The sequence below is a fragment of the Cupressus sempervirens genome, chromosome 4, assembly GCF_028749045.1.
Source record: "Cupressus sempervirens isolate cs-2001-9-10 chromosome 4, ASM2874904v1, whole genome shotgun sequence".
Classification (NCBI taxonomy): Eukaryota; Viridiplantae; Streptophyta; class Pinopsida; order Cupressales; family Cupressaceae; genus Cupressus; species Cupressus sempervirens.
In genome coordinates, this window is record NC_143121.1 from 401,948,290 (window position 1) to 402,020,378 (window position 72,089).

At 33.7% G+C, this 72,089-nt stretch overlaps 1 protein-coding gene across 1 annotated transcript; it reads right to left on the reverse strand.

Moving 5' to 3' along the window:
* Positions 1 to 36,847: 36,847 nt before the first annotated feature.
* LOC149561751 (flavonoid 3'-monooxygenase CYP75B137-like) lies at positions 36,848 to 39,133 on the reverse strand. The gene is made up of 2 exons (XM_089825294.1): positions 37,966 to 39,133; positions 36,848 to 37,794 (listed from the first exon to the last, which is right to left on the reverse strand). Exons 1-2 carry the CDS (start codon positions 38,902 to 38,904, stop codon positions 37,141 to 37,143), a joined length of 1,593 nt encoding a protein of 530 aa, XP_089681420.1. The 5' UTR covers positions 38,905 to 39,133; the 3' UTR covers positions 36,848 to 37,140.
* Between the last annotated feature and the right edge of the window lie 32,956 nt (positions 39,134 to 72,089).

A 72,089-nucleotide genomic window follows, 5' to 3' on the forward strand; every position in this document is an offset into this window, starting at 1 on the left:
TGAGAATGTACCTTCTGCCTTGGGTGTGTTCCTGAGATGACAAGTCATAACTTTTATGATGGCTATCTTGATTTTAATGAAAAAATTAGTCTTGCTAAGTTCTAAATTTTGAAATATTAATCTATTTCTTTCCTTCCTTATTTTCCACATAATAATTGTAGGTGTAATATTCCATAATTTCTTATAGATTCTTATCCTATTCTTAATTGGCCATCCCCTAAGAAATCCCTTGATATCTTGAGGTAAAGGGGAAGTCCAATTCAATTTATTCTTAGCCCAATACCAAAAGTCTTGTGGAAAGGGGCACTTAAACAAAATATGCTCCATATCTTCAGATTCATTTTTGCATAGACTGCATCTAGATGGTCCTTCAAATCCCATTTTAGAGAATCTATCAGCTATAAGAATTTGATTATGAATTGCCACCAAAAGTAAGATACTAGCCTTAGGTAGGCACGCTAAATCCCAACATAGATCTAAGGGTATATCAATATTATCCTATCTTTGTGAGTTAATTATAAGATCATATCCTAGCTTAACTTTGTATGTTTCATCATTAGATGCTCCTCGGATGAGTTTATTCACTTGATTATTGTGAGTCACAGATCTAGCCTTAAGGATATTTTCAAGGATATTTTTATCTATACTTAGAATATTAATATCAACCAAAGATTTCCATACCCAAGTCTAAGTCCCATCAGTCTTGATAAATGTTTTGGCATCAGAAGCCTTGGGTCCCCAAATATCTGTAATGACATAGATGTTGTTTTTGGAAATTCCAAAATTAATAATCGAGGGTTGACCATCCCATGAATCATCCTGGAATAATGCCTCATCACCTCTATCTAAATCCTAGGTAAGATATGTTAGAGAAAAAGGTTAATTTCATTTCATTTATTAAATTACCTTTTCTCCCTTCTTAAGATTTTTCTTTATGCATATTTTGTATTCTCTATTTAATTAATTAGTAATTATTAAATAGAATTCACCTTTAGGTTACCCTTTGTAACTTATTAGGTTACCCTTTTTGGGTTTCGATCTCCTTTTATAAGTACTAATCTCTTTGTAATCTTAAATCACTTCTTCTTAATATACAATTTACATATTTTTCAAATCAAACTCTTGCCTCTTCTTGTCTTTTTCTTCTCCATGACAAGTTTTCTACGTATAGATATTCTAGGTTTCGTGGATTTGATTTGCATATTTTCTCAAATCCTACATGTTATTAGAGCTAGATCTACTATAGCTTGTTCGGTATTTGGAGAAAAAGGGAGAACAAGGGTTTGACAGATTAGATCTAGAGTTTTAAAGGTATTTCCTGAGAAAATAGGGGGGTTACTATTTTTTGTGGATGGATCCAAAAGGTGTCAAAACCCTTGTTTCCATATAAAGTTTGTTTGTTTTGGACAATGTTGATTTGGAAGGCAAAATAATTTTTCCTAGTAGGACTGTATAGCTTCTGCATGCACTCCAATGTAGGTTTTTTAGCAAAAAATTACAATTTTTTTTAAAGGCAATTTTGACCATCGCAGTCAGCTGACCGCAACGAAACTATTACGGTCACTACTTAGCAGTTTGCCCAATGCCTCCACCACCTGCTCACTACTCTGCCCATCAGCCTCCCATGAGTAGCTCGACTACCCACCCTACTGCCTAGCCGCTACTCCACTAGGGTTGCAGGATTTAAAAAAAAAAGTTTTTTAATTATAATTTATTTTAAAAATATATATTTTATGCATTTCTAGGAGCCCTATTGGTTTTTTCACCATAACTTGAGCATATGAATGTCTTTTTTTTTTTCATTCAAATGAATTGTTAGAAAGCTAGTTCTAAGATGGAGATAGTGGTATAGGTGTTTTATGGTTTTGATGTAGTTTGGTTGCCTATTTTGGTAATCAAAGTTGGATGTTTAGTTTTTCACTCTGAAGGGCATATCTTGAGCGTTCCATCTCTATTTTATGAAAAAGTTATATTTTTGGAAAGCTAGTTCCATATACCTTTTAGAAATGCTATAATTTATTCCAGATTCTACTTCATGCTCTTTCCATCATGTTTTTCCTTTATTGCACTATGGTGGATATCTTGGATGTTTCAAATCTGAGAATCATTTTCATGGCATGTGATCTCTTCTTTTGGGTTGTACTAGCTATTGTATCAGCTCTTTGCCCTTTCTGATCATTGTTGATATCATTTGTAAGCATTTTAATGCAAACACACTAAGATAAAGTGTCACTCCTTACTTTTTAGGATCTTTTTCATCATTGCGATTTATTGTACTCGCACTACATTATAAATTTCCATGACGAAATAGTTGTTTGCCTTTCAGTGCCCTTTTCTTTTGTCAAGTGAGTGTCCCTTCCATGACATTAGCCTATCACCTCACCCTTTTCTAGATTGGGGGGTTCTTCTATTGTTTCTAATGCTTCCTTGGTTCATTGGAGTGAGCTATGTATTTAGTATTTGATCCTATGTACTAGGTGATTGTAGTGGCTGGATACCTATGCATTTTGGTGAGATGGATCATCTACCATATAGACACTCTTTTTGTGTTCTTACTTTTTGTAACCTTCCTTGGCTTGATTGATTAGTTCTATAGGCTTTGGTGTTTCATGCCATATGTTTTTTTGAGTTCAATTGTTTGCTCCCTGATTTGATGCAAATTATAGTCTTCTCTACCTGGTTAGGTTCTACTTTAGAGGAGGTTCTACAGATTAGCAATTTCCTTTTGCTAGAATTTGTGGCTTCTTTGTGCTTCAGTGGTTTTCTTCATGATCACTCTTTATTCCTATTTTCTGGAACATTCCTTTGGTTTGAGGCTTCTATAGTCCTTCACTAGGTTTTTAGCTATCTCTTTTTGGAATAGAAATTTTCTCACTAGATTTTCTCTATTTCTCCATTTCATAGAGAATTTTGTTGTGATTGGGTACCTCATCAGGCCTTGTTTCTTGGACCCAAGTTTTCTTTCAGCATTGCATTGTAGTTTCCTTGCTCTTTCTACATTGTTTGTAATTGCATTGTTGCTCATCTTAAAGGGGGGTGTTAGAGAAAAAGGTTAATTAAATTTTATTTATTAAATTACCTTTTCTCCCTTCTTAATGTAATGCCCCACCAAGGGATCCAAAACAAATAACCTAAAGTTTTACTAAGTTTGCGAACAATTTTTTTTTTGAAGTAAGAAAGTATAACATGCACATCAAACACATAGTAGTAGAAGCATTAACATACAATCAACTAAAACATACATAATAGCTTACATTTCTTAAGGATCATATGATGTTGAATTACATATAAATTTAATCTAATACTAAGTCCATCAAATGCCACATCGATATAAAAGAATAATCAGAAAGTTCAATGTTCATTTAATATACATTTGTTCTAAATGCCTCTTGGAAAATTAATTCGGAATGCTCAATCATCCACTGTACATGTCACAGGCTATGAAAGGCTAAAAGAATATACATATATAGAAATAAAGATACATCACCCTCCTCAAATCCATGATACAGGTACAATAAAAATAAATCAAATCATCCACCATACATGATACATCCATCCATCATAAAACAAAACTATCTAAGTACATTGTTCCTCCCAACCATCAATAGCATCATAAGACCATCATGGGCCCTAGCCATCCCCCATGTGTAACATCCCAAGCCATCAATCAGATCGTCGATACTATCGTAATAGGGACATCACTACTAAAACATGCTACAACCTAAGCATAAGGAAATCTAACATGCTAGAATAAAGCATAAGATGATCCTACAAAGCAGATAACATCACCTATCATATGCTAATCATCAATATAAGAAAATGCATCAGTAAATAACATCATCTAAACATGATAAACAAGTGCATCCCAAGAAGCTCCAACCATGGTGACTACAGATGGATCTCAATAGTAAGAGTGAAAAAGAACTACCACTCGACCACGTGGAACCTAAATGGTCCACTCCCACTGCATTGAGGAGATAGTCTCAAGGCAGAAATAAGATATCATACCAATATCAAAATACTCTCTAAGTCTATGAAATCCTTAAACCAATCTAACTCAAGGGTTCTAAGATAGATCAACATCTAATTCCTAGAGGCACATAAGACACATAGGAAACCTAATATGTAAGTGGGAAAATATCATCGCACGAATCACACTTGGAGTTACCTAAGTAGTCCCTTATGAACCCTGGGTCTCTAGTGATGCCAATGTAGCCACTAGTATCATCTCGTACTAACAAGGCATACTACAAAATGCAAGGTCACAACCAAGCTTTCTCTTTACTCTCATCCTAGTCTGTACTAGCACTCGAGGCATGGGCAAGAACATACAAAGACTCTTATTAGATTCATTTTATTCTCATTTAGTGTAAAGTTTTTAGTTATTAAACAACCTACAACGAGTTACCCTAGCAGCCACTTATGACCCCAATCCCCATTGCAAGCCACTTCCTGACACTACATGTAGATAACCTACTATAGGCTGATAAAAAAATACAAATCAATAATCATATAAAAATCACCTCATCCCTATACAAGCGATTGGAAAACATAAGAAGATAATGCACAATAATCACATCAGTTCTCTTCAAGCAACTAGAAAGTATCCCAATAATACTAATCAACGACCCAACATGGTCAAGTCAAACATGTGACAACATGACATCACCAAGATCAAAGCAATCACTTCAATCCCATCAAGGTGACTAGAAGTAACCCAAGTATAATTGATCAAGGACTCAAAAATGGTTAAGTCAAGTAGGTCACATATATTCACCTCAGTGTCACACAAGATCACTGGAAAGCAATAACGAATAGTAAATAAAAACATATCATAGAGCATACCATCATATTACCATAATTGGGTTTAAAAAGATCAAAATCAAAGCATCATAACATCACAAACTCATAACCCCTGAGCCTCTGGTAACATCCTAAATTGGTCAACATCTAATCATCCCCCAATCCAAAACATAGACATCACACAACAAACAAGACAGTCTCATAGCGTAGAGATGATTTTAAAGAATATAGTTGAGTTTAATGTAGGGTTCTAGTTAATGTATGTTTCAAGTAAATAAGTTTCATGGTTCACCCTTTCCAAGTAATCCATTCTTATTTTAAATAGTTTGCGCAATTACCCCTATTTGATTTAAGCAAATTTCCACCAAAATAACCTACGGATAGTCATTAATTAAATTATTACAATAATAATCATTGATATTTCAATTAATAACACTTTATTAAAAATCAATTTTATTAATAATAAAAATAAGATAACTCTATGTCTTTTTTTTCAGAAATATTAATCATTAATTAAATTCAATTAAACTAATTTTTAATTAAATTAATTAATAATTATACAAGACTACTATATTTCCATTCATTAATAATCTATTAAAATTAATAATTATTAATAAATAAAAATTCATTATTAAAGTTAATAATTATAATTAAAAAATCTTAGATTAAAAATGATTAAATAATTAAATATTAATAAATTATTATATCATTAATAAACTTATTAATACATAGTAATTTAACTAAATATATATATATATATATATTTTATAAAATTATATTATATTAAAAAAATATTTTTTTTTATTTTTAAAAAAGCGTATTTATGGCCTCTTGACCCTCACATTTAAAGCAGCTATGACCATTGTCCTACCATAGTATGTTGTTGCCACAATAGAAGTACAATGTACTACAGCTGCTGCAACAGTACTTGTTGCGGTAGTGGTAGTAAAGGTTGTCAGTTAAGGTAAGGGGGTAGGGGGTGGGTGAAACCTGCCCCTCCCCAATTATTATTTTTTAAATAATTTTTAAATTTTTTTTACTTTGTTATAAAATAAACAAAAAACACCCCCCCCCCCCCCCCCAACCACCCACCATATCAATAAATTTTTTGATTATATATATAAATTCTAGCATAACTTTGATAGGAAAAATACGACCAACTGGTCAAATCTTCTATTTAAATTTTTTATTTCAAATAAAAACCCTTTCCCTGTTTAATTCTGAATTTTAAATCAATTGAAAGAGAGATTTAATTGATTGATTTAGAATGTTCAGACTTTGAAAATATCTTCAATTTTATCACACAACCCTATCCCGTTCTTTTTCCAAATTCAAGATCTATGAAAAGAAATAATATATTGAACATTTAAAACTTCCCATGCATAGAAGATTTAACACACACACACCAAAGAAACATCATATAATAAATTTCATCACAAAAATTATCTAAGCATCCATTATACAGACACGATGAAGACATGAAAGAAATAGGTTATTAAAACATGCAAAAATCACAAGCATCTACCTAGACACTGATGCTAATTGCTATGCCCCAAAAACCTATAGAGAAAATTCCTCCTCTCAGAACCTTCTCCAAAATTCACGATACTTTAAAAATGAACCCCCAAGTTATGATATGGAGTTCTCTCCTAAAATTCAGAGCACAAATTGTGCGTTCACCCAGAGAACTCCTTGCTCAACTTTTAACTTGTTATTAACTTTTATTTATCTTTTCTTTATCTCTTCCCATGAACATTTATTGAATTATTAAATAACTTTATTTAATTTTCACTTGACTTCTTTTTAATTTAATTTATTAAATTAAATCTCATGCAATTAAAATATCTTTATTAAATATACTTGTTTTATCTTTTTAATTAATTTCTTATATTTTCAACTCATGCATACATCATGCGAACTAACAACTTTTTAATACTTTAATATGTTTTCACATTTAAATTTATTTTTGAAACTTAATTGATAAAATATTTATTAACTTAAATAATAATAATATTTACCATTTATTTAAAAATGAACTCTAAATATATTATTATTAAATTAACTAAATATTATCACGTTCTAAATTTAAACTTACAACTTTTATCTTCAAGTTTAATTTTTTTATTTAATTAATTTCTCAATTAAATGTGATTAAAAATTAAAAATATCATAACAATTTCCATTAAATTAAATCATTAATTTATTCTTTTAATTAGACTTAATTAGTAGAAAATTACCAAAGACTCATAAAACAACATACAAAAACCCACCATAGAAAAACACATACAAAATCCAACTAAAGGGTTATAATCACAAATTAATTTAGTTCAATGCATTCGAAGGGTACTCAACTTAGATACTTTTTCTAATTTTCAATTAGGACAAATGGCTTAAAGGTTTAGGATTTGGACTTAAGAATTTATCTCCCCTCTCTTACCATTGAGATAATGTGATAGGGTATACTCATCCTGACAATTCAGGGAAGTCAATACCCAGTACCTACAAACTGCATGAAATCTATGCATGTACAAACACAATATTCTAAGCTAAATAGGCAATGGCAGGAAGTGGTGCATCATGTAGATCCAAACTAGTAGGTGACTATGACTCCCTTCTTTAACCACATTAGAAATGCCATACATAACGAAAACAAACACGCACACCATACACATGCAGTATAGGGTAAGTATCCATAACAAACACATATGATAATAAACCATCTAACTAATCATCATCAATGGTTATAACACTGTAATAATCATCATGCATACATGAAATATAGAGTACCAAGTAATCTCATCATATATTCAACTGATTGTAAAACAATATCTAATAATCTCAAAACAATACTACTAGTAATCACACATAAAACTAGTCTAAAAGAGTTTGACAATGATAGTATAATGTAACTTAGGGGCAAACACTACATCCATCCCCGTAGACTTAGGCTTACTCATGGAAGTCTACAAGAAAAGTAAAGCTAAGGACTCATTGTTCGGGTCCCATTGGACCCTTTCCCCTTGTAGGAAGATATGACTCTATTGAGTACACTCTCTAGGCTCTACCCATGTCACTAACTATGGTTTCTAAAGCTGTGGGTTTCTGGCCTAAGAATTGTGACTTCCCTTAAGGGCAATAGGATGACTTGTGTCCATATTTTCTACATGTGAAACACTATCCACCAAAACTCCTCTGAACTCTAGGTGCACTAGACTGCTAAACACTACCCCCACTAGGATAAGGCTAAACACTCTCAGACGGTCGATCATACTAGTTGTGCTTGTTGCGCTAGGTGTTGTGATAGTTCCTATCATTGGAAGCACCACCACCACTCTATGTTGGAGGATAAGTTCCTCCCTACCACTAATTACCCCCAAAAGGAGGTTTCCTAATACCACCTGCTCCTTGATTACCCTTTGATCCTAATGATGAAGGTACTCCCACAAAACCCCCATGTCCTAGGTTCACACTCTGCTCTACAACAATGGCTTGATGTACTGCATCCTTGAGGGTTTTAGATTCAAACACCTTAACACCCCCAACTAAATGGTTGTTCAAGCCTCTGATGAAATGTTGTGCCAACTGTGCTAGGTTGTAACTTATTCTCAAAAATGGCATGAGCTCATAGAACTTGTACTCATACTCCACTACGGTCATAGTGAACTGTCTCAAGTTGTGGAAATCATCTGCTCTATGTTGCTTCCATTCTTCTAGTAGGAATTGCTCATGAAAGCTCTCTAAGAATAACTCCCAAGTGAAACTGTTCATGTCTATGCCCAACTTCTTTTCCTTGATAGTCCATCAAGTGGCTCCAAATTTTTCTAGATTGGTGATAGCAAACCTTGCTTTGACATTGTTGTCAAAGTCTAGAATAGCGAAAACCCTATCAAGAGCAATAAGCCACTACTCAGCTACATAACCTAAACCATGCCCATTAAAAGGCTTGACCTTGGACCTCTGAAGGTCCTTCATTTGAGTGGATACTATGGATCTCTGTCAATCCCTCTGAGGGCTCTTAGACCTAGGTTTATGATCATATCCTACTTGATGAGACCCATCTTAACCAACACCTTGACGAGGAGGTAGGTGATCAATAATGGTCTTCATCATTTTCCTCAATTCAACTTCCCCTAAGTTAGCCTGTTGCTCTCTAAGGTTCTCTTCCTGATGCTCACTAACATGCTCATCCCTATTGCCTTCCTGATTAAGGTATTTGTGGATAGACTCATGTACACTAATCTTTTTGCCTAGTCCATGACCTAGGCTATGACCCCTAACTGAAGATCTCATCCCAAATACCATCCTACAACAAGATACAAGAGACTATAATAACCATAAAATATACTATTGAAAAGCATAGATAAAAGACACTTGTTTTGAAAATAGAATAAGTTTCAATTTTCAGTTTGCCTATGTTTAGGTTTACGTATAATTTTTAGTTTTCATGTATAAGTGTTGAAATATGAAAAATATACAACTAAAAGTTTAAGTTTTGTTTCAGTTCCACTAGTTCAAGTTTCAGTTCAACTAGTTAACACTAGTGGCGTTCCAATATACCCAGAGCTTCCAATGTAGAAACTTGAGCTCTGATACCAGATGTAATGCCCTGCCAAAGGATCCAAAAGAAATAGCCTAAATTTTTACTAAGTTTGCCAACATTTTTTTTTGAAGTAAGAAAGTATAACATGCACATCAAACACATAGTAGCGGAAGCATTAACATACAATCAACTTAAACATACATAATGTTTTAGGTTACATTTCCTAAGGATACCATGATGTTGAATTACATATGAATTTAATCTAATACTAAGTCCATCAAATACCACATCCATATGAAAGAATAATTAGAAAGTCCAATGTCCATTTAATATATATTTATTTTGAATTCCTCTCGGCAAATTAATTCAGAATGCTCAATCATCCACTGTACATATCACAAGGTATGAAAGGCTAAAAGAATATACATATATAGAAATAAAGATACATCACCCTCCTCGAATCCGTGATAAAGGTACAATAAAAATAAATGAAATCATCCACCATACATGATACATCCATCCATCATAAAACACAAGTATCTGAGTATGTGGTTCCTCCCAATTGTCAATAACATCATAAGACCATCGTGGGCCCTAGCCATCCCCCACATGTAACATCCCAAGACAATTATCATAATAGGGATGTCACTACTAAAACATGCTACAACCTAAGCAGACGAAAATCTAACATGCTAGAATAAAGCATAAGATGATGAGCTACAAAGAAAATAAGATCACCTATCACAAGATAATCATTAATATAAGGAAATGCATCAATAAATAACATCATCTAAACATGATAAACAAGCATCCCAAGAAGCTCCAGCCATGGTGACTATAGATGGATCTCAATTGTAAGAGTGAAAAAGAACTACCACCCGACCACGTGGAAGCTAAATGGCCCACTCCCACTACGCTGTGGAGATAGTCTCAAGTCCCAAAAAAGATATTATACCAATATTAGAATACTCTCTAAGTCCAAGAAATCCTAAAAGTAATCCAACTCAAGGGTTCTAAGATAGATCAACATCTAATTCATAGAGGCACACAAGACACGTAGGAAACCTACTATTTAAGTGGGCAAGTGTCATAGCACAAATCACACTTGGAGTTACTCAAAGAGTCCCTTAGGACCCCTGGGTCCCTAGTGATCCCAATACAACCACTAGTATCCTCTCGTACTGATAAGGCATACTATGGAATGCAAGGTCACAACCAAGCATTCTCTCTACTCCCATCCTAGTCTATACTAGTACTCGAGGCATGGGCAAGAACATACAAAGACTCTTATTAGCTTCATTTTACTCTCATTTAGTGTAATGTTTTCACTTATTAAACAACTTACAATGAGTTACACTAGAAACCACTTAGGGCCTCGGCTCCCATTGCAAGCCACTTCTTGACACTACATGTAGATAACCTACCCTAGGCTCATAAAAAACAAAAATCAATAATCATATAAATATCATCTAAGCCCTATACAAGCAACTAGAAAGCATAATAAGATAATCCACAATAATCACATTAGTTCTTTGCGAGCAATTGGAAAGTATCCCAATATTACTAATCAATGACCCAACATGGTCAAGTTAAACATGTCAGAACATGACATCACCAAGATCAAAGCAATCAATTTAGTCCCATCAAGGTGACTAGAAGTAACCCAAGTATAATTGATCAAGGAATAAAAAATGGTTAAGTCAAGTAGGTCGCATATATTCACCTCAGTGTCACACAAGATCACTGGAAAGTAATAACGAACATTAAGTACAAACATATCATAGAGCATACCATCACATTACCATGGTTGGGTTGAAAAAATTGAAATCAAAGCATCATAACATTGTAAACTCGTAACTCTAAAGCCTCTAGTAACATCCTAAATTGGTCAACGTCTAATCATCCCCCAATCCAAAACATAGACACCACATAGAAAACAAGATAGCCTCACAATTTAGATTTGATTTAAAAGAATATAGTTGAGTTTAATGTAAGGTTCTAGTTAATATATGTTTCAAGTAAATAAGTTTCATGGTTCATCCTTTCCAAGTAACCCATTCTTATTTTAAATAGTTTGCACAATTACCCCTATTTGATTTAAGTAAATTTCCTCCAAAATAACCTAAGGATAGTCATTAATTAAATTATTACAATAATAATCATTGACATTTGAATTAATACCACTTTATTAAAAATCAATTTTATTAATAATAAAAATAAGATAACTCTATGTCTTTTTCAGCAATATTAATCATTAATTAAATTCAATTAAACTATTTTTTTTTTTTTCTATTAGATATGGAGAGATCAAAAAAAGGTTAGATAGTATTCTGAGCACTACAAAAGAGGCAAAGCCTCAAACTAGAGCCATAGTAGCAAAAGACCAGCTAGAGAACATCAAAGAACAACAAAAATAGAACAACACAAGGCTAGTACAAGATATCACAGTTTAGATCAACCCAAGCGGTCCAACCGAATGGGCCTTCCATCCAAAAAATAGTCTTTCATTCCTGAATCTGGGATAGCATAAAGATATCCTCCTTCCTGGCATTATGGTACCTCTTAATAGCTAGGATTAGCTTCCAACACATGTGCTCAAACATCTTCAAATTATCAATAGTCCTTCGCCACTGATAGCCATACTTAAGTTCGTGAACAAAGAAAGAAGCCTGCCCATCTTTGAGAAATCTACTTAATTTTTTCTTTTCAATAACCATGGTGTTTTGCACCTACAAGAAGATTTTAAAATGTGTGAGATTTTGAAAAAACTTAGTAAGAACCCTTGGCTTACCTTGATACTTTTCCTCATTCCTGCATTTCCAAATCTACCAAAGAATGTTAGAGGACAACATATTCCAAAAGAAATTAGCATCCTTACTAATCCCATTAATATGACCATTAATGCCATTATTAATTTCTACTTTTACAATGATTTGATTACTAGTTATATATTTTAAAACCATAATCAATTCCAAGTAGTGACAAAGATTTAGAGTGAATTGTATATACCATAAATATAAATAGCAGACAACATTGCATAATTTCAAAGGCCAAGACCAAATGATGAGATATGGTATGGCCAAGTGTCCTTATAATCACTCTACTACAAGTCCTCTTTCCTGGGGCAACTCCATGAACACTACAGAGAATTAAACATAAATTTCCCCATCCTTTTCTTCGAGTGAAAATGCTATTATGAAGAGATGAGCACAGTAATTTGAACCTCAAATTTTCTTCTTCCTAATGGCTTACGCAAAATATAATTTGATCTTATGGCTGAATGTTCAAAAAATTTCAAATCATTGCTGGATTCAAATATTCCTCATTTAATGGCTGAATTTTATTCAATTATTATTCATCTTCCAACTAAATTCAAAAATTCTTTAGAATATACATTTCACAAGACAATTTTATGTGTAGATTTGGCTGAGTTCAAAGTTTAAAGTAAACAAAAATTAATGGCAGTTGTCTTACGTTGAGCTTCTCCATTCATTATTTCAATCCCTGAATCTTAAAGTTCAAAGCATGCGGGTTTATAGATTCAATCAAAGACAAAGAGTAAGATTGTTTTATAATTTTACTAAAAACACTGAGTCATTTCCTAATTTGGGCGTTTAAGTTAAATATCAATGTTTGGTGTTCCCAAATGGAGAGATATGGTTGCCCTTTGAAGAAGATGTAGAGGCGAAACAAGGGCATAATATGTATAAAGAGAAGCGAACCAGAGGAGCATATGTTCGGCTATTTAGCCAATTTTCTAGATACAGTACTTGTTAGTTCTACATGTGGACAGGTATCCATTCTCATCCGAAAAAGTGAAGCCCAGTTGAATAAGATTGAGCATGTCCACATTAGCCTTTAAAGCTTGGTAATGGTACTCTAAAGTTGACTTAGAATCTCCCATAGGTCTTACCACTATGCATGGAAACTCTGCATCCATGGAAACATAAGGATAATCTTCTACAATCTCTAGATCAGAGCAATCTCCTCTTCCAAATTATTAGCCCACATATCCCTGATTCTGAGTTCATCAGACTGTGGCAAAATATTTCTAATTTAGTCATTTTTGAAGGGATATCAATTGATTGTGAACTCCAAAATCAAAATGTTTCTATTAGTTATATCAATGGAATGTTCTAATATTTGGGAACCATTCACATGCTAACATGTAGCCAAAAATTAAGCTGTGATGGTTACATGGAAAAGATACTAAAGAAAATAATTGAGAAACCCCCCTAATTAATACCCATATGAATAGCTTGCAGTCTTTTAATGAAAATAGTGAAAAAAATGAAGAATCCACTAAATCAATTTCCAATGATTTGAGCTACAAATTCGCGACACAAATTTGAGACAGGATACCCAATTCTAGGATGCATGGAGTAGACTCTTCCAATAGCCACAAGCAGTAGCTGTAGCACATGGAGAATCTCCTTGGCCTCTTCTTCTGGGGAAATTGAGAGAAAATAAGGAAAATTATGAGTAGAAAAAATAGTTTCTACGAACTTAGGAAGAACAAGAAAGGGGAAAAAATCTCTTACACAGGACAAAAATCTTAACCGAACAAAAATCCTGCGTTTGACTCATCCTCTTGGTGCCTTATGGAATTGTCGGCCAGATCAGAAGACATGTTGTACCTGTCATGTCAAAGGTCAACAACTTACCATCAGAGCTTTGGAATGGAACATGTTTAGGAACTTTATGACATCTGCATGTGATGATATCAGTGAAAAGGCGATAAGAGATCTACGATCCAAATCACCTCAATAGTAGTCATTGTCTCTCCAAGATTGCTTACTGTCGGACGTAGAATTTAGCTCCTCAAATTCATAGAGGGAATGCCTTTGGCATAATAATCTCAAAACAATACTACTAGTAATCATGCATAAAATTGGCCTAAAAGAGTTCAGCAATGATAGCCAAATGTAACTTAGGGGCAGGCACTACACTTAAGATTTCACTTTATGCATTCTTTGCTTTCTCTTTTTAATAATTAATTAGTAATTATTAAATAGATTTCACCTTTAGGTTACCCTTTGTAACTTATTAGGTTACCATTTTTGGGTTTCAATCTCCTTTTATAAGGATTGATCTCTTTGTAATATTAAATTACTTCTTCTTCATCTGAATATACAATTTGCATGTTTTTCAAATCAAACCCTTGCCTCTTCTTGTCTTTTTCTTCTTCATGACAATTTTTCTACATGCAGGTATTATAGGGCTTCATGGATTTGATTTGCATATTTGCTCAAATCCTACAAGATATTTGCTAACTAGAGGCCTACACTTCCTCATAAAATTTCAGTTTTCTGAACCTCTTGGTGGATTTCTAATTCTAAAGAGAGAGGAAGGATCTAATGGATTAAGACATTTATTATAAAGTATTTTTTCCCATTTTTTAATCCTTTTCCTTATATAAGTGATATACTAGCTTTTCTCCTAACGCCTCACTCTACCAAGTTTTTTATGCCCAATCCTCCTTTATTCTTAGGCCTACATATCTTATCCCATTTTATTGGTGCTTGTTTCTTTTTTTCTTCTATTCCACTCAAGCTAAAATGTCTAAGTTTCCCTTCTAGTTTTTTATTAACATTATTTGGTAGCAGAAGGTAAGATAGAGGATAAGAAGGAATAGCTAATAGAACAGAGTTAATATTTGTTGCTCTCCCAACTTTAGTTAGCCATTTTCCTTTCCATGATTCTGTTTGTTTTTCTACTCTTTCTAATATATTTTCCAAACCTTTTTTATTCCTAACTCCTTTTTCTAAGAACAACCTTAAATATTTAAATGGAAAGTTACTCTTTTTGTATCCCATAAGATTGCATATATATTCCTCCATGTTCCTTGGTGCATTTGAAAAGAAAGTTTCTATTTTTTCTTCATTGACTTCTTGTCCTAATGCTGCTGAATAATCCAATATAATTTGTTTAAAAGCTTTTATTTCTTCCTTTGTACTACTTCCTAGAAGAATGGTATCGTCAAAAAACTACTTATGGGTAATGTTTGGAACATTCTCAGTGATAGTAATGCCTTTAATTAATCCTACACCTTGTCCCTTTTGAATAGCTCTACCAAATTCTTCTACCACAATTATAGAAAAGAAAAGGTGACATGGGGTCTCCTTGTCGAATACCCCTTGAAATCTTGAAGAAGCCTTCAAGAGTACCATTAATAAGTAGTGAGACTTTTGAAGTAGGTATATAGTTAAAAACTATATTTATCCATTGTTTGGAAAATCCAAATTGTTTTAGGCATTTACATAAAAACCTCCAATCTACTATGTCATATGTTTTTTTGTATATCTAAATTCATAAACATACAAGCTTCTTTGTATTTACTATAATGTATAGTTTCCTGAATGAAAGATATTCCATTGAGAATTGATCTACCAAGTACAAACCTAGTTTGTTCTTCTGAGATAATTTTGGAAGCAAAGTTCTAATCCTATTTTCTATTTCTTTAGAATAAATTTTAGATATTGTATTACATAATGCTATGGGGTAAAAATCTGATGGTGACTCTACTGCAATTATTTTTGGTATTAATGGTAAAAAGGTATGATTAATTTCAGTTAAGATTGATCCCCTATTTCTAGCTATCTGTATTGCTTTCCATAATTCTTCCCCTAAAGATTTCTCAACATTTTTGGAAGAAAAAATCTTGGAAACCATTAGGCCTTGAATATTTATTAGGGTTAAGCTTAAAAAGAGCTAATTTGATTTCTTCTTTTGTATAAGGTTTATTGAGCTCCTTGTTGTCAAATTTTGTGATAACTTTAGGTATTTTATTTAGCATTATTTTTTGTTTGCTTAAATTGGATGAATCATAATTGTTTAATAGATTCTCATAATATGTGACAAATTTTTGAGCAATTTCTATTAGATTATCAATAGTACTACCATTATTATCTTTAATTTGAGTAATAGTTTTAAAAGTTCTTTTATGTATTATACTATAGTGAAAGAATTTTGTGTTTTTGTCTCCTTTTGCTAACCATTCTTCCCTCGAATTTTGTCTCCAAAACATGTCTTCTTTCGCTAAAATGTCTTCTTGTATTATTAATAATTTTTTTTCTTTAATGTATTTTTTATTGTCCATACCATTTTTAATGATTTAATGATTTAATTTATTAAGATCTTCATTATTTAGTTTGTCTTGGAATATATTATTGAAATCAGTTTTTTCCCCTTTTTAATGTTTTCTTTGAGCATTTTAAGTTTTGATACAAAACAATAAATCTTTGATCCTATAAACTTTCTTTCATCCCATCATTGTTTAATATTCTCCATGAATGTTTTATCTAAGAACCACATCTCTTCACATTTGAAAATATTCCTATTAGGTTTTATAGGTTTTGTTAATTCAATTTTAACAGGATAATGATATGATCTTACAAAAGGCTAAATTGAGGGAGTGATTGTGAAATCCATTTTTGCTAGTTCTCCTTTGAAAAAGAATCAGTCCAGTTTTTCTGGAGTATAATTGAAGTCTTTTCTTTTATTATTCCATGTGAATACTCTATTACTAGCTGATATTTCTATTAATTTATTAATTCTAACCCATTCTTTGAATTCTATTATGTTTCTTGTTAAAATTTGAGAACCTCCAAATTTTTCTTTGAGTTCAAGTATGGCATTGAAGTCACCACTTATAATCATGTTTTTCATAGGATATAACTCCATAAAAGTAGATATATCATTCTAGACTTTCCATTTGTCTAAAGTTTGTATTGGGCCATAAACATTAATAAGAATGAATTGGAGATTATGCTTAATGCTTGAAACCATACTCCTCATCCAATTGCTTCTTGATATTATATTTTTAATGTTTGTTGTCCTAGTATTCCAAATGATTCCCATGCCACCTGGTGCTCCTTCTTATTCCTTCATTTCTACATTCCATCTACCTAGTATTTTTCTTGGTTTTTCCTCTTCTTCTTTGTTAAGCTTGATTTCTTGTATCATAATTATGTCTAATTCAAAGAGTGTTATGTTACATTTTAACACACTTTTTTTACTAGGAGCATTTAGGCCCCTAGTGTTCCATGTCATGATCCTCATTGCACTTCCCCTTCCAAGGGTTAAGAACCTCAAATATATTTTTTCGTTCCTTGGCTTGCCATCCACTTCTCTTAATTCTTTAAGTGATTTTGTTCCTCTTTTAAGTTTTGATTTACCACAGTTTGGAGTTCTAAATTCTTCATGGTTGATTGAAATACCCATTTTATCATTACTTATATGGTTATTGTTTTCTTGTGTAGTTCCTTATTTATCTTCTTCCTCATTTATTAAATCTTCTAATATCCACTGTGTTATTTCATTTTCTAAATTTTCCCTTTCCAATGTTTTTGGGGTCTTGTTTAGTACCCCAAATTCCTCCCACTTTTGTGACACTTCAATAACTTCAATCTCTATGATAAGATCTTACTGATTATACATTTGAGACTCCTTTAAGAAATCTTCAACTTCTAGATGGATACTATATTCCTTTGTTTTATCCTTTAGCTCTATAGATTTAATTTTAGAGATATCTTTCCCATCTATTAGGGTTTTCCAAAATTTACAACTTTTCTTTTTTGACTTTTTCCTAATTGTTATATTACTCCATTGTTCTAAGTCCAAAGCTGGAATTATATATTCTTCTTCCTGATATTTTGTATACTCTATTGGCTTGAAACATTCTTCTTTTTTGGTTTCTATTGCCAAGTCTGTTTGTTGGTTCGTATCCTTATTAATCGCCATATCTTCACCATCCCAATGTATCTAATTAGTGTCATCCTCAAAATAGTTTATATCTAATCTGTTTACCATCCTATTGTCCATATTGGTTCCAATTTTTCTCTTAGTATTATAATTCTCCTTCTCTTTTCTTTGGTCTATAAGTTGTTGTCTTACCTCATGTTCCTAGTGAGATTGTTCTCCTAGCATAACCTGATCATCAATGTTTGCATGTAACAGTTTAATCTCATGTGTCATTTTATACCATTTAAAAATGCTTCTTTTTATTTCTTTCAAATTGTCATTCTCCTTGTGACAAATTATGCATTCTTTTAATGTTGTTACTGTTGTCATTTCCTTGTGTATACCTTTGGTTCTCTATTCTGGTACTTTTGGTACTTCAACAAGGGTCATTACTTGCTTATCCCACCTAGAAACAATGTTCTTTCCAACTGCCATATTTACAAGTTTGGTTTCAACAAGAATTATGCCAATATTATCAATACCAGTTACCAAATGAATTAATTCCTTAGATGATTTGATGGATTGATCACCTAGCCAAAAGAACCACTAAATAATTCCTCTTAAAAAAATCTAACCCATTCAAGTTCCTTAAACTATTTCAAATAATCATTCTTAATATAGATATATTCAAATTCTTCCCCAATATATGCATTTTCATTTAATTCATATTTATAATGAATATATTCCCTTATGTCTTCAATATGAAGCACATTATCAGGGGTTTGTAAAAAGTATCCTTTAGAGTCATCTTCTATCAATTTGAAAGGATGTTTCTTAAAGTAGCATCTAGGATTGCTCATAAATATTCCACAAATATCAACACTTTATACCTTTACACTAAGCTCACATAATGGATAAATAACTTTTTAGGTTGTTAAGGTAGGGATTACACAAATTTGTATGAATCTCCTTGCTCAACCACTCAAATCTCCTTTTGCACCATCTCTTCTAGACTTAAAAACTTAAATGATGAGGATGCATTCACATGTGAAACCCTTATAATTTCCTCTTCCATTAATGTTTTATGTCACATAATTCATATAGCTGATGCATAAGTAAAACCTTGAAAAACTCACAGTGATCTCCTATAGTACCATATTAAGATCTGTGAATAGAGGCATAAAATCTCTCCATCCTAATACACATTACTGTATTCTTGCTCTTCTTAACTCTCCAAACATGGGGGATTCATATTATCTACTCAATTTATCTCAAGTAAGGCTATGGTAATCTAATTAGGATGATGAAGAATGTTCAATGCTAAGCACTAATTCTCCCCTATTTACTATTACTTTTTTCTCCTTTTGTTTCCATGGCTTTCCATTTCTATCATTACCCTCTTTAACACATGTCTTATTAAAGTTCTCATAATTATCCTAATTAACAACATTATTCCTTCTTTCATTATAGTTGTCCCTTCTAACATTAGGCATCCTACATTGTTCACAAATCCCTTAAATTTTTGATATCAACTCTATGCCCTAGATTATTGTATATTTGTAACATTTAACAACTGACTTTCCATATTTTGGTCTATTCCAATTCACTTGTAATCTTTAATATCTAGAAATGTGTCCAAATTTTTCACATTTATAACATCTGACTCCACTTGATATGACATTATTGTTCCAATATATCTCCTTGTATTGACATTATATATTCCATTTGTTCTTCCAGTTTCCCTTTGATTTGATCTAGCTTTGTGTTGATTTAATTCATGTTTGTAAAGACAACAATTAAAATGATAAGCAGTAAAAGTTTAGTGCCAGTTTTAATTTTCTCTTCATGTGTGTTCATTCATTTATTTATTTCTCCTTAGGTTCTTCATTTTAAATGGTTTTTGGAAAAAATAAATGGATTGCTCTCTATTCTACTTACTTATAACATTCACCATCATGATATCCAATTCTAGTAATGTCACCTTTAGGTTTCTATTACTACAGTTTCTCATCAATTTTATCACTACCCGAGAAAAGTTTTTAAAGATGCAACTTTGTTTCCATGGGCTTGCCTTTAAAATTGCTAGTGTACTTCTAAAGTTATAGATAGTTAAATCTTGAATCTTCAAGATCTAATTTTATCATTCAAAGATGTGCACTCAAATCATTAGATTCAACTACATTTCATTTTAGATATGTTTCAAGTTTCTCTCTTTGTGTTTTCTCATATTCAATCTCTTGACCACTAAAATGATGTAATCACAAAATCATGTCCTAGTGTGCGATGTTTTATTTTGAATATTTTCAACTAGATCTAACTCATATTCATATAATTTCAGATCTTTAATCATTTCAATAAGTAATTCCTCATTATTCTTCTAATGTCAATATAATTTTTGAGCTTGATGTAATTAGATGCATCTCTTAGTTTCAATTTCAATCTTTCCTTTTATGTATTATCTATATCCAAATATTCAAGTATTACATTAAAATTACCTGTAAGTTGATTACATCCATTCAAATCCTCCTTAGGTCAAAAGAATTCTTCTAAGGAATTAGGTTTTGATACCAATTATTGGGACTAAGCAAGATTGGAATGGGGTAAAGGTCAAACAATGCTGCAAGACTTGCAAACCAAATATCAACTTTATAAATTAACTATAAATATCCACATATATTAATATATTAAAGTGAAGTATTGGAGAATTAAAGGACCCATAATACCATGATTTTTTTTTAGGAAACCTTGGCCAAGAGAAAACTCTAGTGGGGATGGTACCCCCAACTATGCACTAATTTGAAAGTTCTTTGTTAAGAGGTGTAAGTCTATTAGGAGTCATTCAATTGAAATTAGTACACGAACCCTTGTTAGAGGAATTGACCTTGTTAGAGGTATTAAACCTATTAGGAGTTGCATTACAAAAGAAAATAGAACTTCTTAATAGGCACTCACTATTACAAATATAGTATATACAATATCAAGAATACTATATTGACATCACAATGCTTGATTTTCCTTTACTAAAGCTCGTATCTAAGCTGATTTAAAATTAAGTTAATCACATTACATTATCATAGAATTCATGTCATAAATATACATTATCTAATTCACATCATCACTAATCACTTACCAACAACAACATGTACCCAAGAGGAATTGAGAGAAGCCCTATCATGATCTTTGTCCAAATTCTTAAAAACTTTGTCTTTTCACTAGGATGATAGAAAATATACAAAGATTTAATCACACTCTTACTATCCATGTGATTTTTTCTTCCTTCAATTATTATACCTAACAAATTTCCAATGAAATTGTCATTAATATATAATTCCAACGTGTAGACCTTTAAAACCTTTTATTCCCATCAATTGACAAGGACATATTTGTAACGCCCCGCCAAGGGATCCAAAAGAATTAACCTAAAGTTTTACTAAGTTTGCTAAACATTTTATTTATTTATTTTAAAACAAGAAGTATAACGTACACATCAAACACATAGTAGCAGAAGCAATAACATGTAATCATCAACAAACATACATGACAAGTTACATTCCTTAAGGATCCCAAGACGTTGAGTCACATTTAAATTTAATTAATTCTAAGTCTAACAACTACCACATCCACATGAAAGAATAATAAGAAAGTCCAATGTCCATTTAATATACATTTGTTCCGAATGCCTCTTGGCAAATTAATTCGGAATGCTCAATCATCCACTGTACATGTCACACGGTATGAAAGGCTAAAAGAATATACATATGTAGAAATAATAAAGATACTTCATCCTCATCGAATCCATGATACAAGCACAATAAGGTAAATGAATCTAATAACATACATGATACATCTATCCACCATAAAGATATAAACATCCAACATGAAATACAACTATCCATCAATCATAAAACACAACTAATCTAAGTGTGTGGTTCCTCCCAACCATCAATAGCATCATTAGACCATCATGGATCCTAACCATCCCCCACACGTAACATCCCAAGTCACCGATAAGATCTTTGGTACTATAGTAATAGGGATATCGCACCTGAAACATGCTACAACATATGCATAAAGAAATCTACATACTAGAATAAAAAATAGTAAACAACATCATCTACAACATGATAAACAATCATACCAAGAAGCTCCAGCCACGGTAGCAACAGACGGATCTCAAATGGTAAGAGTGAAAAGCACTACCACCCGACCGTGTGGAACCTAAATGGTCCACTCCCAACGCGCTGATGAGATAGTCTCAAGTCCCAAACAGGATATCAAATCACATAATCACAAGTACTCTCTAAGTCCAGGAAATCCTAAAAGTATACTAACTCAAAGGTTCCAACACATAGATCAACATCTAGACCCAGAGGCACAACAGAGACATGAAGGAATCTACTATGCAAGCAGGAAAGTGTCATCGCAAAAGTCACGTAGAGGTTACCCGAGCAATCCCTTAGGAATATCGGGTCCCTACTGATCCTACGACCACTAGTATCCTCTCATACTGACGAGGCATACTATGGAGTGCAAGGTCGTAACCAAGCGTTCTCTCTACCCCATCCTAGCCTGTACTGGCACTCAAGGCATGGGAGAGAACATACAATTATCTTATTAGGTTCATTTTAATCCCCATTTAGTGTAAATATTTTCACTTATTAAAACAACTTACGATGGGTTACTCCAGGTAGCCTCTTAGGGCCCCGATCCCCATTGCAAGCCACTTCCTGACACTACACATAGATAACCTACCCTAGGCTCATGAAATCACAAATCAAAGAATCATAATAAAACCACCTCAGTCCTATACAAGCGACTGAAAAACATCATAAACGATAAGCCACAAAAATTGCATCAATTCTTCATGAGCAACTAACAAGCATCAAATAATAATCATATGATCACAACAGTTCTCTATCAGCAACTGAAGGCATCAATGATAAATCACAATATCCAATGGTTCTCTAATGAGCAACCAGAAAGTGTCTCAAAATAAATCACAATACTGATCGAAGACTCCAAAATGGTCAAGTCAAAACATGTCACACAATGACATCATCAAGAACAAATCATACACTTTAGTCCTCTCAAAGAAATTGGAAGTAACTCAAGTATAACTGATCGAGACTCAAAATGGTTAAGTTAGGTATCTCAAATACATACACTTCAGCTTCACGCAAGGAAACTAGAAAGCAATAACAACAGTAAATACATCTCATCATAGAGCATACTATCACATTACCTTGGTTGGTTTGGAAAGATCAAGAACAAATCATCATAACATCACATTCACATAACCCCCGAGCCTCTGGTAAGAACCTAAGACTGGTCAACTAAACAACCCCCAAACTCCCAAAGCATAGACAGAACATGGAAAACATAATAGTCTAACAGTTTGGATTTGAAAACACGTAGTTAAGTAGAACAATAAAGTTTAAGTTTCTAGTGTTACTATGAGTTCCTCAATTAACCTGTTCAATTAAACCCTGTCTCGTTCCTAAAAGAAATTGCATCATGACTTAAAAGTATTAATAATTATTTATTAAATTATTATAATAATAATAATTGATTATTAAATAAAAATAATCTCAATTTCATTAATAATCAAATTTTTTTAAATAATCAATATAATTTTCATGATTTTATCATTAATTGCAATTAGTTCCAATATCCATTTTCCTTTCTAAATTATTAATTATTAATTATTTAATAATTAATAATTAATTAATATCAATAACTATTAACAAAATTCTTTAATAAATAATATCAATTAATCATTAATTAATCATATTTATTAATTATTAAATTTATAAATAAGTATTAATTAATTAATTAATTAATGTTAATAAATTATTAATATATGTTATTAATAAACATTATAAATTAGAATAATAATTAACATATATATAAAACTATTAACAAATTACTTAAATTAAAATATTATTAAAAGTTTATAAAAAAAACTTCACACGTATCTTACTTTAATTTTTTTTTTTAAAATAAAAAAAAACATATAAAAGTTTATAAAAAACTTTAGTATATCTTACTTTATGTAAAGTATTAATAAAAACTTAACCGTGTCTTACTTTACTATTATTAAAATAAAATTTAATAAAGTTTTATTAATAACTTTACTTAAAATAAAAACATTGTTTATAATAAATATAATAACCAAAAAATTTAATGAAACTTAACACATTTATAAAGCTGCCGGTTTTTTTTGAATTATAGCCATGCGGCTTTTTAAAACAAACAAACATGACTTAATAAAGTCGCAAATACAGTACGCGATTTAGAGCAATCCCATGAGCCACCGAATACAGGGTCAAGAAAAAGGTAAATGGGGGGGGGGGGGGAGGGGGCGTGGAACCCACCTCCTCCCAAATCATATTTAATCTTTTCTTTTCTTTTTATATATATTTTTTTAATTTTAAGACTTTTCAAATCATTCACCTTCAAGAGTAATAAAATGCATATTATTATTATTAATTAATTATTATTTTTTTTTAAAATTAAAAATTAAAAATATAATTGCAAATATAGTCTAATAGAGGAAACACTTTCAATTATTCGAATTTTCAATATAAGATTTTCATTTTCAATGATTCAAACTCCTGCCAAATTTAAATTCTTTAAGTCTATTAATTAAACACAAATCTCAATTTGATCCAAATTCCCTTTTTACCTACGAACGAGGTTTTCTAAATGGTTTTCCAATCTAGATTTACAGATGAAATCGAATAGCAAAAGATCTAGAATGAAGAATTCACACATTTGAGAAAATAAGTTCTCATAATCACGAAGTAGACAGGAATATCAAATCGCATAATTCAATTAGTGATCACAAAAACAAGATCGTACCTGAACCTGATGCTAACATGAAACCAACTGAGAATTGTGAGAAGATTCGCTTCCAAAATTTGAGTCCAATTCGTCTCTCCAAAATTCATTCTCAAAATTTGTCTCCAAAATCTATCCCCAAATTCCTCTCTCGAAATTCTCTCCCCTCAAAAATGAACCTTTCATTGATAATAAAGGGTTCTCTCCCCTTGGATCGGGGAACTAACTTACATTCACCCTAGGAGAACTTTGTCCTTACAACCCTTAACTCCGTATTATCTTTTTATTAATCTTTGTTTTTATCTTTTAATGCATGTTAAATGAATTAATAAATAACTTTATTTAATTTTCCTCTTGACTTCTATTTTTAATCTTTATTACTTTTAATCCCATGCGCACTTTATGAAATTAAAGTAACATTATTATTTTCACTTATTTTATCTTTTAATAAATTTCTTTTATTTAATCTTATGCATAAGTCATGCGAACTAGAATCTTTTATTAAATAATTATATTTTCACTTTTTAAATTATTTTAAAAACTAAATTGATAAAAATATTTATTAACTCAAATAATAATAATATTTAGCATTTATTTAAAAATGAACTCTAAATATATTATTATTAAATTAACTAAATATTATCACGTTCTAAATTTAGACTTAAAGCTTTTATCTCCAAATTTAATTCCTTTCATTTAATTAATTTCTCAATTTAATTAAAAATAATTAAATATTAAAATGTCATAATAATCTTCTATTAAATTAAATCATTAATTAATATTTTTAATTAAACTTAATTAATAGAAAATACACCAAGGACTCATAAAGAAACATACGAAAACCCATCATAGAAAAATACATACTAGATCAAACTAAAGGGTTATGATCACAAAATTACATCATTTGATGCATTCGGAGGGTACTTAACTCAGATACTTGTCCTAATTATCAATTAGGACAATTGGCTAAAGGGTTTAGGATTTGGACTTAAGAATTTATCTCCTCTGTCTTACCATTAAGATAATGCGATAGGGTACGCTCATCTTGGCAATTCAGGGAAGTCGATACCCGGTACCTACAACCTGCATAAAATCCACGCATGTACAAACACAATATTCTAAGCTAAACAGACAATGGCAGGAAGTGGTGCATTGTGTAGATCCCGACTAGCAGGTGACTACGACTCCCTTCCTTAACCACATCAGAAACACCATACATAAATAAAACAAACACGCACACCATACACATGCAGTATGGGGTAAGTATCCATAAGAAAGCACATGTGATAGTAAACCATCTAACTAATCATCATCGATAACTGAAAACATTGAATAATCATCATACATGCATGAAATATAGAGTACCAAGTAATCTCATCATATAATAAACTGAGTGTAAAACAACATCTGATAATCTCTAAAGTAATAATACTAATCATCAAACATAAATTGGCCTAAAAGAGTTTGGCAAGGATGACAGAAATGCGACTTAGGGGCAGGCACTACAATATTAACTTGTTTGTCTTCCTTGTGAAACTTCTCCATATAAGGATTCAAATACCCAACCAAAATCTCCAACCAAGAAACTTCAACCTCCTACTCCAATCACCCCCCCCTTGCTCCCACATCTCATGTGTACATTGATTTCCTCTTGTATGAGAAAGAAGAGCAAAAAAATACAACCCCAAGATTAGATACACAACAAATAAGGTCCAAATCAACTTTAAAGGGGGCCTAATTGAGACATCAATTTGTATGTACGTTTTAATCAAAACCAAGAAAAGTTAGAGTAAATAAATTATGAACATCATTGCACAATAATAACTAATTCTTAGTTTGGATACTTATAATCCTAGAAAATCAACTAATAACAACCAACACTCAGATTAATCAACCTATCAACCACATAGTTTCCCTCTTGAAAAATATTATATGATTTATGCACTTTAAATAAACTAAGAAATTCTTTAATATCTTCAATACATGAACATATCATCCATAATGGTGGGCTAATTACTTTGTAGGATTTGAATATATTTAGGAGCCACTTTCAACATACACTTTAACCATCCCATAATCATGAGCCATTTTTATACCAAGGTAAGTTGTGTATGACTTGGTGTAGTTGTTGATTAGTGTTCGCTAATGGAGGGTCACCAAGGAGAAAAACCTACCAATGTTTTCATGAGCCACTCTCATACAACTAGTTGCTCGAAGGTTGCTCTTTTGTACCCCATATGAATTTTAGTTATGTTGTAAAGTCCATGATAACATAAATAATTCTTAAGATTGATTAAATAGATAAGTTAAAGATTTTAAATTATTATTTTACTTTATTAATAATTTTTTAAAAATAAACTTTTTACATAGTAACAATTTATTAGCATGCCTAGATGTCATTTCTAATATCATCAAGGAATGACCTTAAGTTATTTTATAGGAACACTATAAAAGAATATCATATAATTTTAAAAAAAAAAAAATTGTAAGACTCAAAACCTTGAACTTATCAAATATATCTTTTATTATATGTACAGAGAAAGATTAATCTTTTGAATGAAAATGTAATTCAAAATAAATTATAAAATACAGTGCTAAATCATGTGAGAGACAATGCAAAATTCACACCAAATATATAAAAAAGAAAACCCAATGCTAAGCTTTATTATTATTTTGATGTTTAAAACTATAAATATTCTTTACTTTAGAAATATTATTTTTGTCTAATTTCAAATCAAATAGATGTTATAATTATTTTGCAATCCTAAATAAATATTAACAAGATCACAAAAGAGATGAATCTATTTTTTGATGATAAAAAATAAAATAAATATCTAGCCTCTCAAACATAAATGAAGGTATAGATAAATTCTTAAAATCAATAACTTGACTCTAATGATATTTAATTTCAAAGTTAAAATTTTCAAAACCTATTTTTAAATAAATAATCCATCCAAATGAAATAAATAAAGGTTTATAAAGAACCAAATTGTACGAGTTGTGTCATTTAAGGTGGATGTGAATGTAAATATCCAAACAAGTGCCACATAGTGGCTTGTATTTGTCATAAGTTGTAATCAATAGAAATAGAATATAGGTAATAAAAGTTTGATTTCAAGAATTCATTTGAATAAAATGATTATACAATAAAAAATAAAAAATTGAAATAATTAAATTAATATAGAAGTAATATTGTATTCAAAACACTTATGTATTTCTTATATATAAATAAAATAAAGTATGAAAAATGAATTAATTAGTGTGTGGAATACAATTTGTAAAAAAATACATTTAGAGTGTAAATAAGGAAAAACACTTATATAAAAATATAAATTAAGATGAAACCTAAAATTATAAGAGAGATAATTAATCTAAAAGAATTAAAGTTTAGAAATATTAATATATTGAGCCTCTTGGAATATTGTCCATACCACAGGTAGTTTCCTAGAAATCTGCTCTTATAACACCTAAAATATATCAGCCAATCAAATTGCATTAAAATAATTTTAATAAATTTAGAAACTTAAAAACTCACATATATATTTTCACAAAAATTAAAAGTGACAATAAGAAATAAAAATACTTGCATCTAATTGATTGAAATCAAAAATATTAATCACTAGTTAAATTCAACTGATTGCAATAGATAAGCCTACGGCAAATGCAATAACATATACTTTATTTATGTTCATAGCAATTACTAAAATTGGAACTCCCTCCAGTGTATAATGCTAGATAGTTACATATATTTAAAGAAGAGAGGAGTTGTATGAAAATGGGCTCATGACTCTGACTTTAGTAACTAGAAAGAAGAGGCTGCGAAAAAATGTATAAATAAAGGCATAATAAACTATCATAACATTATATATGGGACGGCCTGAACTTCACATGCTTGAACTTCAGATGCTTAGGTCTGATTTCTAAGCTAAAAGTGTTACATAGTTAACTTTCTATACCTAATTGTTGTAGGTGGATATTTCTAAGCTAAAAGTGTTACATAGTTAACTTTCTATACCTAATTGTTGTAGGTGGATATATATGAGGAAAATTGAAGACCGGAAACTCCACAACAATAAGAACGCGTGTCAAGAGATGACTACGCAATGTCAACAGATGCTGCTCCTCTGCTGACAGACATCTAACAATGCACGACTATCTCATTACGTTATTCATCTCATTGTTTCTTCCACAAACTTCCGATGTCAAAGCGCAATGTAACGGATGGATGAAATGGCTCGGCGCTTTCGTCCGTGTCGGTTTTAATACTTAAAATAGCCGGTGATCTCTTTTATGGTACAAAATTGCTGGCGATTTTCAACTATTTGACGATCACAGATAGACTAACCTTCCCTTAAAGTCACAATAACTACTTTCACATGTGTTTACATTCGTTGCAAGTTTTGTCCACATATAAAGTTTGATTTCAAGTGAAAGATGTCCTTAAAAAAATATTTTATTCAATAATATTTATTTTCATTTGTTTTTATATTCATTATACAAATATTTTCTATATATTTGTATATTTGAGAGATTTTTCAAGTTTCATTTAGGTCAAAGATGTTGAGAATAATTTATTTCCTTTGAAAAAATAAATGTTCAATAATAAAACATTTTGTATTCAAACTACTTATTGTCATGTTAGAAACATTATTTTGATAATAGCATTGTATTATTAAAATAGGAATAGTAGAATATTAGATTTCATGTATTATCATAATCTTCTTTAGAACTTTTTTAATAAAAAAATTAGTAAGAAGGATTCTTCTAGTTGATAACTAGATTTCTAGAAGTTTGAAAAATCATTCTAATATAAAAAATAGTGTCCAATCATAAATGTATTTGTGTAAAAGTGATCATCATAATAGGTCACTAAAATGACCATTTCTATTATGACATAATCTTATCTACACAAGATTCTTGATAAATTTAAATACTTATGTTATCTAAATTATTATGTAATTTGAACATAGTAAAATGAAATTTTATAAGTTTGTAGATATTTTAGAAATTTGTAGATATTTAGCTATGTATATTATGCATTTGTCTCTAAAGAAAATAGTGACCACAAAATATATGTTTTTTTTTCAACTAATTGTCTATTTGAACATTAATAGAAACACCTTCACTATGATATTTAATTTGTAAGATAAAGATAACGTTACAATAGACTTTACATACTTTTTTCTAGAAGTTTAGAAAAACTAGTTTGTTTGATATTTTTTTCTAGAAATTTGAAGGGAACTTTGATTTGACTAGAGAAACAAGAGCAACAATGTCTTTTTAGTCCCTACATTGTGAAAAAAATAGGAGATTATAATTTATATCAAATCTTTAAAATGATAAATATTTGAGTTGTAGTTGTCAAATGCAAGAAACATGCCAAATAATAATAAGAGTTCGATTGATTTATAGAAAAAAAAACTAAATCCTAGTTGAAAGACATATTCTTATATAAGATAGTTAAAAAAACTTTAAAATGAAAAATCTTCCATGAAAAAACAATTTTATAATTACAATTACAATAACTAGCACTTGCACCTTTGAAGGTTGTAGGGGTTACGTCGATAGTATGATGTCATTTTATTGATGATATATATAGTTTACTCAGAATATTCTTTTTATACAGTAAAACATTTGACATGATTATTTTATCCTTATTGTTATATGTGTATTTGGATTTTCACAAAGTTGAGATATTGTTTTAGATAAAGTTGTGGACTACATTAGGTGCAATGAAATCATCAACCACAAGATTGAAAACATTGAACCAACATAGATATTAGAGCATGCAATATCATAGGGTCCAACAACCTATGAAAGGATGCCTTATCATGTAAAATTTGCAAATTGATTATATCTAATTTAATGGTATTTTTCATCTGAAAATTTTCCTTATCCACTCATGTAATGATATAGTCAAATAAACACCTCGTGGTCCCTATCTTTGTACAACTTGATGATAATGAGAAAAAAGTTGCAAACAAAAAAGTTGACCATGGTAATGTTGATTTCACAAAGTCATCATAATGATCTGCATACCTCAAAGCCATTATTCTAACTACAACTAGCCATAACTATATAGTAGTGCGAATTCAAGTGATAATAAAATTTCAAGTTTCAAATGATTTGATATTATTGTATTATTTATAGCATCTTACCATTATTGTTTAATTGATTCTTCATTATATTTACTTTTATGAGAATTTATAGACTTGAATGTACCTTTAATACATTTGAAATGATATTTCAAAACTTAATTTCAGAGATTGCATGTAAAGTTAATTAGTCATTAGTGTTTTTTATTGATGACTATAATAAAGTCTTGGTTAAATTCTTTTTTTTTTTCTCAATATTGACTTATATAATCAATCTTAAATTCTCAACTAATTCCTATTATTATATTAGTATATTAAAAAATTAAAAAATTAACATTAAAAATCATACCTATGTCATATAAAAATATTATAATGTATCTTATACGCATAATTTTATAAATATTTTTATTAAAAATTTCTTTAAAACATTACAAGTGCTATTTATTATTAACATTTCTTGAAGACTATCTAGATCCATAATATTCCACCAAAAATTAATTATTTTTGGTGAGTTGTGGCTCACAGAAAAATCCTCACACTAGACAATCTATCTAAACATGGTCTCATGTTAGCTAACAGATGCAACCTATGTGAAAAGAATGTTGAGTCTATTAGTCACATTCTATTACATTATCCATTCATAGTTGAGATATGGAATCACGTGTTCAGGGAATACCATCTAGCCATGGTGTTCCATGAAAAATATTAAGGATCTAATGATACAATGGGAACAATTATTTGCTAATTCTTGGGAAACTATTCTTTTAACTATCAACTGGTGTTTTTGGAATGAAAGAAACAATAGAATCTTGAAAGACAAAAGATGGAAACTAGTTCCATCTTCCACATCACCAGGGATAGTATAAATTGTGCTCATTTCCCCAAGAGACTTATGTTCCCCAACCTTCTTGATTTAAGGCTAAAATAAAATTTGAATATCAAACAAATCTTGATAGATATCAACCGTAGACACCTAAATTTGATTACACCACTTTGGTAATCCTATTTAGTTATCTCTAAAGGCGTCATTAATTAAATTTCTATTTAATTAATCCTTTGCCATCCCCTAGCTGATTAATTTAATTAATCATCTATAGTCCTAATTGATAAATCAAATAACCTATTATTTATCAATTAAATCCTATTCTTCTACCTAAATTCCAAAATCCCCATTTATTAAATAAATCTATTTGATAAATAAAGCCCTCAAATCTAATAAGCCCCTAACTTATTCCTAAACCCTCTTTTTAGCCTAATCCACCCCATCCACCCATACTAACTAAGCTTAGTCACTAACTCACCCACCCTCATTGAATGCCATCCACTTGCAAATCTCTAACATCCCTAATCGAATCCTAAACCCAAGCCTAATCCACCCCCTAATGTTGTCACATTCCCTAAGCAAGCTTAATACTTTCCTAAGCCAAGGAAAGTCAACAATCTCAACTCCCTCCAAAATATCCCAACCACCCAACAATGAATGCTCTTACAAAAGCCATAAAGACTCTTACAAGCTCTTACAAGCCATAATGAAGGGTCTTTATGAAGATACTATCCATTGAGCCTCCTTTGTTGACTCATCCTTCCCCTTTCCTCCATCTACTCACCTTGTGACATGTGTCACTCCCTGATTGGTGCTAAACAAGCACAATCCATGTGCTCCCCTTTGAGTGCATCCTAGCCCTCCTTAAGATTTCATCTTTCCTTTCATCTTAGACCTCCATCCCTCAAGCCCTTAGCCTATAAATTGAATCCCCTCCCAAGCCATTTCATCACAATCCTTGAGCTAAAGTTATAATGCCATTTTGAGAGCAAGTTTTACATCAAATCCATTCACCCAAGTCAAAATCCATCAAGAACACCATTGAAGCTAGTTTGAGAAGCCTTGAGCATACATCCCAAATCCTAGCAAATAGACTCATCTCTAAATCAAGTGACTATCCTCATTGGGAGAGCCATTCTATGGCTTATATTCTCATTTGAGGGTTTCACTTTGTCTCTCATATATGTTATGGTTTTTATGCTAGTTAATGCTTTTGTTTTTGAATAGATTAGAATTACTTGCTAACATATTTCTCATATACATCAACTAGAAAAAGATATGGAAGAGGAAAAAGTGTTATTGGATTCTGCTTGAGAAAGAATGGTTGAAATATAATGTGGATAAATTTTCCAAAGGAAACCTAGGTATCATTAGAGCTAGAGGTATTATCAGAGTCTAGAAAGGTTATATAATTATTGGCTTTGTGAAGTTGTTGGGAATTAGGTCCAATGACTATTTTGAGGCTATAGCAATGTGCTTTGGTATTAAGACTCTGCAAGACATAGAAGTAGACAAAGTTGAGTTGGAAGGAGACTCAAAGCTCATTATTGACCTTCTTTGAAACAAATTTAAATGTCTATGGAGTATTGCCGCTTTAATTGATGATTTCAAAAGAAGGCTCTCATCATTCAATAGTGTGCTAATCAAGCACACCCTTGGAGAAGGGAACAAAATTGCGAACTACATAGCTACATGGGGTCTAAACCACGAGGAGTGGAAGATGGTGCCTAAGATGGAGGGGATGTAGGAGTTAAATATAATAGTTCTAAATGATAACACAAAAGACAATGACATTTAGTAGGAGTACTAGAGGTTTTAGGTGGACCACCAAGCAACTAGGTCTACAAGGTTTGGGCCCTATGATCATTAAAGGAAACAATCCTATCGAGATTTGTTTGACCATCATTCACAATATTCACATTGGTGAGGTGTTAATCCCCATGAAGTTGAAAAGGATGCTTCACATTATTTCAATAATAAGGCTAAATCATGTAAATCTTAACCCATATCCCTTTTTATTTCCCAAGATGGTTATTGTTGAAGTTGATGAAAGATCAATCCCACAACTCCCAAGAACCACCTACATGCAAACACTTGTCATAAAAAGGGTGAAGCAAAATCTATGGAGGCTAGAATTCCCAAATCCAGAGATGAGACAGTCTTGATGAGAAAAAAAAAAATCTCTATCATCAAAAGTGAATTAATAACTACAAAGAGATCAATCCTTATAAAGGATATCAAAATTGTAACAAGAATCTAACCTAGGTTGCATAATAATAAATAGTAAAAGAATTAATTATTATATACCTAAAGTTTATCTTAAGTAGATTAGAGTTTATTAGGAAATATCTAACACCCCCCTTAAGATAAACTTGGGGAGTAGCTAAAAACCTAGAAACTACTACTAGAAGTAGTATTGGGTTCGAACAACAAGACTTGATGAGGTACCCAAGCACAACTAGATCTCTAAAAGGAGGAATAATAGACAAAACCTCATGGGAAAAAAAACTACTCCAAATAGAGATGGAAATAGTGTTGAAAAGAACTAGTGAAGGATTGAAGAAGCCTCCAAACTAGGGAATGTCCTAGAATATAGGAACAAAAGATTATCATAAAGAGCACTATTGAACTATGTAGAAACTGCAAAGCTCTGTAAAAAATTAATGGCTGATTTGAAGAACCTCCACTAAAATAGAACCTCACCAAGTAGAGAAGACTATAATTTGCATCAAATCATGAGGCACACAAAGGCAGACAAGAGAACTCAAAGATATAGATGGCATGAAACACCAAAGCCTAAAGAGTTGATGAATCAAACATGGAAGGCTACAATGAAAGTAAGAATAAAAAGAAGAGTGTTGATATGGTAAATGATCAATCTCATTGAAATGCATAGGTACCTAGCCACTACATCTACCTAGTACATAGGAACAAATAATGAATACATAGCTCACTCCATCGAACCAACGAAGCATGATAAACAATAGAATAACACCCCCCCCCGGTGCAATGCAAACAATGGTGAGGTTGTAGGAAATTGGAAAAGTAGGCCAAAAGAACTGCATGTCTAGGAACCATGATCACGATACATAAAAGGATACATATGTGTGTACTAATGTGATCAATCTTAGACATGTCATTAGGCTAATGTCAAAGAAGGAAAACTCACTAGACAAAGGAAGATGGCAAACATAGGAAAAAGCACCAACCCCCATAGCACTTTAATTAGGGTAGTGGATGTACAATAAGACATGAGATATGGTAAATCTGAAGAATACAATAATATGTAAGAGTGGCCTCAAATGATGTTGCTCAATTCAAAAGGAAAAATAAGGCAAAAAAAAATGAAACAAAAATAGAAATGAAATATGATACTTTATCTCATTTGCCCGAAAGCATACAAATGATGTCTAAATAGACTATAAGAGACATACAACTGATACAATAGATAGTACAACCCATGATGGACCATATGAAGCAATGAAATTGATCCCTAGACTTGAAACAATCGAGATATCCATCAAAATGAAAAAATACAAAAAAACTAAATAGAGTGTACTCAGAGAAAAATATGCAAAAAAACCAACATCACTAGAAAGAGTTCTAAAAGACCTCTCCAATGATATAAATAATTCCCAAATCTAAGATTAGATGCTCAACATATGTCTCACAGAGTGCAAAATAGAACCCTTGACTTTGACATCAAAAAAGAAATAAAAAAATTCATCAAAACTACAAAATACTTGCACCCATATGACAGACTCAAAACCAACTTTTTGGTGATATCTTGTTTGTAGTAAATGGAGTCTGTATGCCTAAGATATGATCCAATCCCATGTACTTTTAAGATTACAGTTGATAGCAAAGGTGATACCCAAGTACATGATTATGTGGCCTAGATACCCCATTGAATGTCCATATTGTTGCCCAAGTATCTGATGAGCCTTAGGACTTAACCTCTTTGGTCAAGAGACAATCACTAAGGGGTATCCATTCTGCCAAATTCATTTGGGTCATAATCTTGACCTCATCCCTTTTCAATGATAGAGCCTTACACTCAATAAGATTTAATCCATGTTGGATTCTTTAAGAAGCTTTCAACTTCAATAATAGACCAAGGGCTCATTGATGATAAAATATATATTATGTTATGAAGAAACTAAGATATAAGATATATTTTTTACATTGAATATTTTTTAGACTTACTTTGCAATCCATCATCCATATAACTTATCAATTTAGACATATAATTAATAAATATTTAATAACAATATAAATTTATCAATCTAAAATCATCAAAGACATCATCAATAAAATATGTTTATTAATTAAAATATATAAATTATTAATATTTAGTCACAATATAAACTACATAGAAGAAATCATTTATACAACATGTACGTCAATTAAAATATACTAGCATTATTTACATTTTTAAAAACCTATGTAAGGTAAATTAAAATATATTAGCATTATTTATATTTTAGAAAATCTATGTAAAGTAAATTAAAATATACTAGCATTATTTATATTTTAGAAAATCTACTTAAAGTAAAGTTGAGATATCATTTAAAGAAAACAATCTTAGATCACTTCAAATAGTGGAAGTGATGAAAACCGAACTCTTAAAACAATTGAAAATAAATGACTAAATAAATTTATTGCAAATATCTTTTTGAAAAAATAAAAATGAAAGACTCATTCTTAAATAAAAATATATATTTATTTTATATCACAAAAAAGAAAGAAAATGATAATATTGCAATATAGTTGAAATCATTTCAATAAGGATGAAAACAAAAATCTTTATTAGATTTTCTTTAGGAAAATAAATTAAAAGTCAGTTTGACAAATATCTTTAGACTTTTGTTGCACTATCCTATCTCCATCTTTATATTTCCACTTTTCTTGGGAAAATGAATTAGTTTGACAAACATCTTTAGACTTTTGTTGCACTATCCTATCTCCATCTTTATATTTCCACTTTTCTTGGAAAAATGAATATGATGATTAAATATAGTGGACTAAAAGCACAACTATTAAAACCAAGATAATATTATGATATACTTTAACATCACTTCAAATATTGATAAGGGTGGTCCACAAAATAGAAAAATAAATTACAAATAGCGTTATACGTTTGTTGCATTGTCTCCATCTGTATCTCTATTGAGATATTTCTATCTATTTTTTTTCTTGAGACAAAATGATTAATGCTGATTTAAATACAAACAAACCCTCACAAGAAGTAGATAAACATACTACAGTTCAAACCAATAGGAATAATACATACGTGAGCTTATGAAGTGACGCATGTTGAATGGAGTGTACAGCTATTGAAAATAAAACATAAACAACTATACGTGATCCGCTCTTTCTGGACTGTTATAAACATGCGTTGGAAGACGAGGAGTGGCAAAGAGTTTGAGAGGAACTATCCTGTGAATTGAAACCTCATATTTCTCATTCATGTCCAAATCTTCAGGTTCCTGACCGGGTGGAAGCGACCAATGAAATGCATGAATGAAGCTTGCAAGAGCAAAATGTATCATACGGAGCCCCAGATTATACCCCGGGCACATTCTTCGCCCTGCACCAAACGGTATTATTCGAAAATCCCGTCCATCCAAATTCACCGGATTCTCCACAAAGCGATCTGGATCAAACTCCAGCGGCTTCTCCCACGCTTTCGGATCTCTCGCTATGCTCCATACATTCACCATCACATACGAATTGGGCGGAATATAATGCCCCATTATTTCCCTTGATGATTCTGGGGATGTATGCGGAAGCATCAGCGGCGTTGGCGGGTGCAAACGGAGAGATTCTGTTACAACTGCTTGTAGATATTTGAGCTCAGGAAGATGAGATTCTGTAACACTCTCTTCCATTCCGACAACTGAATCCACTTCTTCTCTCACTTTGTTCATCAGATGGGGATGCCGGATCAGCTCTGACATCGCCCATTCCACCGTCCGGGTAGCCGTGTCTGTTCCCGCCGCAATCATGTTCTGCAATTTATCAACAAAAATAAATAAATTTAATGCTCTATACATATATAATCTTGGAAATTAAGAACTAGAGCCTACAACATATAAATTGTGAAGTCTTGGATTTGAATCTAGTAAGAATAATTGATTATTAACAACAATGAATAATAAATAATCTAAACTTGCGCATACAAGCAAGATCCCTTTGATATTAGCCTCGGAAAGTTGTGCTCCGTCTCCTAGAGAAGAAGATTTGAGTTCATAGAGAACTTGCAAGAAGTCCTTGGTGTCATTTTCCTCATCTCTAGAGAGGATGAGGCGCTTCTGTTGTTCAATCATCCTCACGAGAAACTGGTCAAGGCGGTTCTTCAAGCTCTTGGCTCGATGAAGAGAGCCGCCCAAGCCAATCCAATCTAAGAAAGGAACGAAATCGCCAATCCTTTGGCTAAAAACTCCTCCACCTTCCGCTAAAAACTCCCCCATCAACTCTCTGAAATGAGCCGCCTCTGCGTTATTGTCGTCAAACAATCTCATCCTGAACGTCATCTGTCCAATGACATTGGAAGCGAAGACATTAACAAAATCTCCGACGTCTACAGCACGATTCGCTCCCTGTTTCAAGACGTCAGCGAGCAAGAGAGCCATCTCTTGTTCTCGGAACTGCTGCCACTTTTGGAGAGATTTGGGGGTCAAGAGGTGGGAAATGCATAGCTTTCGGAGCATGGGCCAGTGGGACTCGGAAGACGTGATGAAATCGTTTCTGTTGTAGAGCAGAATATCCGTAGTTGGTCCCATGTTTTTGGGTCTGTTAGCGAAATCGGAATCGAAGGTCTTGAGAATGGCAGTTGCAGCTTCCTTGGAGGAAGCGATTATGGCCGGTTTGCTCCCCAGTTTGAGAAGCATGAGGCCGCCATAACGCTGGGAAAGAGCGTGGAGAGACCGGTGGGGATTCGAACCGAGGTCCCGCAGGTTGCCCAAAACAGGCAGTCCTCGTGGCCCCGGAGGCTTCTTTCGCTTATCTCCGCTCACTAGTAGTGCGTAGAAACAACAAGCTATGATCAGAGCTACGGTTAGGGTTACAGAAACTGACAACATGGAGGGAAAATATGAAACAAGCACTAAAAAACCCATGTTGCAGGCGCCACTTGTAGCGCTTGGTATTATGCTCAGTTGCAGAGGTAGTGAAGGCTCACATGAATAAGAACGATTGCTCTGGGACAACCGAATATCAACTATTGTTGCTCCTCTTCTTCTTACACGCTTTTAAGCATGCACAAGTATTCGGAGGAGCCGCCTCCCTGCCGACCTATTTTCCTTTCCCACCGCACCCCATCCATCGTCCCATCTCCATATGCAATCCCCCATCCGATTCAACTTGCTGTTATTTTTATTGAAAAACTGAAATTAACCCACCGTCCATATCACAGTAATTGAAAATTGAAATTAACTAAATTTAGTATCATTTTTGTCAACTGATTTTTAATAAATTGAAACCCCCATCCGATTCAACTTGCTGTTATTTTTATTGAAAAACTGAGATTAACCCACCGTCCATATCACAGTAATTAATTTCTCTGTCTTGAAAATTGAAATTAATTACTTACTACCCAAGTCTGCTAAATTTAGTATCATTTTTGGCAACTGAATTTTAATAAATTGAAACACTATATGATAAATATAAATCCGTGAGCTTACAATACTCAAATTAAATCAGCAATAATAATAATAATGTTATTTTAAGATCATAAATAAAACTAAATATTAAATATTAAATAGAGTGACCAAATTAAATTTAGAAATATTAATTAAGAAAATTTAATTTTATCTTCTATTAAATTTTTAATAATAGTAACACTTGTATATTTTAAATTTAGATGATAGATGTTCATGAACAATTTTAGTTAAAATAAATATAAATAATTTAAAATGTTATCCATACATAAGTTAATTTATTTTTATTTTTATTTTTCAATTTCAAATATTGGTAAATGAAAAAAAGATATCTCTAAAATGCATTATATTTTTTATTTGTTTTAAAATTTATTATATAATTTTTGATAAATATGATAATAAATAAATATATTTTTTGAACATTATGTTTATCATGTTTTAACTTATAAAAAATCAAAAAATATATATATATTTTTTGATAAGAAAAATAGGTTTTATAGAGATCCTAAAACCCAAAAGTTATTACATATCATAGGGTTGTAAATAAAACAACAAAAGCCTAGAAACAATACTATGGCCAACCAAGAGGCTAGATGGAAAGATAGACAAAAAGCCAAGCAATAAACTTGCAAAAACCAAAAAACCATAAGATAGATAAAGATAGTCCTTACTCCTCTGCTTTCCTTTCAAGGTCCTGCATTGTTTTCACCACTTCATTGCCTTTCTGACACTCCTCAGCCATTTGCTCCTATTTCTTCAGGCAAGTCCTATCTAGCTGGCTATGGAATAAGTTCGTGATGGTTTCATCATCCTTTCGGTCTTCATCTCTATCCTTTTCCTCATTATCCTCTAGAAGACCCCTAGCCTTTAGCTTTCCAGCAAGAGTAACAATGTTTTCATTAAGAGAGTTCAGAATGGAGATGATCTGGCTAGCCATGTTATGGTTGTAAGTCTCCAAATTTTTCATCCTTTTTTCGACCAACCTAATAGCATCCCCCTGATTTGTGACATTCCCTCTCTCAAATTTCTTCCCTTGGCTTTCCAACTGTCCCATTCTTTCTTTAATCTCGTCCAGTTCATGAAACAACCATTTAATTGATCTGAAATTATCTGTCATGCTATTTCTTGTATTATTAAGCATGTTCATTCCCACTTCCCTCACATTATCAAGTATAGCCACCAATGCTAGATCAATAAGATCCTCTACCTGGACCTTTCCCTCTTTCTCTTCTAAGATTTGTGGATTCATGGCTTCTCTCACAAACCCCATCTTTGAAGTTCTGACATAAAATATTTCCATGTCAGATGTCTATCTTTTATAACCACCTTATCACTTCCTTCCTCCATTTTTTCCTTTTTGTACTCTTGAGGGAGACTTGGAGAGGGTGGAAGCACCAAAATTTTCAAACCATAAACAGTTTTCCCCTCTACAGGTATGTCCTCCTCTATTTCTTCCTAGGGTTTTCAACAAGCTCCTCCGTATCTTCATCATCCTCACCCTTATTCTCCTCATCTGTATCCATGTCTTCACCTTCTTCATTATATTCCTCTTCCCCCTGATCAAAAATTTTGGGCCCAAGGCCCTTGGGACTTTTCTTACAGGACACCTTTGATGGATTAGGCATGTCCTTATCTTTACCCCTTGCCTTCTTTTCGGACGAATGTAGAGCTTCGTCCTCCTCCAAGATAATACTCTAAATCTCTTTCAAGTCTAAAGAGAAGTTAGAACTCCTTGTGTCCTCAAAGGTAGCCCCAACATCAGCTAGGGTTTTACTTCTAGATTGAGCCTTAAAATGCTCATAAATCAAAAACAGTAAACCCTCATGTAGGGCTGGGCTAGAAGTGAGTATTTTCTTATGCCTAGAAATGCTCTTATGCATAGAAGAATAAAAATAAAATGGAAAGGAAACCTTAACCCCATAAAGGAAATTATTAAATAAAAGAAAGTGATGAGTTCTAGCCCTATCAAATCTAGTGTCCAAAGATATATATTCAATAATGGCCCTGAGCAGATACCTCCAAATTTTTTTAATTTAATCCATCTCATAGTAGGTCTCACTCTTCGCCAGTTCCTTTTTCTCTTCTATATTCTTGGCGAAGTCCTTAACCACATTCATAGACACATTTTTGTGTCTATAGAATTTTAACCCCTCGTTTCGAATTTCAGTGAGATGGGCAATAAAATCCATAGTAATTTGATATGACACCCCATCCACTTTGACCCTACCATCCTTCCACGAATTAACCATAAGATTGGTTATCGCTGGGTTGTATCCATGAAGCTTGGTGATATAATTTTCAATTCCACCCATTTCAAGCTTCTCCCAGACTTTTGTTCTTTGTTTTCATTTGTCTACCTCACCTATGTTTCTTTCTTGCTCCTTTCACCCACCATCTCTGTAGCTTAAACATTTACAATTCTCATAAACATCTTCCTCTATTTCCCTTTCGCAATCCACTAGATACTCTATATAAAATCGCTTTTTTTTTCACCGCTTTGTCTTCTGATGTTGTAAAAGTGGTAAAGCATGTTGAGTTGACACAATAAACATCACCCACCTATTCCATTTGTATTTACCATTATTGTGGTGGCTTTCACCCATACTAATATTAGTTTCCATAATTAACCTAGGATTACACCCATACTTCCCTGGATCCTCTCCTAATTGATTAAACTTTTTTAATCTGTTAGAATATTTCCACTGATATTCCATATCATCACCATTTCTTTCTTTATTACTTCATTGGAAAACTAGTCAGCCATCGAGTTAGCCTCCCTATACTCATGACTAACATAGATGTGTTCAAATTTTTCAAGAGTTATATAGATTTCTTCAATTATATTTGCAATTTTTTAGGAAAGATTAATACTCACTATAATACATTTGATAATATTACTTGAGTCCCCCTCTAGCCATATTTTTTTGATTCCTACATCCAGGGCTAATTTAATAGTGTACAGAGTAGCACTAGCTTCAACAAAAATGATTTGTCTGGATTCCCAAGGGGTAAGCAAGAGCAACAACTCCACTACCATGACATTTTCTAATTATTCTTCCACATCCAAAAAGACCAAGGTTCCCTTTAACCGCTCCATCAAAGTTGGCTTTATGCCACCCCTTAGGTGGGAGTTTCCACTTTGTCTCCTATCTTTTAGTGCTCCTATCCTTTTTCCTTTTCCTTATTCCTATCTCTATCTTCAATATCTCCTCCCTTTCTTATCTAAAAATTTTCATTCATAGTGCCATTGATTTTGTTTGCAAGCACATAAGTAGGTACCTCCTTGTCTCTAAAGACTTGATTATTTCTCGCCTTCCATATTCCCCAGCAGAAGTGAGGTAGAGTCCAGGAATTTATAGCATGAAAATTAGTTCCTTTATATATACTATCCCATTGACAAAAGAATTTTAAAACATTATCTAGCTTGCACCAACTAACCCCATATTTCTTTGTGAGCAATTCTGAGACCTCCATGGAGTATGGACAATGAATAAAAATATGATTCACTATCTTCAAATGATGCTTACAAAGAATACATCTATTTAATTTATATTGACCTTTCTTTGTTAGATTATCCAAGGTGAGAATTTTATTTTGTAACATCAACCAGAAGAATATGTTAATCTTAGGGGTAAGGCCAAGCAACTATTCATTAGCCCATCGAGGTTTCTCTTTCAGGCTCTAGGAGGAATTATACTTCGATGCCACCAAGTAGCAACCATTAGTATTATCCTCCCATATTAATTCATCCCTCTTATTGTTCAAGATCATTGTATTCAACATCACCATTATCGGCTTGAGATTATTCAAAATGATAGACAAGTTTCTCCATCCCTGGTCCATTCTATAGTCTCTTACTTTCACTCCAATTTGCCTAATGTAGGTATTATCCCATTTGTCATAGAGAGGACTGTTAATAAGAGGACCCTAAATCAACCAATTATCATGCAAGAAGAGGATGTCTTCAACATTTCCCACTTCCCACTTGGTCTTAGAATTAGCCAGGTCTCTTGCTTTAATAATACCATTCCAAATGATTGAGTCATTCAAAATGTGATGATTATTAAGTAGAAACCTTAGAGAAGGCCTTCTAATATACTTCTCCACTAAAATATCTCTTCATTCCCCCGAGCTATTGAAAATGCACCATATCTACTTAGCTAGAAGAGCCTTATTAAGGTGTCTTAGTTTCCTTATTCGAATACCTCCATAGCTCTTAGGGAGGCAAAAAGTATCCCAAGCCATAAGAGGGTATCTTTTGTGATCCTCAAGCCAAGACCAAAGAAAATCTCTCTAGATCTTTTCCATTTTATTAGCATGTTTAGCCAGAATCCCAAAGAGACTTAGAGCATACATTAGGAGATTCTAAAGAGTAGATTTCATCAGAGGATATTTACCAGCTTGGTTTAAAGTAGTACCTAAATTCCAACGTACCAACTTCTTACTAAACCTATTAAGAATTCCATTCCAGAACTGATCTGGTGGCTTAGTTCCCAATGAGAAACCAAGATAGTTAGTTGGAAGGTTACCAACCCCACACCAAAGAATCCCAACAATCTTCCTTTGTCTTTCAGTAGGAGTGTTAATAAATAAAACTAAGATTTTCGCCCAATTAATAAGCTAGCCTGATCCCCTAACATACACGTCTAGTAATTTCTTCATCTCTTTAGCCTCTTGAATCGAAGCTTCCCCTCCCATGATAGTGTCATCTACAAAATGTTGATGAGTAAAAGTAACATGTCCTGAAGAAGGCTTAATACCTCTTAATACCCCATCTTATCTTTTTCTTTGAATCAACATACCAATGGACTCAGCCATAATAATGAACAAGATAGGTGATAGGGGATCCCTCTACCATAAGCCTCTCAAAGGTTTGAAAAAATTAGAAGGAGCTCCATTGATTAGAATGACAAGTCAAGAAGTAGAAATAAGTTGAGAAATGAGTTTATGCACCTCATGATCAAAACCAAAATCTTAGAGAACAAAACCAAGGAAATTCCAGTCCACCCGGTCATAGGCTTTGTAGAGGTCCAACTTGAGAAGGAGACCTCTTTTACCCACTTCTAGGGAATGAATAACTTCATGAACCATCATGATAGAATCTAGGATCTATCTTCCAGGGACAAAACCTATTTGCTGCTGGGATATGATCAAAGGCAGAATGTTAAGAATTCTAGTGGTCAACACCTTTGAAATGATCTTGTAGAATGAATTAAAAAGGCTAATGGGCCTAAATTGATTCATTGAATCTTCCCCTGGAACTTTAGAAATGAGAATCAAAAAAGTAGAGTTGAGTTCTTTAAGGAGATTCCTAGACCCAAAATAATTCTCCACCACCTTGACAACATCTTCCATAACCACCTCCCAATATACCTAAAAGAAGAATGTAGAAAAATCATCTGGCCCATGGGGCTTTATCTACTAAAAGAGAATAAAGCTTGTTTAACTTCCAGAGCCTTAGGAATTTCCTGTAACATTTTATTATGGTGAGGTTGAATTACTTAGGGAAGAGATGAAACAATTTCATTCTGGTCCACCACAAATAACAAGAGGTCCCAGGTAAGAAGAGAAGAGAAAAAAGAAAAAAGAGCCTAGCCCTTCTTAATCCCTGAAATCCTATTATTAGCTCTATGCTTAAGGGTGGAAAGGAGAAAAAGTCTTGTGTTTTGATCGCCCTTTTTTAGTAGATTAATACAAGATCTTTGTTTACAAAAGTTCTCTTCTCTACTTATTATGTTATGCAGATTGGTGAGAATTGACATCTCTATATTCATGTTCTAATCATTATATCCTTCCTTCTAGATAGTATCCTAAATACTACTAAGCATACCTGACTTTTCCTCTTCCTAAAAAATATGTTAAAAACCCATCTTATTCTAGACTTTAATATTGTGTTTAACATTACTTAATTTCTTGGCAACCCTAAACATAGTAGTCCCTTCCACCTCAATATTCCACCAAGAGGATATTCTATCCAAAAGGTCTAGATGAGATATCCACATCTTTTAAAATTGAAAAGGATAATTTCTTCTAGCCTCAAGAGCATCAATCGAAAGGGAGATAGGGGAATGATCAAACCAAACTCTAGGGAGAAGGGAGAGCTTACAGGAAAAAGAATTCAACCAATCCAAAGAGATAAGAACATGGTCCAAACAAACTTGGATGCACTCCCTCCCAATTTTCCTATTAGACCAAGTGTAAACCCCCTCGAGAGATCAACATCCAATAGAGCCAAACTATTAATGAAGTTAGAAAGATCTAACTTGCTATCAAAATCTAGGGCTAGACCTCCTAATTTTTCCTCATCAATAAGGGGAGTATTGAAGTCTCCCATTATTATACCCTTATTGAGATTACTATTTTGAATAATAAAACAAAGCTTCATCCAATAATCCTTCATTTCCCTTTTAGTATTTGGGCATACACATTCAAAAGAAACTGGGAATCATTGTTACTCTTATGGAACACTTTATGTGAGAGAATATTCCCTTCATTATACAAAGAAGTGACTATAAAATTTGTATTGTTAAAGAGAGTAAGCAGGCCTCCTGAGGCACCCTCATAATTGGTTGCCTCACCAGCCATGGTGTTGCTAAAGGAAATCTTACCCAAAATTTCCTTCTTCATTTTTGTTTCTTAGATTAGCATAAAATAAGGTCTTTGGTCTCTAATAATATTCCTAACTACCTCCTAATTATGGGTCCCATTTGGGACCCTTATTTTCTAGGATATTATCTTTATTTCCTTTTACCAAAGCATTCCAAAATGGTTCTTTGGCTCCCATCCGCCAAATTTCGTCTACTCTCCTCTTGCATGACTTAGCTTAAACTCTTTCAACCTACTAGCTTTTGCTTTAATCTCACATCAACTTTCACCTGGCTTCTGGTCATTGTTGGTGACATAGGGAAAGGATCCATTCTATTCTTCTTTTTGGTCTTTATCTCACTCCCCTTGTTATTATCAAGCCATTCCACAATTCTTGAAATCTTACTAGGGGAAGAAAATCTGACCATGTCCATAAGCCTCTCTTCCAAATTACAAGAAGTAGAATGATCCTGCATAAAAGATGAGGTGACCAACATGGTTCCCTAATATCCTTGTGTTTCCCTCACTACCTCCATTTCATCATTCAATCTATTCTCCTCCCCACTCTCCACTAGAGAGGAAATCATAATTTCCTATAGAGGTATCATACACTAAACCCTTTCCTCTTAAGATGGTGATTTGTATCTCCTTTTCAATCCCTTTATCTCCCTTTGAAGACTCACTTATCCCCTCATAAATCTGGGGAGCAGCTAGCTCACGACCATCAATAGCTTTGTTGGGATAGCCCCCTCTATGGCCTGAGAAACCAAATGTTCATCCTCCTTACCCAACTTGGGTCTAATCTAATCTGATTTTGTGGTCTAAGGATCAGGCATTGTGGGAAGCAATTCTTCAACCTCCTTTTCCACCTTTGATCCATTATGTTTTGACTCATGTACTTCTTTAACAGGGATTTTTGCGCTCCCTTCCTTATTCTTAGGACTATCCTTAATTTCCTTGATTTTCCACATCTTTTTCTCCTTTCTAGATTTAGAAATTATTATTTTTCTACTCTTTTCCTCTTTAGCCTTCAAGCACTAATTAGCCTTATGACATAATTTAAAATAATGGAAACATGCAAAAGATACGCTTTCAGAAACCAACTTCTAGACATGCATACCTAGTTTAGAATGAAAGCTCACAACCTCTAGCATATCATCCCCTTCCTGAACTCCAATATAGATACAAGTGTATGTGAGTCTTCTTTTGGATTTAGTTATCAGATCTATGGATAGAAGCTCACCAAAGGAGTATGCGACTCCTACAAACACATCCTCATTCCAAAACTCCAATAGTAGCTCTAGAAGTCTGGCCCACACTAGAGCTTGCACAAAAAAGGAATCATTCAAATCTAGCTTTAAAGTCCACTTCTGGAGGACCAGTGTCAAGTGACCTATAACCCAAGTTCCTTCACACAAAATGTTTGAAAAATCCTCATTGCATGAAAATTCAAAATATAGGAAACCTTTGGCCATTGTAGTAACAATGACTTATCCCTTAAGGTTTTATTTCTTTTGCATGAAAGCTCTAACAATATCTATATTTGGCCTTTTCCCAATGAACTTACCCACCAAGGTAGAGGCCATTATAGCAATTTTGTGATCTACCAACTCATATGGAATTGCAATCACACATGAACCCTTTTCCAACCTAGTGAGCACATTAACTAGTGGAAAAGAAGACTTTTTATTTGGTTTAACTCCAAATAGAGAAGACATTTTGCATAATGTGCCCTAGGATGATCCACCTTGAAGGTTGGAAAATATTTTTTTGGATCCTTGCCAAGGATACGTGGGTCCCCATCTCCATTCTTTGTCACATCTTTGATCTTTGATTTTCCCTGACAAACTCTGATAGCTCCCTACGATTTGTGCCCCATGCCATGTTTCCGATCCTACCCAACTAGAGGAATCCTACCTAGGATAGGTTTTGGATTTTGAAAAACCACACTTCGCTATCCTCTACCCTTACCACTCCCACTTGCCATTCTTCCTTCCCAAAATATATTTTTATGTTAATATGGTAATTTAGAACACTATTTTATTGATGTAATTAAGTCGAATTCAAATTACAAAATTATTATAATAAATTATTTCATCAAGAATTAAATATACAATTTAGTAAATTCTAAAGACATTATTTTACTTAAAAATAAATAAAATTATTTTTCACTTATACATTAATTTTTATATCTCTAGATAAAATGGTTAAAATCTACTAAGAAAGTCAATTTTCAAAAGATTCAATACTTGTCCCACTCAAAAGCATATAAAATATTTATATTAATCTACAAGGTATTAGCTGGAAGACTCTAATTTTGAATAGAATTAAAAAAATCATTACATATAACTCATATTACACTAATTCAGAAAATGATTATCCATAAAGATATTGACCATGATCCTCCATGATAGTATCATATGTATCTATAAATACATGAGCTAGTTATAAGATTAATTTACAAAAGAAATATTCAAAATTGATTAATTTTCAATATCATAATATTCTTATGATCTCTAGTTCCCATTTTATTTACTACTATTGATGTTTATTGATTAAGATCCAAATATAGTTGCCCACTATTTTGTTTATCAATTAACACTGCAAAAACATGTACATTTCAAAAATCAACTTAGATTAAACCAATATAGAAACTGAATATTCAAAATTGATTAAATCTTACTTCATGATTTTCTTACCATCTCCCATTTGTAATGCATCATCCATTGGTCTATGGTTGAGATCAATAGAATAGGGAAACATATGCTCATCTACTTGATCATTTATCTCTATAATGAGACACAAATTTATATTTTAAACTTAATGAACAAAATAAAAATTAAAGATTCATAGTAAAATAAATTTGATAATTTTCATACCATATCCAATTTTCATTCCATCCATTGTTGTTGATGTTTGGTTGAGATCCATAGAAAATGCTAACACATGTCCATTTTGTTTTTGAGCATTGAAAACTAAAATAACATTCACATTCTTCAACTACAATCAACTTAGATAATATTTTCAAGTGTAAAAATGTATAATATAACTAGTATAAAAATATTTAAAATGGAAATTACCTAAATTGGATTGTTGAAATATTTTCTCAGGGGTAACATTCACCATTGATGCTTTATCTCCACAAATTGTACCTAATTTGTTTGAATATTATAGAAAATATGTTAGATACATGAGTAAGTAATTTTCTATAAATAAATAGATAAAGAAATTTAATAGTCAAAAGATACCATCTATGAGGTGTGTTTCACTTGTTATTGTTTGGTTTTAGATCAATTGAAAAAGATAACCAACATTGTGGAGTACATTCTTGAGCATACAAACCTGTAATTCAATATATAGTTAATATTTGAAATGATAAAAAAAATACTTCTATAAATTAACAAAACATTTTTGAATTAATGTACTCACCTTTTTGTTCCCTGATAATAAGTGTTTCTTTTTGTATTGCTATATTTGAGTGATTAGTGCCCTTCTTTTTCTCTTTCTTTCTATATCCTCTAGAGGGCAATCAAAAGGTTTCCTACTCAACTCTTTCACTTAAGTTTTGACAAATGGTATTATGCTTTTGTTTAGTAGAATGACATTCATGCATTTTTCTTGGACTGAACCATGGTGATATTCATCTCATAGGAATGTTTTCTGACCCAAGTATCGCTTAAAATTTGGAAAAGGAAGTGATAGATGTCTCAAAATCTTTTCTAAATCTCTTAATATAATCACTAAGATGTATTTTTCTCATGTACTTTAGTTAGTAAATTTTGGAGTAATGAACTCACATAATCAATGGAATTTTCAAAGTCTTCATTTAAAGCATCAGATATGTTATTTGAAATATGAGTAAGTCATACAATACTTAAAGGAATAAACACTCTATTTTCAAATGATGATATAGAAGTTTACCTATTTTTGGGTCTTCACCAATGATAGGTCCAACAAAATCATGATCTTTTAATTGAACACAACTATCTATATAAATTGGAAATAAGAAATAATTAGTTTTGAGAATCATAAAATGATCTAATGTTTAATTGTAAAGATATTGTAGAGATTACTAGCAGTGATTCTTTCATAATTAAGACTTTGTCTATCATCATGGTCACCTTTAAGAATCATAAAATGATCTAATGTTTAATTGTAAAGATATTGTAGAGATTACTAGCAGTGATTCTTTCATAATTAAGACTCCCTCTATCATCATGGTCACCATTTGGGAATAGACCAACACTATCTGTAACTTAATAACATTAAACTAGTTATATTTGACACTAATAATATTAATAATTAAATATTTAAAAAATAAACATGCCTTAAATAAAACATACATATAACTTGATATTTCTCATTTGTTTTGTTTCTCTTTAGAAGATCTAAAATCTTAAATATATGTTTGCATGTGTTTCCTTGTTTTTCCCAATGACAATTGCATACATGCAAATCAAGTGCACATTTTCTGACAATATACCATTTTTTTGGAATTGTTTAACTTCTTATGTTTTTCAATTAGTAGTAGCCAAAACAAGGGGGCTGACCGATAACAAAGAACTAGTCAACTACCAAATGAAAACCATCAAAACTAAACTAAACCCTATTATTGCTAGAAGATAAATCAAAGTTTGCAACCTTAATTAAGAGAGTATCAATAGGCTTAAAAAAAATGCCCATTATCAAAATTGAGAGACTATAGAAAAATATTAACAAAGGCATAACAACCTTGCAACCTAATAAATCTGAAAACCAACAAATTAACAACATAAAAATTAAAAGGAGGGAGTCCTTAATATTTCTTGGCCTCTTTCCTCCTTAGGAGGATGTTCACCCAGTCTTCTGCTAGGAAGTCAAATAGCATCATAGAGTCCTCTTTGGATAGGTCCCCTTCAACATCCTTGAGCAGGAACAGAGTGGTGGCAACTGCATGTGTCACTTTAACCATGAACTTGGTTAGTAGGTGCATTCTCTCCTCTAGTGCATGAATTCTCTCCCACACCTCATTACCAGCCTTATGTTAAAGCACTTGAATGACCATTAGTACTAGTCTCTGTAGTATCCTCCACAATTAGGGGGTTAGTAGCATTTTTAGGAATAACCTTAATAGGGGAGGAGATCGTTATGGGTGAAGGCATCCTATCCACAGTATTAGGGAACTAATCCTTTGTTAGGTCCACTATCCTAGCTCAACTATCACCAAAACATGTGACACATCCTTATTCTCCTTTCCTTCACCCGAATCTAACCTAGAGGAGTCCAAATTCTACTCCTCCACTTCCTTCATACCTTCCACCCCAAAGTTTGCCACTTTTTCTTTCATCCTCCTTTTGGGATAGCCCTAATACTCTAAATCTGACTCCTCCTCCTATGAGGCTCATGCCTTCAACTTACTCTTAGCATTAGATTTGGTCTACCTCATCCTACCCCCTCTCTCATCATCCTCTGACTTTGATACCTCCTTCTCCTTCCCTTTATCCTACCTCCCTCTTTTCCCCATGGGGGAGGGGTTTATTGAGGACCCACTAGGTGAAGGTTGTGGCGTAGGGGCTCTGGGACTCGTGATCGTAAGGGGAACCATTTGGCGCCAAGGGTTCGGATGGGTAGCAATGTTAATTTCCACAATCCTAGGGGGGCTAGGGCAAGGTGGAATTGATACGGCTTGAAAATTAAACCCTAGTTTAGAATAGTAAAATTAACCCCCTTTTCATTTTTTCTTTCACATCAACTACAATATCCTCTAACTCATACAACACAAAGAAAGGAAGTGAAATCAAATCTCGATGGCAAAAATGGTTAAGGAGAGGAAAATGATAGTAGTAGTAGACTCCATACCTTCCTTCAACAGTAAGATATTTCATCAAAACCAAACTAACCTCATTCCATGGGTCTGGAAGCTTCTCCCACATGAAACCACCTCTATGTCAAATCGGTTCCTCACCCTCCACAAAGAAATATTGCAGGCTCGCATCATCTATCACCCTCATAACCTTCTTTCATTTCCTACTTTTCATGGCAAAACCCATTGCTAGAGCAATTGCCTCGTTCAAAATATGAAACGAGATACTATTTATGCCGACTCTACGATTTTCCCAAGAGTTAACAAATTGCATAGAGAAATTCTTGTCATGCCCATTAAGAGCCTCCATAAATGACACAAAACCACCCTACTTTAGTAAATACCACATCAGGGGCTTCCTCATATTTTCATCAACCATAGGCAGTTCAATATGCATCAAATCGTCACCCATCTCTGTAATTTTTTCCTCTCCTCTCTTTCTCCTTAGAGCCCAGACACAGTTTCTAAAAAAGACTTCACACTTAGGAAGAAAAACAAAAAAGTGGAGATAATAATTACAATTAATAGTAATAATGAAAACAACCAACTTGGTAAGAAAGATCACGTTTTGGCCACCACGATCTATCCTCATATCATTTCCATCATTCCCAATGCACATCGACCCTTAAAAAATAATTCCTTCCCTAGCATGGCATATGATGACACATTTAGGGAAATAAATAAAAAATCCCCCATTTCAAACTTCCAATTTTTGGGCCATGCATATTTATAATTACTTGTACTCGATCCTTTACTCCTTGGCACTTGTACATCAAGGACATGTCCTCCCTGCCAGCTCAACAACATAATACAAAATAACTAGCTAGGACTCATCATTTCTCACTTCGTGGCTCACTAACTCCCTTACCAACTTTGGCAAAGAATTCAAATTCCTCCAAGCCCCTTCACCTATAATCCAATTGCTGGCATTCCTTCGGCCACACTATTTCCCTCCCAAAATATGTGATTCAAATCAAACATATTAAGAATGGTTAATAGGTACTTGATATCATCAATCACATGTTTGATAGCCCATCCCTTCCTCGTATTACCTTTGACAGTCTCAATAATTATTTTAGAATCTCCTTCAATTTGCACATCCCTCCAGACCACACTTGTGACCAATTTTAAGCCCTAGTATAGAGGCATCAGCTCTGCTATATTGTTTGAAACTTTTCCTAACTTACCAGTATATGCCAACAACATCCTTCCCTTACTATGCTCGACTATCCCTCCACCCACCAAACCCTCCTGTCTGGCTACTCCATCAAAATTGAGTTTGACCCATTAGCAAGCGGGGGTTTCCATCAGGTTCTTTTTCTAGCCTAAAGATTAGAATTATTAATTTCCATAATCCCTTCTACCAATGACCAACACTTTGCCACTCTAACCTCTAGGGTAGAAGGGAGAAATGCCAATTTTTTCCACTTGCTGCAACTAATATTCTTTACTATCAATTTGTAGATCCTTTCTACCATGAAAATCTCCTCTCTCTCTCCTCATTCCTGAACACCTTATTATTTAACTCTTTCCAAATTCCCCAAAAAACATGGGGGGAATGATCTTCCATAGATTGATAAGGAGGGGGTTGGTAAAGGGGCTCTGCCAGTTCATCACCAATTGCCCCATGTCCACATTAAACACCTAGTTCACCTCTACCATCTGAAGAATTCTCCCCCACACCTTTGAAGCAAGCTTGCAATGGAAGAATAAGTGGTTGATGTTTTCTTCCTCCATCTTACACATATGACATCTATTTGGTAATTGAAACCCCTACTTCATTAGGTTGTCTATAATGAGAATTTTCCCATGTATGACAGTCCACCAAAAAATATTGATCTTCAGGATTAAGTGATTAAACCAAACATTACCTCAGTCATTAGGTTCAAGGGTTTTGTCAATCATTAATTTTTAGGCAGATTTAACTAAGAACTCCCTCGTTGAGGTAGCCTTCCAAATGAACTCATCAATCCTATCCCTTCTTGGGATTTTGTACTCTTCCAAAAAAGAATTAAGCTTGTTGATCAACTCCCTACAAACTATAAAATTCTATTATAGCTTCACCTTGTTCCACTTTCTTTCCTGGAAAATAAAATCAATTACCATTTCACCCCCTGGTCTTGTAGGTAATACTAGAGAGACCCAAATTTTTTATTTATTAAAGGTTTATCTATAAGCCATGGATCCTCCTAGAAATTAATCTGGTTACCATTCCTCACAAGCCACTTAACACCCTCCTTCAAAAGGGTTTTGTTTCTCACAATATTACTCCAAATTTTAGAGCCCATAGGAAGACCATTTCTCCATGTGTAGTGAGAGAACAATGAATTTACAAGGTACTTAGCTCTCATAATATTAGACCAGTTAGATTCTCCCTTCATCAGGTTCCACCCCATCTTAGTGAGAAGTACATTTTTCAAATCAGTTAACTTCCTAACTCCCAAACCTCCTTTCTTCTTTGGTTTACAAACCAGTTCTCAACTAACCAAACTTATTCTAATCTTCTTGCTTCCTCCAAACCAAAGGAAGTTACATTCAATTTTCTCTAGTTTATTAGCCATGCACTAAGTAATTTTAAATAAGGACAAGGATTACATTGATAATCCTTGGAGGAAGGAAATTAGGAGTTGTAGCTGACTTGCACTACTCAAGGTTTTACCTTTCCATCCAATCAACTTTTTCTCCATTATTTCCAGAATCCCATTCCAAAAGTTGTTGCTCATCTTTCACGGTTAATGGGAGACCCAAATAAGAATCTGGTAACTCAGCAATGTTGCAGTCTAAAATATTAACAATCCTTTGTTGAAGGTTAGGGGGTATTAATAAACAACACTTTTCTTTTATATAAATTGATCTTTTGATATGCATTCACTGCATATATCTCCAGCATCGACTTCCAAGCTCTAGCTTCATTCATCGAGGACTCCCCACTAAGAAAGGTGTCATTCAAAAACTATCATGAACTCTCTTCCCAAGACTTTAACAACCATAATAAATAGGTAGGGAGGGATAGGATCACCTTGCCTCAGTCCTTTCTCCCCTCCAAAATTTCCCTAAGATGACCCAGTAACCATCATAGAACAGTTGACAATTTCCATTGTCGACCACCAATCTAATAACCTTCTGACTAAAGCCTATCCTTTCCATAACTGTATACAATAAAGTCCAATTAATCATATCATAAGCTTTACAGATGTCAAGTTTCAAGACCATACTAGGATTACCACTTTTCTCCATAGAGTTCAAGACTTCATGCCTTGGGACAAAGCTGCTCTTGGTTTTCCCTATGAATTTATGCATTAACTACTTCAAACTATTCACTAGAATTTTAGAGAAAATCTTGTAAGTAGTACTACATAGACTGATAAGCCTGAAGTCAGAAAGGACCTTTGGGTCTTTCACCTTGGAAATCAGTACAATGAAAGTTTTATTAAGATGTTTAAGAAGCTTCCTAGTTCTAAAAAAAATCATAGGCTACTTGAAGGAGGTCCAACTTGATAACCTCCTAGAACTGCTGAAAGAATGCCAATGGGAAGCCACCTAGTCCTAGGGATTTATAAGCTTTCATAGAGAACATTGCTTTGTGGACATCCTCCTCAGTCACCATTTGCACTAACTCCTCATTCTCTTCAACCAAAATCACCATGGGCATGGAATCAATCGACCATTTCCTATCCTCCTCTCTAAAGTCTCTTTTCTCTTCTAGGTAAGAGCTACTAAAATAAGCCATCAGCTAGTTCCCTATCCCCTTAGGCTTAAATAACTTCACATTATTATCACCTTTGATGTTATCAATTGTGTTTCTCCATTTATGAATTTAAGAAGATCTATGAGAAAACATAGTATTGCTATCACCCACTTTGAGCCATAACACCTTGGATCTTTGCTTCTACTAAGTCTCCTCCCTGATCATCATTTCCTTACACACTTTTCTGTATTTATCCTCCTTGTAGATAATGTTATTGATGGGTATATCTTCCCCAATTATACACATTATGGAGGTGATCCTTAGGATAGAAATATGTATATGGTATTGTTTTTAATCTTTCTAGTTTAGTTTTAAAGTATCATTTAAAAAAAAATTGTTACAAACCCAAATAACTACAAAAATATTTAATTTTTATAGAATGGCTCTACCCTATGAAGAAATACATGGATGATCTAATACATTCTCCTTAGGCAATTCTTACAATGATCACATAAATAGTGAGACTTGATGTGACAATGTTAATTCTATTGAAGCATTGGTCTGCTCATTTGAATGAGAAAAAATTGAAAAATTCTTGGCTCACATTTCTACAAAAAAATATAATGAGGTCACACAAAAATTGCTAACATGATGTAAATGCATATAAATGTAATGAATAATCACATGATCTTACCAATATGATTCTTATGATGACATCAATTTTTTTGAAAGTAATCAATAAAAGTCTTATGCTCTTTGAATTCCTCCATGAAATTCATTATTAGGTGAGTAGTAATGTCTGCATCACCACTCAATGCATACATAATCTAACCCAATCTATTGAATATTTTTGTTCTAATATCCTTATTTCTCACATGCCTAATTTATAGTTTGAAATATCAAGTTATGATGTTCCAAGGTCTATAATATTGATTAACCCCATTTTGAAATTCACTTACCTATACACATTCTTCAACCATGCCCTATGCACATGCCAAATACATAAAAGTATTTGATAATTGAAGGATAGCCTACACGTTCAATTATAGTAGTTCATAAGTAGTATACAAACAAAATTAACTTTTATAGTTATTCAAACTAAATGAAAAATATAATTTTATAAATTAAATATCAAGAAATAAAAACATAATTGCCTCAATCTCAACACTAGCATCATCTATCATGAATGCATTAACATGTAACTAGTCTTCTTTGGACTCTTTCCCTCTTTTATAAATCTCACTTAGCCATTCATTTATATCCTCAATTTTATTTCTCGAGGATATTGCCCATGCAACATGAACATGAACCTCTTTCTCATCGAATACAAGTAAAGTATATAACTCAAACTGTACATGATTACACTATATAAATAAGTATAGTATATGTATGAAGTGTAGATTGACAACCTCTTTTTTTGGTAAATCTTCTTTGCCATTCAATGTTTTCAAGTTTTACTTTATTGTCCTCAAGGCCATAAGTACACCAATAACTATGTAGACATGAAAAAAAATCAATTGATTTGATAAAAATGTATTTCTAAAAATGAAATTTAATTACTCTATTAAATATATAGGCAAACCTCAAGTATGTCTTTGTAGTGTGGTTAGTAAGTTTTTTTGAGATGGGCTATTTATGCTTCTTACATACAAAGTGTGTCTCTATAATATCCAACAAACCTTCGCCTTTGACAAAGTGAGGGAGACTTTCAAGAGGAATTGCAGCACATAATTCCATGTCACCACCATTTCCAATAGATGTCTATTCAAGATTATCACTTAAGAAATGATTTCCTTGGTTAGGAATATCTTGTACATGTAGTTCAATGAGTGTTTTCCTATTTTTTTGTCCATTTTGAGTAACATTAAAATAATCAGTGACTATCATTTTCAAAATGTAGAAATAAATATATTAGCTTTGTAATCACTCAATAGTATAATTATCTTTAGCTTAGTGTTAACACTTACTTTTGACTTTAAAATAAGAACCAATTTAATAGTATACATATTATAGATATATAAGTAAATATCTAAACAATATAAAAAGACAGATAAAAAGGTGTGTGTGCACACGCGCGTGCACGTGTGTGTGTGGTATATTGTTCCATATTTTTTTATTGTGTGTGATGTGATAAAAGATAATTCAAGGTGGGCAATAATTAGCTAACTATAGTAATTTGACTTAGGAAGAGGATTTATTTTAGGATATTTCAAAGTAAAGCTTTTCTATATGATTGGAGAGTAGTAGTGCCTTACGAAAGAAATTATGATGTTTATTTTTAATTAATAGAAATATTTTAGACATGTCTTCTAATAACCTTAAAAAACTTTAGCCATGTGAAAATAATAGATGGAAAAAAAATATGAAATGAAAAAGTTAGAAAATGTTTAACTATGAATTTTAAGTGAAACCTTATTTTTAGCTTAGTTTAATTTTATTGCAATCTAATTTGAAGGTGATAGAAGAATAAGAACATTCACTATTCTATCTTTGTTTTAAAGACAAACTTTAGGCAAAACTTTAGTTATAGCTTTGTTTAATTTTTAGATAATGTAATTTATACTTTATTTCAATTTGAATCATGGATAGAAGACTAACACTATTCATGTGGGATTTCTCAAATAACATAGAAACATTCTCTTAATTTTTAATTTACAAACTATCTCCTACCTTCCATTCTAATTATATGCATCATAAAATTAATTAATATGCACACAAAATTAAGCTCTTTCTACATGGGACCATGTTGTATGTATTGGATTATTTAATGAATTTATATGAAATATTTCTTAATGAACATTTTTTCCATTCACGCTTGATTTATTTGTAATGATTTAAGATCTTAACCAATTTTTGGGACAACATTATTCAATCTAATTTACAATATAATATGAAAAAAAATAGGAATTAGTTCTATGAAATTCTTAAGGAATGTAGTAGAATCATGTTAAAATTTAAATCATTAAAGATGAATGATTTTACACTTATTCGACAAAATTTTGTTTAATTCTTATAATATTTAATGATCAGTGGTCTCAAATTTAGACACTTCATTTCAAATCTAGTTTACATATAGATTTGTATAATTAATATATTTTTATCTTTTGATATGGAATTGTAAAAAATATCAAACATTCACAAATAAAAATAAAGATTACAATATACCAACCTGATTTTTCCTTTTTTTGTTTACTTGAATAACTGAGGAATCAACCAAAACCCTAAAATTTAATTCATTTTATTTTAATCATTTTAAAAAAATGTTGAGCCTACATATTATTTTTATCATTATAATTTTTTATTCATTTCTTCTATCTAGTATGCAAACTCTAAACATTTCTAATTGATTAAAAATCTTTTTTTTACCCAAAAAACATCATATACTCAACTCATATTACAATTAAAAATAATCCAAAATCATTATTTATAATATAAAAAAAAATCAATGAAAATAATTCAAGCATTAAAAAAATCATTAGTAGCTTACAAACACTAATTTACAATTGAAAAAATAATTTACATAGAACTAAGGCATTAATGATTCACAAAAGATGTAAGATTTTAGAATTAAAAACATATAAATCTAACATAAATAAATTTAAATAAAAAATAATAACTTGCTAGTGAGATCCACCACTTTAGAAATTTTGTTGATAAATTTCAATACCTTATGTTTCAATTTATTAAAATCAATTGGTAAATTTTGGTGCCAAAACTACTTACTAAATGCATATGGAATAGATTTACAGTGAGTTAATTTCAGTTTTTAAATTAAAAAAATAGCAATTTGAATTGAATGGGTGATGGCACATGGAGATGGGATGATGGATGGGGTGCGGTGGGAAAGGGAAATGGGTTGGCTAGGTAACCAGCTCCCAAGTATTCCACATAACGCAATGCATGGATGATGCTTGGGTAGTATTTTTCAAATTAGATTTTTATTCTAAAAATAGTTGAAAAAAACCTAACAAAACTCTATTTAGTTAATGAAATTTTAGAGGTAAGAAGAAATTCAAACACTAATTTTCAAATTATTAAAAATTTTTGGTACATTTTTATTGACAAAATAGTCCAAACATACCAAAAAATGATCTATTAATTATTGCCATTGTAGAGGTAGATGTTCGGATACTATTTTTCAAGTTATAGAAATTTCTTGGTACATCTAAATTTTTACTGACAAAATGGTCCAAATAAACCAAACAAAGGTCCATTTAGTCAATGAAATTCTAGAGGTAAGAAGAAATCTCTATAATTGGAAAAATGTGTGCTCAAGTTTTACTTGAAGTCAATATTATTTTTTAAATATATATTTCTTTGGTAATTATTTACTTCAATGTATAATGATATTAGCTTTTTAAGATAAGAATATGGTATACTAGTTTTAATGAGTTGTCATTTATTAGTATTTAGTAAGAAACTATTGTTTTACTTTTAGCTAATATGTTTATTAATTTTTATAATCACTAAAATTTTAAATTCTAAAGTCTATAGATTTTTATTGATTATATTTATTTATAATCATTAATTTATATTTTCTAATTGGCAAACGCTAATTTTTCTACAGGTTTGATTATTTTTTCAACACAACATAATAAAATAAGAGAAGTTTTATAGATTAGAATCTATTGATATGGTTAGGAAATCATGTTCTATAAGATGGAAGCCTAAAGGCTCAATCAGTGTGTTAGCAATGTCAAGAAGCCTATTTTTATTTAGTGTTTCCTCAAAGGAGGATAAAATTCTTGTGCTAGCAAGAACTTGGCACTAGAGTAAACACCATTTGACACAGGCCAAATGGGGGCCCAAGTTTAACCATACTACAAATCTTCTACATATGGCCCTAGCTTGGATTCACATACATGGGCTCCCCTTGGAGTTTTGGGATGATAAGGATTTCAAATGGATTAGAGACTCTATTGGCCACTTCATTTATGGCTACTAAATCCAAGCTAGTTTATGCTAGGTTCTGTGTGAATGTGGCAATTAATGAAACCCCCCCTACTATGGTTACCTTGAAATCGAAGGGAAGAAAATGGTCTCAACCCACCATGTATGAGAATGCGACATTCTTTTGCCAACAATGTGTGGCTTATGGTCATGTCATCACTGATTGTCCCAAAGAAAACCACAAGGGCAAAGAGAGAGCAAGCAGTTATTAGGTCCCATTTCCACCCATGCAAAGAGCTCCAATAGGCCCCTTTCAAACATTGGAGGGAATGTGGAAACCATAGAGACTGGAGCTTGATTCAAGGATTTGGTGGTTCTAGAGGTGAAAGAGCACCCAATCACAGAGGATCCCCCTAAATAGGTACATTCTATGGTTGAGGGGAAGAAGAAAAATGTCATGGATGGTCTAGAAGAAGGAGAAATTCCTAAATATGGAATTAAGGATATCTTGTGAACCCCCCCCAAGGAACTTGAAGCTGGAGGCTAGAGATGTAAACATGACCTTTAGTATAGTGGCTATAGGGGACCCCTGCCTTAATACTAGGGAAACAAATGATCTATAGATTTTAAAGACCACTCAGGGTATGGTTTCCTTTGGGGATACTCAGAAGCAAGATGAGAACTTAATTGCTATTAGTAAAGATGATAATGTGCCTTGTGGTGATCCTATTAGCTCCCTACTAGTTTCAATCCCAATATGCTAGGAGGCACTCTGTCCTATTCATCAGAATCTAAACTTTTTATCTGCTTCGAAGTAGCCTTTGGTGGACCTAGATGGAGGTTGGAAGATTGTGAAGAAAATAAGAAGATCTATCAAAGATAATTTTGGTTCAGATTCTAAGGTTAGAAGACCCCAAGAGAAGACCATTAGACTAAAAGCTAAAATGTGGGACATTTCTCAAGGTACACAACTCACCTTGGAAGACACACAGAAATGTCAAAAATGAAGTTTATCTCCTAGAATATAAGAGGACTCAATATCCCAGGGAAATAGTATGTTGTCAAAAGTAATATTTTGGAGCATAAGGTGGACATTATTCTATTACAAGAAGTTAAAATGTCTTTGAATTTTTTTGAATATATGATAGCCTACATATGGTGAGGTGCTTGTTTCATGTATATTGAGGCCAGTGGTCCATTAGACAACATTGGCACTATATGGGACCCAAACAAGATTTGAGGTAAGATGATCTCTTTTTCTTATTTCCTAGTATGTGAATTTTTGAAATAGCCTTATGTGGAAATTACTTGACTTCTATGCTCCCTATACACAAAGTGGGAGAATCGAAGTTTCGAATGACACATCTTGTGTAATGAGTGGTAGCTTCTCCACTAACTAGATGTGTGCTCAAGACTTCAACACTTCATTGTATCCTTTAGAGAAGTAGATGGGTCTTGAGGATTGCTTTGATAGTATGCATGACTTAAATAATTTCCTCAAGTGGAATGATTTAGTGGACATTGACTTGAGTGGTACTCCCTTCACTTGTATTGATAATAGGCCCAGCAATAACCTCATCTAGGTGAGGCTGGAAAGAGTATTGATTTCAGTAGGTTAGAATATCCTCCCATCCACCTCCCTGTGTGCATTCTCCAAGAATATATCAAACCATTCCATGATTTATTTAGCTAGGCTAAACACAACCCTCATGACATTTAACCTTTCAAATATGAGATCATGTGACACTCCCACCTTGACTTTAGGGAGTGTATAAAGTTGTGGTGGAACTCTAGAGTGGAGGGAACAACCATGTTTAGGATTGTTAAGAAACTTAAAATCATAAGAAGGGAAGTTAACCACTACAAAAAGACAATGTTTGGGTCCATATCTTTAAACAAAAGAAAGAGATTGAGAGGAATATGGAGGAAATGTCAGATTTTTCTTGCTAATGGAGAGGTGGAGGAAGAGGTCACTAGTCAAGAAAGAGATATGAGGAAGAAATGAAAGGATATCACCATGAAGGAGGAGATCTTTTGGAAGAAAGGATCATGAATTCAATGGTTGACTGAGGATGACATAAATACTACCATCTTCCATAGATCAGCTTCAAAACATAAGAAGAGGAATATGACCACTAGACTATTGAATGACTAGGGTCAAGAACTTGTTGAGGAAGAAATGGTTACTTGGGTGTCCAAGTATTTTAAGGATATTTATAATAAGAATTTGGGCCCTTGAGATCTTAGTAAGATAGATAAAATCCTAAGATGCATCACCTTGGTGATTGTTGTCACTTAGGTTTGCACCCTTGTCCAGGGCCTATGCGCAAGGACAACCTAGTGAAACATTGAAACAACCTCCAAGCTGTGGGACTTGAACTGCGAGGTTGAGTCTCCGAAGAAGGCTGACTTGCTCTTACTATCAGGGGGCACCTAACTACTCTCGGAAGGAAAAGGGGAAGAAGGAGATGCAGAAAACAACTCTATCCTACCTAAACTATGGAGGTGATGCACCAAAATAGAGTGTTCAGACCCATTTCTGCCCATATATGCACTATTGACACAGAATGAAACTAAGGATATATATATATATACATGCTTGTTTTGATCTAATAACCTCATGCAGATCAAGAAACCAAACAGAATAACACAAAGAAAGAGGAATCTCACTTATATATTATCCAGTAGGCAAAAATAGATATAGTATGCAGGCTACAGATCTCGACAATACACCAATGAGAGGCAAAAGGGATGCACATACACATTAATGGCTAAAGGAGATAAAAAAGAGAATCATTCAGTTCAAAGGCACAGGGAATGTTACACTGAGAGTTGCAGAGCACTATCAGAGAAATCAGAAAGAGTCGACCCCTTGGAAAAGATTACAAAATTGCCTTTATAGTTCAGGAATAACTGAGGAAAATGATTCTGCATTAACTGCTCAACTACTACCATTGAACCCCAAAATATCTGATCAAAGATCACAATCAAGCATGGTTCTGAAGTACAAAATTAGATATTTGATTGAAGGAACACATCGAGTAGACAGAAGCGGTGCCAATGAATGATCCTGACACAGTAGATGGATCAACTGAGATGGTGGAGTGTTTCCTTATGCCTTGCATTCATTTTTGGTAGGTCAGAATTGATTGCGAAGATAAAATCACAAGATAACCTTGATCATATTTGCTTCCTGGTTCATGAATCAACAGGGTTGAACCAAGTCAAACAGGCTATACGAGCCAACTGGGTCATGTGGGCCAATCACCTTTCTTCGTTCTGCCACCTAGGGAAGTCTTTCGTGGTTGACCTTCCATCATCGAACTAACCACACCACCCTTGCAAATATTAATATTAACTATGATGATTACATTAACCGCCAGCCACCGATCGTCCTTCCTGACCGGGCCAGCGAGACACATGTCAACAAGGGGCTGTGTCGCCAACATAAACCTCGAGAGGCTTACCCATAGTGAGGTGGCGACGACCATCGATCGACCTAGATTCAACGATCGTGAAGACTCATCATACTCCATGCTGTCCTTACCCTGGGCCCATCATTTTTGGTGCCACCTCTGCAACTGCTGTCGTATCCAACCGACACCTGGCAACACCTCAGCGACTATACCCTAGTGAGACCTGGCCCCACTGATGTGTGGCGAAAGGGTGCCATGTCGCTATGGTAAAGATCGCACATCTTCACCATGGTGACATGGTGACAGTTGTTGATCTTCTCTAATCTAACGGTCACGAAGACCCACCTTCCTGCGACCTTCCCCCCTCGTAATTCATTGGGCCCGCAATACATGTGGCACTTCCCTGTTGGTCTATTGGTCGTTTAATCCCTACTGTGCTGGCAGCATGAAATACAGTCCCACCAAGACACGTGGCACCCTTTCACTACGTCACTGATGTTATCTCTCGAGCGGTTTCTAATGGCGAGATAGCGCCAGCCGTAGATCTCTACAGATCTGACGATCGTGAAGACTCGTCTCTATGCTGGCTGAACTGAAGATCCGATGCACATGGCTCCCTTTGATTTTCCACCATGACACTGGACTCTGCCAACTGGGTAGATGAAGTACCTAACGTGACCCAACCTCTTGCCTGAAACCTCACCGTTTATCTTCTCTGACCCGCCAAACCTTGCCGTCGAACACGTTGACTCACCGCTGTCGGCACACCTTTCTGTCAGGCGCTATGTCGCCATGGGAATTTTTGGGCCAACGTGTGATAGCGACATAGCACCTGGGGTGCTGCAAAACATTTCCAACCCGTGATAAATTTTTTTTGACCCGCGCCATCCTCTCCCCTACAAGCTGGACCCACCAGACATGCATCGACCAGACACTATGTCGCCATCGTAACCCTTGCACAACTTCATCATAGCGAGATGGCGACGACCATTGATCGGCCTTGATCTAACGGAAGAGAACTTGCGAGGTGCAAAAAAATCATAAGGTTCAGAACTTAGGTAATTTTGATATCTTCGTGGGTATTAAAATATTAGTAATTGGGGAGGTGACCGTTGGGCGGGGTAACATTCTAGCGACTCACAAGGGGCATGAGCCTGCTCGATGCATAAGACCAGTGCCTGTAAACAATCCATTAGGCTATCGAGTCAAAAATGGGTCTGAAAGGTACAAATCTGAGAACTGCAAAACCCTAACCCTTCTGCAAGGAAATCAAAACATTAAAACCCTAGGTCTGCCTCTATAACTGAAACAAAACAAAACTTCCTCTGCAACCTGAGACGTCTCAAAATCTGCTACCTCACAAGGAGACAACTGTGCCCGTGCACTTCGTGAAAAGCAGGAAACAACAGAAAGAACTAAACTACTAATGTACATGGATTCACAATCTTCATCAGAAGCAAGCTATAAGATAAATCCCATTGACTGGGATGGGCAAAACTTCATTGTTGGGTCTGCTCAGTTGGAATGCATTAGCCTGTTTGCAACTGGCAATCAGATAGGGGCCACTCCATAGTGGGTAAAACTTAGAATGTCTTCCTGGTTTTGCTCTGTCTGAGTCCCACTTGAGGACTAAATCTCCTTCTCTGAAGGTTTTGGCCCTTGCCTTCTTATCAAAACTCCTTTTCATCTGCTGCTGATGCATCTCCAGGGCTTGCATGGCCTTGTTTCTCTTTTCTTCCAGTTCAATCAGCTCTGCCATTCTTACTAACATGGCATTATCTTCAATCAATTCCAGCTGATGAGCCAACTCCAAGGAAGGGAATTCCAGTGAAATTGGGAGTCTAGCCTCCCTACCATATACCAGCACAAAAGGTGAATTCCCAATAGATCTCTTAGGTGTTATCCTATCAGCCCATAGAGCAGTTCTTAATTTCTTATGCCAGACCCTCTGATTGTCTTCTATTGTCCTCTTCATGATTCTGATCAGATTCTTCTTGGAAGACTCAGCCAAACCATTGCCTTGGGGATAATAATTTGATGATGTGCTTAGGTAGATATTGTGATTCATTTCCCATGCACAAATTTGGGTTCCAACAAAAGATTTAGCATTATCTGAGATGATAGTAGAAGGAGCACTAAACCTAGACACAATCCCATCAAGGAATTCAACAACTGATGGTTCTATGGCATCCTTCAAGGCAACTGCTTCTATCCACCTAGTGAAATAATTAGTAGCAACCAAAATCCATTTATGACCTGCACTAGATGGAGGATTAATAGGGCTTATAAAATCCAACCCCCACTGGGTAAAGGGCTGATCCACCTGAATAGGATGAAGGGGGAGAGCCGCAAGCCTTTGTTTGCCTGAAAAGAAAGCACATTTCTCACATTTTCTCACATACCTATAACAATCATGGAATAGAGATGGCCAATAATAACCAGCCCTCATGATCTTCATGGCAGTTGTTCTTGCAGAGAAATGGCCGCCATCAGGGCAATCATGAAGTTCTTTAATCATCCTTTCAGCCTGGTCCTCTTCAATGCATCTCAACAGGGTCCCATTAAAATCCCTCCTGAATAGGATACCATCAACTACAACATAGGGAATGGATTGCAATCTATATTGTCTTCTTTTAGCTCTATCCAATCCCTGAGGGTACCCATCCCCTGATAAGAAGCTCTTCATATTATTTATCCAGCTCTTTGGGCAGTTAACATTTCCTTCCTCTTGCTGCTCTATTAATAGCATAGCAGCCTCTTCATCAGAATCCTGACCTGATAACATTTCTTTGCACAATCCTCTCCCTCTTACCAGCTTGGTAATCTAAATATCAACATCATATTCCATTACCCTAGTGATCCATCCAGCTCTCTTTTCACTTATGTCCTTGCTTAACAGAAAATCTTTTACACTGGCATGGGGCACCAACAAATGGATCCTATTGTGGGATAAGAGGTGCTTGAATTTTTTCAAGGCTCTGATGACTGCAAGGGCTTGCTTCTCAACAAAGCTATACTTATCTTCATATTCTTTGAGCCCTTCACTAAAGAAAGCTATGGGCTACTCCTCATCCTTGCCATTTGTCTGAGTCAAGACAGCAGAGATACTTGACACACCACCTAAAGTGTAGAGGATGAAAATATTTCTCAAAATTTGGGTTCATGAGAGTAGGGGCTAAGGCTATGGCTGTCTTGATCTCTTCAAAACTCTCCTTCCCCTCCCTGGTCCATGAGAAGACCATGTCTTTCTTAAGCATTGCTGTAAGAGGTTTCACCATGGTAGCAAGATTAGGGATAAACCTTCTCACAAAGTTTATTCTACCAAGGAAACTTTGCAGCCCCTTCTTGTGTTTAGGAAGAGGAAGGGCGAGTATTTCCTTTGTTCTTTCTGGATCAATGGTCAGACCATCCTCAGATACAATGTGTCCCAATAATTTTCCTCGGCTTGTAGCAAAGACACACTTGGCTAGGTTGAGGGAAACCCCAAACTCTCTACATCTTAGAAATACCTGCCTTAGATGATCAAAATGGTTTTCTACATCTTTTGAATATACAGTTATATCATCAAGGTATACTAATACAAACTTATCAATTAAATTTTTGAAGGCCATCTCCATTGCCTTCTGAAATGTGGCACCTGCATTTGTTAGTCCAAATGGCATCTTGTAGTAAGCATAGGTGCCTCATTTAGTAGTAAATGCTGTTTTATGTCTATCAGATTCTTTAACCAGCACTTGGTTATAGCCAGAGAATCCATCAAGAAAAGAGAATCTCCTTGACCCACTGACCTTGGATAGAATTTTCTCCATGGAAGGGAGAGGATGGTGATCTTTAAGAGAAGCCTGATTAAGATCCCGAAAGTCCACACACAATCTGATTTCCCCATTCTTCTTCCTTACAGGGACAAGGTTAGCTACCCATGATGAGTGTTTGACAGGAAATATTATATTGGCCTCTATCAACTTAGATAATTCTTTTCTCATTAGGGGCTCAATCTTAGGATTCACTGGTCTCTGTTTTTGCCTTACTGGTTTGGCCTTATCAACTAGATCTATGGTATGCTGAAACAAACTAGGGTCAAACCCTTTTAAGTCATCATATGTCCAAGAAAATACGTCATTAAATTCTTGACATAGATGAATGAAGTTTTCTTGCTCAGTTTCAAAACATACCTTCCCCATATTTAGAGATTTTCCATCAGCAATTGTAACTGGGGCATAATCATCCTTTTCTGTAGCTAGATTCATTCCTTTGCCTCTTGTTTGATCATCAGGATTAAAAACACTTTCCAAAGTAATGAGACCCTTGAGCAACTTGTTAGAACTAAGGTGAATGATCTGATCACCATACTGATCTTGCAGCCTTGACTGGTTTCTATCTGAGAATTCTGCCTCATTCTGCAAGAAACTCACGATTTGTTCATTAGAGTCAAACACTTGCCAATGAGTGTTGTTGTCAGGGATGGCAGGCCTCACTACCACCCTAATTTTTTGCTTCTTCTCCTCCTCAAGATTTCCTGGTACATCATAGGCTGCACCCACCGCTGCAAGTCTATCAGCATGTTTATTTTCTTTCCTAGGAATGCTCTGAATATTAAATGCATTGAAACCCTCAAGCAAATCAAAGACTCTGTGTTTGTAAGACTTGAGTAGGCCATTTTTGGTGATATTCTAGCCTCTCACCTGATTGACTACCAACTCACTATCTCCATATACTTTCAAGGCTTGAATCCCTCTCTTTTGGGCAAGTAGGAGACCTTGAATCAAGGATTCATACTCGGCTACATTATTGGTGCAACTGAATTGGAGCCTAAAGGAGAAGTAGTATCTTATTTGTGTAGGAGAGACCAACATAACACCGGCCCCTAATCCATTTCTATTCCTTGAGCCATCAAAGTACATACTCCATATTCCATTTATATCATCATTAGTCCCAACAAGATCAGGAACTTGAGCCTCTTTCTCTATTATGCAATATGTACTAAGGCCTGTCTCAAGAGTTTCCGACATAGGCTCAAACTGATATGCATTTGCCCACTCATCCAAGAAGAAATTAGGAATCTCTACTATGGAAGTGACAGGCTCATTTACTATGTCATTTTCACCCATCTCTAGAATAGGGCAATTCATATTTATGAAGTTGGGGGTGTAAGATTCAGTGTGATGAAGGGCTTGAGGTTTTGTTCTAATTGAGGCATTGGCTCCATATCTAGTCTTAAATGACATATATGACCAATCAAAAGATATGAATCCACCAATTTGAGCAGTGAAGTCTCTTGAAAGATAGATGGCAAAATAGGGCTTGACTTCAGCAATAGATATATCTTAAATCACAGTGCAACCAGGGCATGCATGTAGGGCCATCTCCACATTCCTAAGGATACCTATGGTTTTGACGGTACTACCATCTAGTTGTAACACATCCCTAACAATGGGCTCATATTTCATTCCTAAAGCATTAGCACCACACCTAGGCATTACTGAGCTACTAGCCCCTGAATCTATCATGCAATTATGGACTAATTTGCCTCATATAATCAGGGAAACATAGAATGGAGGAGGTCTAACCCTTTTATTTGTCTCCACATCCCCTGCTGGTTGTACTAGACTTGTGGCATTCTCCATGATAGATGGCTGATCCTTGAGTTCAATCTTCTCTAATTCTTGCTGCAGCATCCTCTTTTGCATTGGTATGGTAGCAACAACATCCCACATAGAGATATTCACATTGGTTTTCTTCATTTTCTCTACCACACTGAAAGGTGCATTAGGAACTTTGGTAGAAACTTTGGGAGCTGCACTTATAAGAGGTTGAGATGGGGCAACATAAGGATCACCTGCATCTTTCTTTCTTGGATCTTGCTTTTGCTGTTGTGAAGTACTCGTTTGTTCATTTGCTGCTTGTATATGAGGTGTAGCACTTGAAGTTGAGTCCTGCTTAGGAGAAGGAGGGGCAGCATGTTCCATAGCTCTCTTCCTGCTTCTTGTGTTATGAGCAATGAAATCCTGGTTTACATTACAATGCTCCCCAACTTGATGATTCATGAAAGAGCAATCATCACATCCTTGAATATATGATGCCTCCTTGGGATGATCCTCCTTGTATGATTGCTTTGTTGCAAGTTCTTGGACGGTTAGGGCCATATAAGATTCTGCCTTCTGGCACATGCAATAGGTAAAGAATAGTTGTAAGAAGGACAAAAATCTTGATCTTGGGCCAAGTTATTTTGAGGGACTATAGCTCTGTTCAGATTTGAGCTTGAAGCAGAAGCATGACTATTTTTCCTACCCTGATCAAAGGAACTATTCCACTAATTAGGAAGCCTACCACCACTTGGAGCTTGATATTGCAGTTGGGGAGGCTTGCCACTCTAAGCTTGCTGCCTTTCTAAGGCCACCACCTTGTTACTCATTTTTTGTATCAATCTCTTCCCCTGGTCCTTCAACTCCCTCCCCTGCTCTTGCAATTTTTTATCTAGGGTCTTCTCTCTTTTATCTGTATTCAACACTAGACCTTGGAGCATTTCTTTGAGCTCATCTATCCCATTTGAGGATGTAGAAGCTCGAGGGACTAGAGTAAGGGTTTGTGATGTAGAAGTTGTGGGAAGAGGGGCCATTGCTGGATGGTGATTAGGAACATCAGGAAAGAAAGGCATAGGGGGTCTTGGAGCCAATTTTCCTCCTTGTATTAGGATGTTCTCAGCTTTTATGGCTATCTCATAAGCATTAGGCAAGGTATCTCCTCCCATAGTTTGGATTGTAGTGGCAATATCACTGTTAAAAACTCTAAGGTAATGCAAAAAGGCATTACTGGGGGCAGGTTTCACCAAAGTAGGTATTCTATCCCATGTCTTTTGAAATCTATAATTAAAGTCAGTCACACATTCATGGGGGGCTCTTTTTATTGTAGTCAGTTGCTCTAATAGTGACAAATGGTCACTCTTATCCTCAAAATGTTTGCATAATCCTACTCCTAGTTCATCCCAATTAGTTATAGAACCATGAGCTTAGCCTCTATACCACTGTAATGCTTTTCCTTCTAAAGATGATGCTAGAAGTCTAACAAAAACATCATCCTCTGTAATACCATGAATATTACAGACATTTGCTACTTCTTGGATATGCTCTAAAGGGGAGATGGAAGTCTCACCAGTAAAATCAGGTATGATTTTTAGTACAGATACTGGTATATCATGTCTTTGGGCTAACAACAGAGGACTTCCACCATTAAAGGTGGCACAAGCATGAACTCTTGGCTGTGCCATGTAAACAAGTGTTCTATTGATCAGCGTTGATGGCAATCTAGGTTGAGTTCGAGTAGTAGGAGGAGTAGAGACGGACCTTACAGGTATATTAACTGTTATTCCACCCCTAACTAGTGATAATGAAATTCTAGTCCTCCTCCTTCTAGGATTTGAAAGGGAAAGCTCTTGATATTGAAATTTACCTCTAGAAGACACCCTTGTTTCAGCTCTGGGCATGAATCGCCACAACTTTGGCCTGGAACCAGATTTGTTAATGTTCAGAGTCACCAAGTACCTTGAAGAAGCAACCTCTTGAAGGCTTAAATACTGAAGCCAGCACTACCTCTTCAACATTAATCATTGAACTCCTTTTTTCTTGACACCAGTAGACTTAAAATTTGTTTGAAAAGCATCCCACCGGGCGTGCCAAAAACTGTTGTCACTTAGGTTTGCACCCTTGTCTAGGGCCTATGTGCATGGACAACCTAGTGAAACATGGAAACAACTTCCAAGCTGTGGGACTTGAGCTGCGAGGTTGAGTCTCCAGAGAAGGCCGGCTTCCTCTTACTATCAGGGGGCACCTAACTACTCTTGGAAGGAAAAGGGGAAGAAGGAGATGCAGAAAACAACTCTACCCTACCTAAACTATGGAGGTGATGCACCAAAATAGAGTGTTCAGACCCATTTCTGCCCATATATGCACTATTGAACTAGAATGAAACTAAGGATATATACATATAGGCTTGTTTTGATCTAATAACCTTATGCAGATCAAGAAACCAAACAGAATAACACAAGGAAAGAGGAATTTCACTTATATATTATCCAGTAGGCAAAAATAGATACAGTATGCAGGCTATAGATCTCGACAATACACCAATGAGAGGCAAAAGGGATGCACATACACATTAATGGCTGAAGGAGATAAAACAGATAATCATTCAGTTCAAAGGCACAGGGAATGTTACACTGAGAGTTGCA

What these genes read in the sequence shown, in the direction of transcription:
- LOC149561751 (XM_089825294.1), bottom strand. Translation starts at nt 38,904, where the DNA reads ATGGGTTTTTTAGTGCTTGTTTCATATTTTCCCTCCATGTTGTCAGTT. An exon ending in ATATCAAAGGGATCTTGCTT is followed by an intron (nt 37,795 to 37,965) that starts GTATGCGCAAGT and finishes GATAAATTGCAG; the next exon opens with AACATGATTGCGGCGGGAAC.